At 43.2% G+C, this 72089-nt stretch overlaps 1 protein-coding gene across 2 annotated transcripts; it reads right to left on the bottom strand.

The window, feature by feature from the left end:
* Positions 1-44801: 44801 nt before the first annotated feature.
* Positions 44802-67708, bottom strand: LOC121585844 (zinc finger protein 516-like). Of its 2 annotated transcripts, none has more exons than XM_045226469.1 (5): positions 67573-67708; positions 51197-52886; positions 48498-49871; positions 46009-46073; positions 44802-45191 (listed from the first exon to the last, which is right to left on the bottom strand). In XM_045226469.1, the coding sequence occupies exons 2-5, from the start codon at positions 52725-52727 to the stop codon at positions 45141-45143; spliced, it is 3021 nt and encodes a 1006-aa protein (XP_045082404.1). In that variant the 5' UTR covers positions 52728-52886; positions 67573-67708; the 3' UTR covers positions 44802-45140. The 2 variants fall into 2 exon arrangements, with proteins under 2 accessions (XP_045082404.1, XP_045082403.1); XM_045226468.1 differs by lacking the exon at positions 67573-67708 and adding an exon at positions 66948-67255.
* Positions 67709-72089: the final 4381 nt, after the last annotated feature.

Genomic DNA, 72089 nt, shown 5'->3' with positions numbered 1-72089 from the left:
AGGGGGGTTGAGTGTGTTGGAGTATGTGAGTATGTGCGTGTGTGCTTGTCTGGCATCTGTTGTGGGGGGGTGGGGATGTTGGGGGGGAGGGTATGGGATGGACCACGGGAATTATTTGTTCTGATAATAATTGCTTGTCAATGAATTAAATGTAATACAATGGCAATCCGGGTTATATGTTAGAATCCTATGCGTGAACTGTCGACATTATTACGCATATTAATTGATAATGATGGAAAATAGGATATGCATAATTTTAAAAAAAATAGTTATGTAGATATATATATATATAGAGGTGAAAGCATTGGAAATGCTTTTGGCGGTTAATCTGCTTCTGTTTTGTGGGTGGCACTGTGTGCTGTTTTCGATGGATGGGTCCTGGCCTCTCGGGGCCTTAGGGATACGGAGGGACGTGGGTGGGATGCTGATCACGGTACAGCTATATGGACACTCAATCATTACGCTATTTTTTATTGGTAAATTTACAAACATATATAATGATAAATAGACTTGAAACTTGTATCTCATTATGGTGTATGGTGAAATAAGTATAGCCAGTTATAATTGTAATGGCTTAGCTGATAATAACAAAAGAAGAACAATATTTACATGGCTCAAAGAGAAGGAATATAATATCTATTGTATACAGGAAACTCATTCAACAATTCGAGATGAAGTAGCGTGGAAAAAAAATCGGGGGGGAATATACTTCTCCCATGGGCAAAGAAATTCAAAAGGGGTGATGATATTAATTAATAGTAATTTTGATCCGAATGTGCAAATTGTCCAAATAGATACGCAAGGTAGATGGATTATTTTAAATATGTTATTGGACCATAAACAGATATGGCTCATTAACCTTTACGGACCAAATAATGATGATCCACAATTCTTTGACAATATATATAATAAATTATCAAGCCTGCAAGCAACTCAAGACAATATTATTATTGTGGGGGATTATAATACTGTTTTAAATAGATCAATGGACCGTAAAGGAAATCACACCACAAACAATCACCCACATGCTCTTAAGGAAATTGTGAATGTCATGGATACATTAGAACTAGTAGATATATGGAGGCTTAAATATACTGATCTAGTGAGATATACATGGCGGAGACTGAATCAAGCTAGTCGTCTTGACTTCTTTCTTATCTCATTCTCGTTGGCACCAAAAGTAAAAAAAAGTGTTGATAGGGGACAGAATGCGGTCGGACCATCATATAATAGGCATATACATTACTCTTACTGAATTTCCACGTGGGCGAGGATATTGGAAATTTAATCAAAGCCTATTGGATGATAATTTATTTATAATTAGAACAAAGGAATATATAACCGACTTTTTCCAACATAACATAGGTACAGCGAATCCCCTTATTGTATGGGACACCTTTAAATGTGCCTTTAGAGGCCATGCAATTCAGTACTCATCTCGAAAACAAAAGCAATTTAGGTCAAAAGAGTTTATACTAAGAAAGGAAATAGAAAGTCTAACAGAACAGATAGATGGCAATAAAAACTGTAACATAGAGGCTCAGAATAAATTAGAGGAAAAACAAAAGAAATGGAGAAACTTATTCAATAAAGATCAAGTGTAATATATTATAAAAATAAAGCAAACTGGATGGAATATGGGGAAAAATGCACAAAATTCTTTTTTAATCTTCAACATAGGAATGCTACCAAAAGAACTTAATGAAACTGGTTACAATTGACGGAGTCACCCATAATTCACCAAATGATATTTTGAAGGAAGAAACAAAGTACTTTAAGCATATGTTTTCTTTTCAGTCGCCTCCATCTCCTCTAACTGAAGCTAATTGTAGAGATTTTTTTTCTATTGATAATGTCAAATTAACAGCCACACAGAAAGACTCATGTGAAGTTGAAATTACAGAGGAGGAACTTCTGGATGCAATAAAAGACTTTAAGTCCGGGAAAACTCCAGGGTTGGATGGCATACCAGTCGAGGTATACCAAACCTTTTTTGATATACTAAGAGGACCGTTATTAGCATGTTTTAACCACTCCTATGTATATGGTAGATTATCTGACACTCAAGAAGAAGGTCTGATCTCATTATTACTGAAACAGGATACAAGTGGAAAATATAAAGATCCAGTCCATTTACAAAATTGGAGGCCCCTTACACTTCAGTGTTGTGATGTAAAAATCCTAGCAAAATGTATAGCGCATAGAATTAAAAAGGTATTGTCGGATATTATTCATTCTAATCAGACAGGTTTTTTACATGGAAGATACATTGGAGATAATATAAGGCAAATATTGGAAACAATAGAACACTATGGAAAATATGGGAAACCAGGCCTGCTATTCATAGCAGACTTCGAAAAGGCATTTGATAAAGTTCGACTGGGGTTTATATATAAATGCCTGGAGCATTTCAATGTTGGAGAATCTCTTATAAAATGGGTCAAAATCATGTATAGTAACCCTAGGTGTAAAATAGTAAATAATGGCTATTTCTCAGAAAGTTTTAAACTGTCAAGAGGAGTGAAACAAGATTGTCCACTATCGGCATATCTATTTATTGTGGCCATCGAGATGTTAGCTATTAAAATCAGATCCAATAATAATATCAGAGGATTAGAAATACAGGGCTTAAAAACAAAGGTGTCATTGTACGCAGATGATTCATGTTTTCTTTTAGATCCACAACTAGAATCCCTCCACAGCCTCATAGAGGATCTAGATACACTTCCTAACCTCTCTCGATTACAACCAAATTATGACAAATGTACTATATTACGTATTGGATCACTAAAAAATACAATTTTTACATTACCATGTAGTTTACCAATAAAATGGTCCGATGGTGATGTGGATATACTCAGAATACATATCCCAAAGGAAATAAATGATCTCACTTCAATAAATTTTTATAGAAAGTTAGCAAAAATAGATAAGATCTTACTACCATGGAAAGGAAAATACCTGTCAATTTGTGGAAAAATCACCCTGATTAACTCTTTAGTATTATCCCAGTTTACCTATTTGCTTATGGTCTAGCCTACGCCTAGCGAACAGTTTTTTAAATTATATGAGAAAAAAATATTCAATTTTATTTGGAACGGCAAGCCAGACAAAATTAAAAGAGCATATTTATATAATGAATATGAATTCGGAGGACAGAAATTATTAAATATTAAAGCATTAGATCTATCACTAAAATCTACAGTCATACAAAAGTTATACGTAAATCCGAACTGGTTCTCAAGCAAATTAGTAAGATTGTCTCACCCAATGTTCAAGAAAGGCCTTTTTCCCTTTATTCAGATTACAACCTCTCACTTTCAGTTATTTGAAAAGGAAATAATCTCACAAATGTCACTATTTCTAAAACAAGCCATAGAAAGTTGGTTGCAATTTCAATTTAATCCTCCAGAAACGACAGAACAAATAATGCAACAAATATTGTGGTTAAATTCAAATATACTAATTGACAAAAAACCTTTATTTTTTGACAGAATGTTTAAAAAAGGTATAATCTTCGTAAATGATATCATCGGTAGGACTGGTGGAGTTATGTCGCACATGCAGCTAACAAAAACATATGGAAATGTCTGCTCTACCCAAAATTACAACCAAATAATTGCAGCCTTACCGCAAAAGTGGAAGAGGAAAGTGGAAGGGGGAGAAAGTAAGGAACTTGTCTGTCGGCCTTGCATTAAAGAACATAATTGGTTAAGGAAAACTGTGATAAATAAAAAAGTATATCAGTTTCACTTAAGGACCAAAGGATTGACAGCTGTCCCATATAGATTGCAAAATAGTTGGGAAGAGATCTTTGACGTACCGATCCCATGGCATAGTGTTTATGAACTGACATGCAAAACGACACCGGATTCAAAAATTTGAATCTTTCTATTTAAATTATTATATAAAATTCTTGCTACCAATAGAATGTTATTTATATGGGGGATACAATCTTCCCAGCTCTGCAGATTTTGCTGTGAAGAGACAGAATCATTAGATCATTTGTTTTGGTTCTGTCAATTTGTAGCTTGTTTTTGGACACAGGTCCAGGAATGGCTAAAGGATTGCAATATTTACCTGGAACTAACCTTGCAGATAGCATTACTGGGTGATCTGAAAAGTCATAGTCAATCAATCAATAATATAATAATACTTTTAGCAAAAATGTTTATTATTAATTCACAATCTGTAGAAGCAATGAGAATAGAAAGGTTCAGAACTTTTGTAAAACATCACAGTACGGTTGAAATATATATGGCAAATAGAAATCCTATATGGATGGTGTTAAGAGATAGATGGGAGGTATTGAATATAGTTGAAGGATGGGACTAATAACAAATAACAACAAATAATAACAAAGATAGCTAATAATGTAAGCATACTGTGTCCATAATAAGTATATAGGTTGTATGTTGGGAGCTTTTGGGAAAGAGCACAGTTAGAAAGATATGGCATATAGAAGCAAAACGGATGGACATCATGAAAATGAACGGAGAGGTTGAGACTAGAAGTTCAGGAGCAAAAATATATATATATATATATATATATAATATAATTATTGTAAAATTAACTCTGTCCATAAGGTGTAGATAGTAAGTATAGACCGGAAGTAGAGGCCTGGGCATTGTTGTTCACTAATTTACTCCAAGTAGGGAAAGGATGGTGGGGTTGAAAAGTAATAAAGGGTATATGGTATATATATAAAAAGTATAAATAAAAAAATAAACATGGGGGATTGGAAGTGATGCAGGCAATTACATTGATAGAAGATACAATCTATCTGCAATATTAAGCTGATCCATTCCCCCCCACACACACAAAAAAGACTTTGCTTTGGCCAAGAAACATGAGCAATGGACATTAGAGTGGTGGAATTTTGTCCTTTGGTCAGATGAGTCCAAATTGGAGATTTTTGGTTTCAACTGCCTTGTCTTTGTGAGACGCGGTGTGGGTGAACGGGTGATCTCCGCATGTTTATTTCCCACTGTAAAGCACGGAGGAGGAGTTGTTATGGTGTGGGGATGCTTTGCTGGTGACACTGTCTGTGATTTATTTAGAATTCAACGCATACTTAACCAGCATGGCTACCACAGCATTGTGCAGCGATATGCCATCCCATCTGGTTTGGGCTTAGTGGGACTATAATTTGTTTTTCAACAGGACAATGACCCAACACACCTCCAGGCTGTGTAAGGGCTATTTTACCAAGAAGGAGAGTGATGGAGTGCTGCATCAGATGACCTGGCCTCCACAATCCCCCAACCTCAACCCAATTGAGATGGTTTGGGATGAGTCGGACCGCAGAGTGAAGGAAAAGCAGCCAACAAGTGCTCAGCATATGTGGGAACTCCTTCAAGAATGTTGGAAAAGCATTCCAGGTGAAGCTGGTTGAGAGAATGCCAAGATTGTGCAAAGCTGTCATCAAGGCAAAAGGTGGGTATTTGAGGAATCTCAAATATAAAATATATTTTGATTTGTTTAACAATTTTTGGGTTACTATATGATTCCATATATGTTATTTCATAGTTTTGATGTCTTCACTACTATTCTACAATGTAGAAAATAGTAAAATAAAGAAAAGCCCTAGAATGAGTAGGTGTGTCCAAACCTTTGACTGGTACTGTATATATATATACAAAACCTAGAAGGCTCATGGTTCTCACCCTCACTTACACAGTAATTATTTCCAGAGGACTTCGGCCAACCTATCAGCTCTTGAAGCACCAACAAAATAATTTCTTCAAAAATGAAGAAGAGGTAAGAGAGAGTGAGCAAGAGCGCTCTTGCTCACTCTCTCTTACCTCTTCTTCATTTTTGAAGAAATTATTTTGTTCAAAACTGATCAATGATTGTCTTTCTCTGAGTCAACTACTTATGCGTGCAGTACTAGATTCATTCTCTCATCCTTGGGTGGACAACATGTCAGTTGGTGCTTCAAGAGCTGATAGGTTGGCCGAAGTCCTCTGGAAATAATTACTGTGTAAGTGAGGGTGAGAACCATGAGCCTTCTAGGTTTTGTATTGAAGTCAATGTACCCAGAGGAGGACGGAAACTAGCTGTCTTCCGGCTAAACCATGGTGCTACCGTACAGACTGCTGTTGAGCCTACTGTAGACATTCATTGCAAAACAGAATGTTTTAATTGATTATTTGGTGGTGTGACTATATTTAGTATAGTTCTATCTAAAAAGGATAATGTTTAACTTTTTATTTTTCTGAAATCCACTGAGGATGGTCCTCCCCTTCCTCCGAGGAGCCTCCACTGGTGTGAAGTAGGCAATCATTTCCTTTCTTTTTCAGCATCAGACCTGCCTAATTCTCACTTGAAACATTGTTTTTGTGTTTAATAGGATAAATTACACATTCTGTTAACAAGAGTGATCTGTTTTTGCAAATTGTATTCTATGACATTTTAGATTTTAATATAATTCTTCATGTAGTTTGGATGTAGTGAACAACTTTTTCTAACCAACTAATAGTGAAGTAAACTATGTTTTTCTTAAGGGTAGCTTTAGTGTATCGTAACTTCTTCCAGTGTGAAGTATATGGTAGCTTGGTAAACTATATTTTCAGACACTACCCATGTCCGAAAAGCATTCCAACTCCAGATCTTTTATTGTAAAAAATGTCTATTTGTGTTCCATTCAATCCGAATAATAAAGCTATACTGTATTTGTTACGCTAGCATCCAATCAACACAGCATCCAATGAACGCGATTCCCAATTGACACAGACTAAGTTCCTAGGGAAATGTAGGTCTAAATGTAGTTCTAATCTCTGCTCTCCCATGTGCTAATCTGTCAAACCCTCTTTTCATCATTTCCCCAAATTCCATCTGTCTCGGCTCCAATACTGCACCTGGAGACTGTTGCATTGAAAACTGCAAATTATAAAAACGTGACAGAAAATATGGAGGGAGAAAAAAAACAAGTCTTAGTTGCCATGGCAATATCAAACTGATGCCAAACTCTTGATTCGGCCTGTGTTTTCTAGTACAATGAAACACAAAATAGAATTCCACCATTTTAATTAGTCATTTTTGTTTCGCAAACAGACACAACTTGGAATTGGCAAACCTCACCACTTTCCTCTCTTTCTTATGTTTTCATGTTTTCCTTTCATTTTCTCTCATCTTAGCTTTAACTCCAATTCTTTATTTCTTCCCTCACTGTCACTATCTCTCCTCATCACCCTCTCCTGTTATACTCCTCCTTTTCCTTCATCTACACGCAACATATTTATACAATATATTTTCTAACCAACAAAATGGTCCCGCAATGTTGGATTATATCCAATGGTGTCTCATCAAACAAGGAACCACATCATTTTCTACTGCTATAGAGGATCCCTGCTGGCCTTACATCATTAAGAAAGCCCAGCACCTGTCATGTCCTCCAAACAATAATAACACGAGGTTAATTTGGTTATTGGGAGTATGAAGACCCATTTCCTAACGACCCGCAGGCTATGATAATAGGAGCATCACAACGTCTCCCGGTTGGTTGTCGTGGTAACCGGGCCAACCTTCCCAGCATGCTGACCCCGACTGCCATCTGATGGCTTGGCCCAAATAATGCAAACACACACACACACACACACACACACGCCTCAACAGAAAAACACAAGTATGATAACAAAAATAGAAACACTGCTTAGAGCAGGGATGGGCAACTTTGATGGGGGTGGGGGCCACACAAGTCTGAACTCATCATGGGGTGCCGCAGTGGCTCGCGGGTCTGCGTACCCACATCCATACCCACACATTTAGTCAGAGCTGGCCTTTTGGGGGCCCTAAGCAAAATGTTGTTTCCCTCACCTTAAGAGCAAAATATTTTAGAGGCCACCCTCTTGACAGAAGAGAGAAACAATTGTACAGTTCATTTCCTGCAATTTTACACATTTTGCCATGCGGTGTAGAGAAAATGTTGCAGTTTTAAAGAAAGTTTTCTGCAAATCTATAATTTTTCCATGGGAGGGAGAGAGGATTTAGCAATTTCATAACTCATTTCATGCAATTCTTTCAATTTTGCCATGGGGTTGAGAGAAACATTTGCTGTTTTAAAGCTACTTTTCTGAATCCCTACCTGCATATTCTCTCCTGAAAACCTGGACATTTTTTTAAAGGATTCTGGAAATTTGCAAAACCGCCAAAGTCCTTATAATGGGTTTGGCTACAGTGGAGGCTCCTCGTTCCTCCCCACCCCTAATGTCCCTTCACACTGTGTCAACGTAAGGGAGAGTGTAATATTAGACCTTAAAATAATCATCCAGTGATCATACATTGTTTACCGGGGGCAGGGCTACCGAAGTAAAGGCAAATCTGAAGAGGGTGCTGGCTGAGGCTAAACCTGCCGAGTGTAAATTGTACAGTGCATTTGGAAATTATTCAGACCCCTTGACTTTTTCCACATTTTGTTACGTTACAGCCTTATTCTAAAATTGATTAAATCTTTTTTTTTACACACAATACCCCATAATGACAAAGCAAAAGCAGGTTTTTAGACATTTTTGCAAATGTATATATATTAAATATTACATTTACATAAGTATTCAGACCCTTTACTCAGTACTTTGTTGAAGCACCTTTGGCAGCGATTACAGCCTCGAGACTTCTTGGGTATGACGCTATAAGCTTGGCACAACTGTATTTGGGAGTTTCTCCCATTCTCTGCAGATCCTCTCAAACTCTGTCAGGTTGGATGGGGAACGTTGCTACACAGCTATTTTCAGGTCTCTCCAGAGATGTTTGATCTGGTTCAAGTCCGGGCTCTGGCTGGGCCACTCAAGGACATTCAGAGACTTGTCCCACTCCTGCGTTGTCTTGGCTGTGTGCTTAGGGTCGTTGTCCTGTTGGAAGGTGAACCTTTGCCCCAGTCGGAGGTCCTGAGCTCTCTGGAACAGGTTTTCATCAAGGATCTCTCTGTACTTTGCTCCATTCATCTTTCTCTCGATCCTGACTAGTCTCCAAGTCCCTGCCGCTGAAAAACATCCCCACAGCATGCTGCCACCACAATGCTTCACCGTAGGGATGGTGCCAGGTTTCCACCAGACGTGACGCTTGGCATTCAGACCAAAGAGTTCAATCTTGGTTTCCTCAGACCAGAGAATCTTGTTTCTCATGGTCTGAGAGTCCTTTATGTGACATTTGGAAACCCCACTGTGTTCTTGGGGACCTTCAATGCTGCAGAAATGTTTTGGTACCCTTCCCCAGATCTCGGAGCTCTGCGGATAATTCCTTCAACCTTATGGCTTGGTTTTTTCTCTGACATGAACTGTCAACTGTGGGACCTTATATAGACAGGTGTGTGCCTTTCCAAATTATGTCCAATCAATTGAATTTACCACAGGTGGACTCCAATCAAGTTGTAGAAACATCTCAAGGATGATCAATGGAAGCAGGATGCACCTGAGCTAAATTTTGAGTCTCATAGCAAAAGGTCTGAATACTTATGTAAATAAGGTATTTCTGTTTTCATAATTTGCATAAAATTCCAAAAACCTGTTTTCGCTTTGTCATTATGGGGTATTGTGTGTAGATTGATGAGGAAATCATTAATTTAATCAATTTTAGAATAAGGCTGTAACATAACAAAATGTGGAAAAAGTCAATGGGTCTGAAAACGTTCCGATTGCACTGTATAGGAATATTGTTATCCACGTTGGCACCAACGATGATTAGGATGAAACAGTCAGAGGTCACCAAGCGAAACATAACTTCAGCATGTAAAAGCTAGAAAGATGTGTTGGCATCAAATAATTGTCTCTGGCCCCCTCCCAGTTAGGGGGAGTGGTGAGCTCTACAGCAGATTCAAACAACTCAATTGCTGGTTGAAAACTGTTTTCTGCCCTTCCCAAAAGATAGAATTTGTAGATAACTGTCACTCTTTCTGGGACTCCTCCGCAAACTGGACCAAGCTTGGTCTGCTGAGGAGTGACAGACTCCATCCTAGCTGGAGGGGTGCTCTCATCTTATCTATCAACATAGACAGGGCTCTAACTCTTCTAGCTCCACAATGAGATAGGGTGCAGGCCAGGCAGCAGGCTGTTAGCCAGCCTGCCAGCTTAGTCGAGTCTGCTCATAGCACAGTCAGTGTAGTCAGCTCAGTTTACCCCATTGAGATGTGTCTGTGCCTCAACATAGGTAGGGCAAAACTAAACATGGCGTTGTTCACCTTAGCAATCTCACTGGAATAAAGACCTCAATTCCTGTCATTATTGAAAGGGATTGTGATAATACCTAATCTCAAAATAGGACTACTTAATATTAGATCCCTCACTTCCAAGGCAGTCATAGTCAATGAACTAATCACTGATCATGAACTTGATGTGATTGCCCTGACTGAAACATGGCTCAAGCCTGATGGATTTACTGTGTTAAATGAGGCCTCTCCTCCTGGTTACAGTAGTGACCATATCCAAATAAAATCAAATTAAATGTTATTGGTCACATACACATATTTAGCAGATGTTATCGTGGGTGTAGCGAAATGCTTGTGTTCCTAGCTCCAACAGTACAGTAATATCTAACAATTCACAACAATACACACAAATCTAAAAGTAAAATAATGGAATTAAGAAATATATAAATATTAGGCCGAGCAATGTTGGAGTGGCATTGACTAAAATACAGTATAATAGAATACAGTATATACTGTACACATGAAATGAGTAAAGCATTATGTTAACATTATTAAAGTGACTAGTGTTCCATTATTAAAGTGACCAGTGATTCCATGTCTGTGTATATAGGGCAGCAGCCTCTAAGGTGCAGGGTTGAGTAACTGGGTGGTAGCCGGCTAGTGATGGCTATTTAACAGTCTGATGGCCTTGAGATGTAAGCTGTTTTTCAGTCTCGGTTCCAGCTTTGATGCACCTGTACTGACCTCGCCTTCTGGTTGGTAGCGGGGTGAACAGGCTGTGGCTCTGGTGGTTGATGTCCTTGATGATCTTTTTGACCTTCCTGTGACATCGGGTGCTGTAGATGTCCTGGAGGGCAGGCAGTGTGCCCCCGGTGATGCGCTGGGCAGACCGCACCACCCTCTGGAGAGCCCTGCGGTTGCGGACGGTGCACTTGCCGTACCAGGCGGTGATACAGCCCGACAGGATGCTCTCAATTGTGCATCTGTAAAGGTTTGTGAGGGTCTTCGGGGCCAAGATGAATTTCTTCAGCCTCCTGAGGTTGAAGAGGCGCTGTTGTGCCTTCTTCATCACACTGTCTGTGTGGGTGGACCATTTCAGATTGTCAGTCATGTATACGCCGAGGAACTTGAAGCTTTTCACCTTCTCCACTGCGGTCCCTTCAATGTGGATAGGGGCGTGCTCCCTCTGCTGTTTCCGGAAGTCCACAATCAGCTCCTTCGTTTGTTGACGTTGAGGGAGGGGTTATTTTCCTGGCACCACTCCGCCAGGGCCCTCACCTCCTCCCTGTACGCTGTCTCGTCATTGTTGGTAATCAGGCCTACTACTGTTGTGTCGTCTGCAAACTTGTTGATTGAGATGGAGGCATACGTGGCCATGCGGTCATGGGTGAACAGGGAGTACAGGAGGGGGCTGAGCACGCATCCTTGTGGGGCCCCTGTGTTGAGGATCAGCAAAGTGGAGGTGTTGTTTCCTATCTTCACCACCTGGGGGCGGCCCGTCAGGAAGTCCAGGACCCAGTTGCACAGGGTGGGGTTCAGACCCAGGGCCACAAGCTTAATGATGAGCTTGGAGGGCACTATGTTGTTGAAGGCTGAGCTATAGTCAATGAACAGCATTCTTACATAGGTATTCCTCTTGTCCAGATGGGACAGGGCAGTGTGCAGTGCGATGGCGATTGCATCTTCTGTGGATCTATTGGGGCTGTATAGAAATTGAAGTGGGTCTAGGGTGTCAGGTAAGGTAGAAGTGATATGAGCCTATGCCACCCTCCAGTCCCTCGACTTCTTGGGGCTGACGGAAACATGGATTACCACTGAAAACACTGCTACTCCTACTGCTCTCTCCTCGTCTGACCATGTGTTCTCGCATACCCCGAGAGCATCTGGTCAGCGGGGTGGTGGCACAGGAATCCTCATCTCTCCCAAGTGGACATTCTCTATTTTTCACCTGACCCATCTGTCTATCTCCTCATTTTGAATTCCATGCTGTCACAGTCACTAGCCCATTTAAGCTTAACATCCTTGTCATTTATCGCCCTCCAGGTTCCCTTGGAGAGTTCATCAATGAGCTTGACGCCTTGATACGTTCCTTTCCTGAGGATGGTTCACCCCTCACAGTTCTGGTTGGCTTCAACCTCCCTACGTCTACCTTTGACTCATTTCTCTCTGCCTCCTTCTTTCCACTCCTCTCCTCTTTTGACCTCACCCTCTCACCGTCCCCCCCCCCTACTCACAAGGCAGGCAATACGTTTGACCTCATCATCTTCTGTGGATTTTTCTACCACTCTAAATTCCAAGCATCTGCCTCTAACCCTAGGAAGCTCTTTGCCACCTTCTACTCCCTGCTGAATCCCCCTCTCTGTGGATGACTTCGTCAACCATTTTGAAAAGAAGGTTGACGACATCCGATCCTCGTTTGTTAAGTCAAATGACACTGCTGGTCCTGCTCTCACTGCCCTACCCTATACTTTGACTTCTTTCTCCCCTCTCTCTCCAGATAAAATCTTGCGACTTGTGACTGCCGGCCGCCCAACAACCTGCCCGCTTGACCCTATCCCCTCCTCTCTTCTCCAGACCATCTCCGGTGACCTTCTCCCTTACCTCACCTCGCTCATCAACTCATCCTTGACCGCTGGCTATGTCCCTTCCGTCTTCAAGAGAGCGAGAGTTGCACCCCTTCTCAAAAAACCAACACTCGATCCCTCTGATGTCAACAACTACAGACCAGTATCCCTTCTTTCTTTTCTCTCCAAAACTCTTCAGCGTGCCGTCTTTAGCCAACTCTCTTGCTATCTCTCTCAGAATGACCTTCTTGATCCAAACCAGTCAGGTTTCAAGACTGGTCATTCAACTGAGACTGCTCTTCTCTGTGTCACGGAGGCTCTCCAAACTGCTAAAGCTAACTCTCTCTCCTCTGCTCTTGTCCTTCTAGACCTGTCTGCTGCCTTTGATACTGTGAACCATCAGATCCTCCTCTCCACCCTCTCCGAGCTGGGCATCTCCGGCGCGTCTCACTCTTGGATTGCGTCCTACCTGACCGGTCGCTCATACCAAGTGGCGTGGCGAGAAGCTGTCTCCGCACCACATGCTCTCACCACTGGTGTCCCCCAGGGCTCAGTTCTAGGCCCTCTCCTATTCTCGCTATACACCAACTCACTTGGCTCTGTCATATCCTCACATGGCCTCTCCTATCATTGCTACGCAGACAACACACAACTAATCTTCTCCTTTCCCCCTTCTGATAACCAGGTGGCGAATCGCATCTCTGCATGTCTGGCAGACATATCAGTGTGGATGACGGATCACCACCTCAAGCTGAACCTCGGCAAGACGGAGCTGCTCTTTCTCCCGGGGAAGGACTGCCCGTTCCATGATCTCGCCATCACGGTTGACAACTCCGTTGTGTCCTCCTCCCAGAGTGCGAAGAGCCTTGGCGTGACCCTGGACAACACCCTGTCATTCTCCGCTAACATCAAGCGTTGACCCGATCCTGTAGGTTCATGCTCTACAACATTCGGAGAGTACGACCCTGCCTTACACAGGAAGCGGCACAGGTCCTAATCCAGGCACTTGTCATCTCCCGTCTGGATTACTGCAACTCGCTGTTGGCTGAGCTCCCTGCCTGTGCCATTAAACCCCTACAACTCATCCAGAATGCCACAGCCCGTCTGGTGTTCAACCTTCCCAAGTTCTCTCACGTCACCCCGCTCCTCCGCACACTCCACTGGCTTCCAGTTGAAGCTCGCATCTGCTACAAGACCATGGTGCTTGCCTATGGAGCTGTGAGGGGAACGGCACCTCCGTACCTTCAGGCTCTGATCAGTCCCCACACCCAAACGAGGGCATTGCGTTCATCCACCTCTGGCCTGCTGGCCCCCCTACCTCTGCGGAAGCACAGTTCCCGCTCAGCCCAGTCAAAACTGTTCGCTGTTCTGGCACCCCAATGGTGGAACAAGCTCCCTCACGACGCCAGGACAGCGGAGTCACTCACCACCTTCCGGAGACACTTGAAACCCCACCTCTTTAAGGAATACCTGGGATAGGATAAAGTAATCCTTCTACCCCCCCCCCCCCACAAAAAAAACAAACATTGTAAAGTGGTTATCCCACTGGCTATAAGGTGAATGCACCAATTTGTAAGTCGCTCTGGATAAGAGCGTCTGCTAAATGACGTAAAACAAAATAAAAAAAAGATCCTTAACTAGCCTCTCAAAGCACTTCATGATGACAGAAGTGAGTGCTACGGGGCAATAGTCATTTAGTTCAGTTACCTTTGCTTTCTTGGGTACAGGAACAATGGTGGACATCTTGAAGCAAGTGGGGACAGCAGACTGGGATAGGGAGATATTTAATATGTCTGTAAACACTCCAGCCAGCTGGTCTGCGCATGCTATGAGGACTCGGCTAGGGATGCCGTCTGGGCCGGCAGCCTTGCGAGGGTTAACATGCTTAAATGTCTTACTCACTTCAGCCACAGAGAACGAGAGCCCACAGTCCTTGGGAGAAGCCGTGTCTGTGGCACTGTGTTATCCTCAAAGCGGGCGAAGAAGTTTAGCTTGTTTAGCTTTTCCGGGAGCAAGATGTCGGTGTCCGTAACGTGGCAGGTTTTCCCTTTGTAATCCGTGATTGTCTGTAGACCCTGCCACATACGTCTCATGTCTGAGCCGTTAAATTGCGACTCCACTTTGTCTCTGTACTGACGTTTTGCCTGTTTGAATGCCTTACGGAGGGAATAACTACACTGTTTGTATTCAACCATATTCCCAGTCACCTTGCCATGGTTAAATGCGGTGGTTCGTGCATTCTGCAAAGGTGGAGGTGTTGCTAACATTAATGACAGCACATTTCAATTTAAAAAACAACCAAGAAATGACTGCATTTTCGTCTTTTGAGCTTCTAGTCATGAAATATATGCAGCCTACTCAATCACCTTTTATAGCTACTGTACAGTGTTTCTCACTGAGTTCCCTGAATTTCCCTGAACACAATCATACCCTGGATCTAGTTTTCTCCCATGGAATAGGTATTGTGGATGAAATGTTTTTCCTCATAACCTGGGCTACTGGACCACCATCTTATTATGTTTGTAATCGCAACAAATAATCTGCTCAGACCCCAACCAAAGATTATCAAAAGCCGCGCTATAAATTCTCAGACAACCCAAAGATTCCTAGATGCCCTTCCAGACTCCCTCCACCTACTCAAGTACATCGGAGTACAAAAATCAGTTAACCATCTAACCAAGCATCTAAACTTAACCTTGCGTAATACCCTAGACGTAGATGCAGTCGCACCTCTAAAAACAACAAACATTTGTCACAAGAAACTAGCTCCCTGGTATACAGAAAATACCCTACTCCTGAAGCAAGCTTCCAGAAAATTGGAATGGAAATGGCACACCCCCAAATTGGAAGCCTTCTGACTAGCTTGGAAAGACAGTACCATGCAATATCGAAGATTGAGGAGAATAAAAACAACCCAAAATCTATTTTTGATACTGTCGCTAACAAAAAATCCATGTGACGATGGCCTTCACTTCAGCAGTGATGAATTCATGAACTTCTTCGACAAAAAGTTCATGATCATAATTACGGACTCCTCTTATAACATGCGCATTTCTCCAAATCTCAGTTGTCCTGAGTCTGCACAGAACTGCCAGGACCTAGGATCAATGGATCACTTAACTAAACTACTGAAAGAGCTACTTCCTGTGCTTGGCCCTCCTATGTTGAACATAATAAACGGCTCCCTATCCTCCGGATGTGTAAACAAATTAATAAAACCCCAACCTTAAAAATAAGAACAACTATCGGCCTATATCAATCTCCTATTCCTCTCAACATTTAAAACAAAACTGCCTTCCTAAAGCCAAATAATGTATATGAAATGCTTCAGGCCTCCTTATTTTAACTAGAATTTTTAAGCAAACAGCTGGGGGCAGGGCTTTCTCCTATTGAGCTCCATTTTTATGGAATGGTCCGCCTATCCATGTGAAAGACACAGACCTTCAAGGCGACCTTCAAGGCTTTACTGAAGACTCATCTCTTCAGTAGATCCTATGATTGAGTGTAGTCTGGACCAGGGGTGCGAAGGTGAATGGCAAGGCACTGGAGTGACGAACCACCCTCGATTGTCCGGCTCCCCTCTCTCCGCTGGGATTCTCTGCCTCTGACCCTATTACGGGGGTTGAGTCACTGGTTTACTAGTGCTCTCCCATGCCGTCCCTAGGAGAGGTGCGTCAGGTATAATCGACTTGAGTGGGTTGAGGCACTGACGTGATCTTCCTGTCCGGTTTTGCGCTCCCTCTGGCTTGTGCGGTGGGGGAGATCTTTGTGGGCTATACTCAGCCTTGTCTCAGGGTAGTACGTTGGTGTTCTCTTGATATCCCTCTAGTGGTGTGGGGGCTGTGCTTTGGCAAAGTGGGTCTGATTATATCCTGCCTGGTTGGCAATGTCGGGGTGGCTATCGTTGGACGGGGCCACAGTGTCCCCCGACCCCCAGTCTCCAGTATCTATGCTGCAATAGTCTATGTGTAGGGGGGATAGGGTCAGTCTGTCCTACCTGGTGTAATTATCCTGTCTTATCTTGTGTCCTGTGTGAGCTTAAGTATGCTCCCTCTAATTCTCCCATCGCACTCCCGCTCTCTCTCTCTCTAGCTGCTGTGTTTTGATGGAGAGAGAGGTGACAGGTTATGATGATGGAATTCCGAACACATCCTTCGTCTACACCTACATTTAAATGTCTACCGTGTCCACATTGTGTACGGATTCCCTTTTCCCACGCTATATTCAAATGCCAGTTTGCATTCTGCAAACGGTGGAACAGGCTAAATCTGATAATAACAGAACAACATGGCAGTAGCCAACTACTATTGATGGCAGTAGCCAACTACTGTAGCAAACTAGCCAGCAAGCTAGCTAGCAAAGCTAAAGGGATTGCAAACAGGTTAGCATAACTCTAGACTAAACATTTTTTCTTTCTAAATAAGTTAGCTGGCTACCATTTATGAAGCCAGCAAAAACGTTACTCACACGCTAAGAACGTATTTCCTCCAACGTTTAATTAAAAAAAGGTGCCTCTCCCTCCCAAAACACACATTTTATGGAGACTTGTGGTCAGAGTGCTGATGGCGTCGCCCAAGAGGATGGCACAAGGGTGAGGAACTTTGTTTCATGCCTTTTCAATATACAGTATTTGATTTATACATAAATGTATTTATAAACATACAGTATATGTTCAGCATGTATATTTATAACAGTATAGTATTTTGAAGACATTGGACAGTAGATATACAATTCTGATTGAACGGTTATCCTCCTTTCATCTGTCCCCATCATGCTACTTTTGCTTTCCCTCTATCTCTCTCCCCCATTCTTGCAGTCGGACTCCTCCTTTTCTCTTCCCCTCTTCTATATCCTTCTTCTTCTCTCCCCGAGTTACGGCAACACTGCTAAAAGATGCTGTGCATTACAGAGCATCAGGGTAGAAGCGCATGATGACTGTATTCAAAACACTGTCATGTCCATTTAGTCCTCTCAGTGATATTGCTCCAGATTCCAACATGGTTGCCATCAGTGCCATCCTCAAGCACATCAGTAGCATTGTCTCTGGCTTTAGCCCCCCTCTCCTAACAGAGCAAATCCAACCTCCAGGGTCGTGTTCATTACAGCACGTAAAGGAAAACATTTAAAATCAATAATTTCTGTGAGAATCTCAAAATGTTGTTTGTCAATTGCCACACATAACAGAAGTTAAGGATATGTCAGTAGTTTGCAGTCTTAAATACAAATAATTTCTCCAATATGAGATATCCTTTATTGAAGGCAAACTTCTTATTCAACACAATAGAAATATAGGGAAACCGAGAGAACTCCAAACGGAACCCACAAGACAAGCAGTTGAGAGAGCACTTACTTGCTTTGCCATTTACAAATACCCTGTTTTGTTCATATGTTTACCTTGTGTGCATCATGTTGGGTTGTCACGACACTGACATGTCACCCTGGCAAGGAGTTAAAACAGATAAATAAGACAATGGCGTCAGAGCGGGGATAATCCCTTTTGTTTCGGCGGATTTGCTCTTCTCATGTGGTAAGGCAAACAATCTTCTGTGAAACTGAAAGAGAGGGAGAGAAAAAAATGAGTAGCTTTGATATGTAAACCTACAAAATCTTTACCTGAGGCTATACAATCATGGTTTTCCTCCTCGATCCCGAGGAATCAAAAGTGAGTAGAGAACAAAAGAGATGGGAGAGGAAGACAATAGGCCCAGACAAATCTCTCTTTAGAGGAAAACAACAAAAGAAGCGAAGAACGAATGCAAAGGAGGATAAATAAAGCAAGTTTTTCCTGGGTAGGAAAACCAAGTTGGTTGTGCAAAGTGCAAAGGAGAAAACGTCAGGTTGCGCATTCCCATAGCTACACACACCCACACCCCACATCACTTTGCTGTAATCACACAGTTTAAAGGGTTAAAAGGTTACACAAGCATAGTGATAGAGTGCAACATAGTTCATTCCTTTTGGCTATGTTTCATGGTAACATAAGAGAACACATATTTTTTAGACACCTCCAAGGTCAAACTATAATTTTGTTCCTTTTTCAAAAAGCAGAATGTTCCAGAGTGAAACAGAAAATATAATTAACACTGCCACATTCACATCAGTGACAGGCATTAGTGACTTTAACTTGGTGCTACGTACATGAACCACAGAGGCCTAAGCTTAGAGGTCATCTCCATGTTTTTCATGTTTTTGACTTAATCTAAAATAGTGGGGGCTGGAATTAATTTAACCCCAACGGAATGACATGTTTATTTCCATAAACTGTATGGACATAGAGCGTCCAGCAACAGGAAATTCAAATCAACACATTGTTTCGGCAACGTCGAGAGCAGCTAACTGAGTAGCCATCACCGGGTGGCTTGGGGATATGCATTGTCAAAACGGTGGCCCTGCGAAGCGGTTCAACTAATCTAATCTTGCTGATCTCCCCCTGTATGTCTCCTAATGCACGTCTGACCTCATTCTGTTCGGAGGGATACATCGGAGGGAGGACAGGAGGAATCCGGGTAAACAAGTCTAATTCGCCGAGTCAATCTGAGAAGATGTGTGAGAAGCTGCTTTAACGGGTGGCGACCTGGTGGCAGCTTTTGCCACTTGCATGCCAGCCTTGTCCTGAGGGGGGAACAGTAACTGTTACACTTACAGAGAGGGCAAGGAAATATTGGCCTCACAATTGAATGTTAAGTAAATCCCATTTTGGGTGATATTTGCTTACATTGTTCTGTTAAATCTGATACCACTAAAGCAAGGTTATACTAAGACTATTTAAAGGAAAAATGACCTAGGTAGGATGATGTTGTAAATGTAATTTTTTTCAGGTATTTATATGAGGTGGTACTGAATGGCATCAGTCAGACCAAAAGAGGCCAGACATTCCTCCATTATACCGATGTGTTATTTGCCTCAGCTCTATCTGTTCTGTGATTTTAACTGTTTGCTTTCCCGCCATTTCAACTTGAGCCAAGTCTATCTTGAACCAAAATGGCAGTTACAGTATGTGGTAGTTGCCACTGTTGTCTTTTTCAAAGTTTTGCTAGAGAAGTAGAGGCGGCTATCGCTCATACCTGCTTAACAGACCCTACTGTGCAAGTAATGGTTGGACAGCGGGCCAAAGACAGACTGCTGAGCCAGACAGGTGGACATTGGTGATAAGGAGATTTCAGAGCCACATATGACTGAGTGGCAAAGCAGTTTGGAGGATATCCAGCTGAGGACAGTTAATAACTGATGGAGAGAAGTGACAGAGATTGTCATCTTATATCTCTCCTCTGACTTACCTTCGGTCCCTCCCACCCCAAATTTCTCCTAAATTCTATGTGAATTTAAAAACATTTTGTGGTTCATAATCATTATACGCTTGTCATATACAGCATGCCAATTTTACTCTTAGATGCTTATACTGTTTTTACACAAAAGTCATTGTATTTCTATGACTGACAGGTGAATAACTAGCTGTTGTCAAACTGCAAGTAAGTCAAGTTTTAGATAATACTGATGCCCATAACACAGTAACTATTCATTTTGAACTGCATACAGCTTTGGCTTCTCTCAATAGATCTCTACTCATAACAATCCATTGTAAAGATATGACAAAGAGTCAATGAGCTACGTGGGAGGCCCCTTGTCAAAAACTCGGAGCCATCTGCTAAACATTTGTTCAAACAAAGATTGATTGTGTTTAGAAACACTGATCCAATATGTAGCTCTCACCTCCTCTCCTCTTCTCTCACCTCCACAGAAGAGTGGAGGATGTGCTATCTATCCCTCCATCCTCATGAGAGGAGTGATGTGAGAGCTGGCAGCGGAGGTGTAAAACACTCATTATGTCCTCTTACTTGTAAGTCTTTTTGTTGAACATTATTGTGTATCATGTATGTGGTTACCTCCTATACTCTTAGTGCTATCGCCTGATAGGGTTCTTAGGCTTGTCCCTGTAGGAGAACCCTTTTTGGTTCTACAAAGTTGTACATAGAACCCGACCCCAAACCCTACCTGTCCTCAAATAACCCTTTTTTCTAAGAGTGTATTAATGCATGGGACCAAATAATAATTGAAGGGGGAGTACATTTGCACATGGAGACCCATTCACTGCATGTAGAGCAGACTCTGTACTGTTAAAACAAAGCTGAAATAGAATAACAAATGTCCACAGTTTCAAATGAGTTTCGCAAGGGGACCAACATCAATACAAATCATTTCTCAGAGTATGTTTATGTGTGTGTGTGTTGGGTTGTACGCCCTAGGGTTAAGAGTTCAACAGTTAGATGTAGAGTGGCAAGTTTCCATATAACCCCTCCCTGGCCAGCCAGTGCGCTTACCCTACTGTTCATTTGCTCTTAACCTCTGTTACACACATCACAAACAGAAATGAAAAACATAGGTGGTGAGGTGAGAGAGTGCATATCATTTCGCTATAGGGATGAAGGGGTAACCCTGAGGGGATAGTGTGTGTATCGCCATGGAAATGGTCACCCCTTGGTCAAGGCCCCGCCCCCATCAGGCCAGGTTCACAGCCCCTCTTGACAGCAGTGACACACAAGCAGGTGGGACAAGGTTAGAGATGGCGAATGTGAGCACAGGAGTGTGCCCGATTTACCAAGTGAATGTAACATGGGGGTCCTCCACTGTAGGGTGAGGACTTGTTCTCTTGGGATGCCCGGGAAGGGTAACTAACGGCAGGGGTGGTGACACAGGGTCACTCAAAGATTCTACTCAAACTCCTTGCCCTGACCCAAATGATACAAAATTAAGTTTGGCTTGATAGGATGATGCTAGGCGAATAAAGAAATCGCTATGAAAACTTTTACATAGTATACTGCAGTGGTGGTCAGTGCCGTTTAAGGGAGGACGTTTTTTTTTCATGACCATGTCCTCATTTCTATTACAGCATATTGGATGACTCTCATTCATATTCCATTCACCCAGTTCAATGTAACAGCGATAGGTTTAGGCTACTACATGATACTCAAATGTTCTCTATACCCATCATAAGGTTGCTACAACCTAGCCTATGAATGAAAGTTTACAACGTAGGTGCACACAGGTCGAGAGACAAATTTGAGGTGACAGACAGTGACATTCAATACCGCCTTGCACATTCTTGCCTGCATCTAGCTGATAAAGGGTGTAATCATTAGTCCAACAGTTGCAAACGAGAGTTTCTATTGGACAAATTCAGGTACGTTTATCCCCGTTTTCTTCCGTTTGCTTCTGTTTAAGAAACATTTTTTTTTCAACAGAATCGGCTGAGTGCTGTTGAGGCTACTGTAGACCTTCTTTGCAAAATAGTGTGTTTTAATCTGTTATTTGGTGACGTGATTATATTTAGTATAGTTGTATCTAAAAAGGATAACTTTTTTAATGTTTTACAATTTAAATTTTTCTGAAATTCACTCAGGATGGTCCTCCCCTTCCTCCTCTGAGGAGCCTCCACTGGTATACTGTAGTTGCCCTGATTTTGAGTGATCCTGTTTTAGTAAAAAAAAATCCCTTTGGGTTTACAGAACATACTGTAACTGGCACAGCAACATCTGAGAGGTCGTGTTCCTGAAACAACTTGGATGTTACCTGGGTATTGGTAACAAGAACACTTAAGTATGGAAAGCCATGGTCATAGAAGGAACTGAATAGGCATAGCAAGCCAAACAACCTTTTTGTGGAACAAACCCAATCGTTAGTTTTCTTGGCAACAATATGTCAATTTAATCTGGCCATCTTTTTGGAGACACCAAATGTGTGTAAAGTAAAAGACAGATCCACACCCACATACCCAGCAATCTGCTCTGTCTCCCATAGTGACTTGTATTGTACTAAAACAGCCTCAGTTCCAGCTATTCCAACACCTGAGTAGTCAGAACAGGCTTTTCCTCCAGGGGGTAAAATGCCCAAGCCTCACATGCCGTCCTCCTGAATGCAAACATCTGCCAGGATACTCAAGGGACCTCCCACCACACTGTTCCTTCTTAACAGATCCTCACCGAGCCCATACCACTATAATCACATGCACAGCAAGTGTGACAGTCAAGGGACGTTGGGGGAAAAAACTGCAAATTGGATCAAAATAGCGTCAATGTAGTTTTCTTAAACACGGCATTGTTAAGATTATCTTTGTTTTGCATGTGTGTCTCAATCTCCATTTTGACTTATTTCAACATGGGCTATAGCCTAATACTATTTACATTCCTTTTACTAATCTTCTTGTCATTATGACCAATGATCTTAAGGGACTACATGCAGGTGAAAACAAAATGGATAATGGCCAAGGTAACTATTGCATTACCTAATTACTTTTTTTATATCATTGGTCACTAATGAAAGTTAACAAGGGACGGTACACAATTGTTGAAAACCATTGGGGCACTGCTGTTCTCTCTTGGTTCTCTCTTTTGGCTTTGTTCACAGAGCTGTTCCCCACAAATTCACTGTTCCTTCAGTCTCAGAGAGCTTAAACACCTGCTTCTCCTCTCCTTTGATAATTACAAACGGAGCACTTCTTAATCCGCTCTAATAGTGTTCAAACTGAGTTGGTTCGGAGCTACTAATTATACTCACCAGCATAGGGGGCCAGTGCTAGCTGTGCCACTAGAGATCCTGGTTCGAATCCAGGCTCTGTCGTAGCCGACCGCGACCGGGAGACCCATGGGGCAGCACACAATTGGTCCAGGGTAGGGGAGGAGAGGGAATGGCCGGCAGGGATGTAGCTCAGTTGGTAGAGCATGGCGTTTGCAACACCAGGGATGTGGGTTTGATTCCCACAGGGGGCCAGTATGAAAAAAATTAAATAAAATGTATGCACTCACTAACTGTAAGTCGCTCTGGATAAGAGCGTCTGCTAAATGACGTAAATGTAAAAATGTTTTGGTCGTCTCTGGGTAGTACGAGTTTGATTCGATACCTTTTGGAATAAACAGTCCCTGAGCTGCAGTAGCAGAGTTGGGCTCTTTCTTTCATGTTTCCTCAAGTCCTCTCTCTTCACCTCCTTCTTCAAACACTTTGGAGGAGAAGGTCCAAGGGGACAGACCTTAGGTGTTCTCCTCCAATGCAGTTTGAGAAAGAGGGAAGGAGAGGGGACCTGAGGAATTGAGGAAAGACAACTTGAGAAAAAGCCAAGGTCTGTAGATTGTTTAGGGTCCAGATTCAACTCCAGAATCGGCCATGTTGTCGAATATGACACGTAACATAGATGCTGTGGTACTGTACTGTGTAACTAGCTTAAGATCAAAGGAAATGCAAATGAGGATTGTTGTGATGAAAATATTCGCAAACACACCAAACTCTTAACGAGAATATCTTCAGACAGTTACATTTCTATTTTCGCTTTTTAAAACTAACCTTAAAATGCCTTATTTTAGGGAATGTGATTGTAGTACACCTGGTAATTTCGATTGAACACAAACCTGAAAGTATTTTGACAGTTGAAAGTTGAAGTGTATCCATTTTCCTGTGGAAACCATAGTGAACATATGTATGTCATGCATTGTTTATGTAAGACATCTTGACGGCCTTATGTGCACCCAATTACCATCCCACCAAAGGAAGAAATTATCTCAGACTCTGAAGGATACACACAGGCAAGTCACTCCCAGAGACCACCTTAGGGACTCATAATGGTCCTCTGTAGCTCAATTGGTAGAGCATGGCGCTTGTAATGCCAGGGTAGTGGGTTCGATCCCCGGGACCACCCATACGTAAAAATGTATGCACACATGACTGTAAGTCGCTTTGGATAAAAGCGTCTGCTAAATGGCATATTATTATTATAATCTATTGCTTTCTTCCTGAAGTCAGTCAGTGCAATCATATCATCCTTACCACTGGAGCTGCTGTTTCTTAGATCAAATGATGGTTTCCGACTTCCAGAAAAAAGTGTTAGTTTGCTTTAACTCCGGAGCTTTTGCCCAGGGCTTTATAAACATAGGGGGACTTCGATCTGCGCTCATCAAAAGCTCACTTACAGGGAAGTAAGATAAAACCCAGTTTAAATGGCGAGTAATCTAACTGTTTTGCCATTGGTTTGAAGACCAAAGACGTGCAGTATGGATAAAGATGATTCAGAAGTAGTTGTTTGTTTAAATTGCACACAAAATCGACACAGGGAGTGAAAGAGAAAAGCCTGGGAAGAGGAGGATGAGAGGGTGAGGAGAGAGGGAAAGCTAGGAACAGGTGAGGATCAGTGGTCCTCTGTAGCTCAACTGGTAGAGCACGGCGCTTGTAATGCCAAGGTAGTGGGTTCGATCCCCGGGACCACCCATACACAAAAATGTATGCACGCATGACTGTAAGTCGCTTTGGATAAAAGCGTCTGCTAAATGGCATATTATTATTATCAGTGGAGGCTGCTAAGGGGAGGATTGCTCATAATAATTTCTGGAACGGAGCGAATGGAATGTCATCAAACACATGGAAACCATGTGTTTGATGTATTTGATACCATTCCGCTCCAGCCATTACCACGAGCCCGTCTTTCCCAATTAAGGTGCCACCAACCTCCTGTGGTGAGGATGGAGCCCAAAAAAAGGTTGAAGGTGTGTGAGCTATTCGGAACTGGAGGGGGTCTATGGTAAAGGGTGAGGAGCGAGTAATGAGATGGGGTGATATAGGGCGAGCGAAGATGAGATCAGAGCAATGCAAAGAAAGACAGAATGTATTATGGAGATCAGAATGTGTGTTCTGTCTAAGCGAAGCCAAAAGAGTGAATGCCGGCCTGTGCTTGTGTGTTTAGCTGAAATAGAGTGGGAGACAACAGAATGTTCTGGCCACTGAGGTATGGAAGGTACTCAGCTTGTACCTTACAGTTCAACTGAAACAGAGCGCATGGGGGAATATTCAGTGTACTTCAGGACCTGCCTGTGTGCTGTTATAGGTTCAATCACCACAAAGCTATGTTAGGACGTACAGTACAAGCTACATCTGACATCCGACAAAAACTACAAGCTAGGCTACATCAGATGAAAGTGGTCTGTGTGTTGCGTTTAGTTGTACCAGAAAGGGAGTGTTCAGGTTTAGGCCACTGCAGGCCAAGCCTCAAGCCTCATGTCCTCACAGTGTCCTTCCCCACGCCGCTGAAGTCGCTCATCACTCACGCTTTCTCCGTGAACTCCAGATGCTCCCACCCGGGAGAATGGAGTCGGTTCCCGCTCATCCCTCTTCATTCCCGCTAACAATTTGGTAATGAAATATTGATTTTTAGTTAGATTCATATTGATGCTATTAGCTTTGCATTGATAAATCACCCTGGCCAGGGGCTCGGCCGTGACCGCGGCTGGCTACAATAGAGTTGTGGGAGATAACAATCAAGTAGCCCATGTGTTAATTTGATTGATACGTCTTATTTCTCTTCTGTGTCTCTTAGCTGGCTCGCTCTGTCTCTCTCTCCATCTCTCTTAGTCTCGGAACACAGTTTCATAACAATGGCTCAGTACAAATCGCATTTGTGCTGTATTTATGGCTGTCCATTACCTAACTCAGCCCTCAGCCTCTTTCTCTCTAACACACACACACCCACACACCCCAATATTGGTACTCTGATACCTCCTTCAAATTCAACACAATTGGTTACTGGTACAAACTGTTTTGCTCAAATTAGCCTTTTCCAAGTACAATTGTTATTATCAAGAGCATATCATATGCTTTTCGCAGTGCCCTACCGAACTGTTGTTTATAATCTCAAGTTAAGCAGTTCAGCAGTCCCAAATCCATTATTTTTACCTGCTCCGTATCTGCATGATTTAGTTAAGCGCATGTATCATGAAAGTCCCAAGCCATTGCATGTATCCGGGTTGTGTTCATTTTACAGCGTTTTGCAATGGAACACGCTTCCTATTGAACAAGTGCAAGTAGTCTCTCTCTGTTTGACCCTGTTTGCTTCTGTTTGGTGCCTAATGAACACGACCCAGAGGTCGATTATACTGTAGGCACTCAAATGTTGAGAGAGAGGAGTTTGGATGGAAGTCAGTGGCTATATTTGATTTGATTTTATAGGAATCTGGTGAGATGAAACACTAACATTGAATATACTATAGAATTTGTATATGGGTCAGCTTTTTATATGTTACAAACCCATAATCATAAAGTACATGGAACAAACATGTACAGTAAATTTAAACATACAAACCAAACCACACCTCGTGGGTTTGAAGCAAGTACTTTCAAAGAGTTAAGTGGGCTGCTGTTGTAGATGCAAACCTTAATATTAAATCAATATTTAATGCAGCGCTGATATGAGTATGGCTTCAGTCATATGTTTAAGAGTGTAATATAGACGGGTTGGTTGTTTAGCAACTATGAGGCAAAACAGACGGGGTTGGCTTAGATTGTTGACAACATGTAAACTATATTTTGTCTCCAATGTTTATTGAAAACATAGTTGCACAATGAGCAGTTGCCTCTCAAATACATTGTTACAGTTGTTACAGCAAATGTTTTGCCATATTAGCATAGCCATGACATCAGTCAAAACACCTCAAAACAAGACATGGTGTCAACAGCAAGATCAAACGATTCACCACACCTTGTCATTGTTGCTAGCTATCTGGCCATCCAGAAACATAACCACACACATCCTTCTCCCCCTTTGAAGCGCGTGCATCGTTTTGTGACGTTGTCAGCTAACCAGTCTGTGTCATAGTATATGACTTGAGTAGACTAAGAGTTACAGTAAGCAGACACCACTAGGGAGGAGAGAGTCTGAAAAAGCAGCTTTTTTCTAATATAAAGATGGAGTGTTCTCCTCGCGTGGTGTGGTGATGGCTCTTTATCAGGAGAGTAATAGCGCTGCACTTCTAACCAGGAGACCCAAGGCTGTTTGTTTTCCTCTAACAAGGTGAGTTTTTGCTTTTTCTTTCCCTCCTCTCTCCTTCCCTCTCTTTATTTCCTTCTCCTGGGAAAGTTGGAGAAGCTGACCAGTTACAGGGGGTCAAAATTGATGCCACTCTGCTCTGGGGTAACACATCACAGCATAGAACAGGGTCAGGCACACAAAGAAAAACGTGTGTTTCTGTTTTTCTTCAGAAATGGCAACTATTCAGGTTGTAGTACCTGAAATGTCTTGGCACTAGATGAGGTAAAAATATTAGATCACAATGCTGCCAAACATTGCATACACTAATGAACATGGCCCAGGTGTACAGGTGATTCTACCTAGAATCATCGTTCTCTATCACGTCCCCGAACCCACTTCAATTTCCTATCATAGGATGTCAAACATCGGTCAGTGAAAGGGAGCGAGGTTGTGGGAGAGTGCTCTAAAGAGGGGTCAGGAGGCTTTCAGGGGTCCTCTAATCACCCTGTCCTCTTCAATCGGTTGCCAATACCAACAGCCGCCGATGGCCATCCTTCACCCCAGCTGGGGCTATAATGATGGCGCCCTCGTTAGCAGTGCAATCACCGAGTGCTTGAGCCAGTGAGATCCATCAGTCGGCCCAGAGAGAGCGCTGCAACTGCCGCTACTGTGCCCCGTAATGGCTGCCACTCCGATTGTCGCCCATACCTCAAGAGGTGTGACAAAATCCCCTGACAGAGAACAGGGCGATGCAGTCATCGGGGATAGAGGGGGTGGAAAGGGAGGAAGGAAGAGAATCGAGGGAAGGGTGAGAGAAAATACTATGCACAGAAGGAGAAAAGAAGAGTGGAGAGGAAAATAGGAGATACAGGAGATATCTCTATGAGAAAGAGAGGGGTGATGATAGAGGGAGGATGAGGGCGGGAGGAGGGGTGAAGTGTTGAGGAAGCGACGGGATCAGCTCAAACATTTCAGGCACAACGCCCCGGAGGCACTGGGTAATGAGGCATCACAGCAGAATATACCCAGGTCGCCGTTTTGATAAAGGCGAGCTGAAACCGGAGCGTGGATAGGTGCTTTTGTGATGCAGACACATGTCCATCCATCACTTCTCTGCACTCCTGAGGGGGAGGTGTGTGTGTGTGTGTGTGTGTGTGTGTGTGTGTGTGTGTGTGTGTGTGTGTGTGTGTGTGTGTGTGTGTGTGTGTGTGAGAGTGTCACGAGTTGCTAAGCCAGAACCCAGAAGCAGACCAGGACAAGGTAAGTTGAAACGAAGGTGAGTGTTTATTACAAATTCAAGAGTGATGCTGAATAATCCAGGGAACAGAGCGGGCGGCGTTGATTAGTTGTTGGGGGTGCAGTGGTTGATCCCATCCTGGGTCGGCAGCCGCCGACCACCAGGCAGAGGTTGGATGAAGGTTCCGGACGGGTGACTGCAGATGGAACAAAACGGGGGTAAGTAAGCAACAAACCAACAAGGTGCAAAAACAACAAAACTAACGCTAGGCTCTAAGACTGATACTCTGGTAAACCTACTGTTCATGGCTAACGATCCGGCAGGGAATGGATGTTAGGCCAGAGCCTAAGAAGGGTGATGATCAGGACCAGGTGTGCAGATTGCTGATGGGATGCAGGTGCGGAAATCAAGAGAGCTCCCCGGAGCGTTCCCGAACCCTCGGGAAACTGGAGATCACGAACAGAAAAACTAGTCACCAGACAGGACCCGACTCAGACTGCCGGGATCGTTACAGAGAGAGGGAGAAAGATAATGAAAAAGTGAGAGAGAGTGTCTAGGTACTGAAATGGTCCAGGAACGGTCACAAACAGGGAAAACAAATGGGATCCAACTACACAGCATAATGATGGGACGCTTAAAGAGAGCAAAAAATATATTTAAAAAACCGAATGGAATCAAACTAGACTAGAATACACTGAGTAAAGGTGAGGCCCTGCTGTACAGTGCTCTTCAATCCTGGTCCTAGAGACCCACAGGTGTGCAGCCCCAAGACCTGGGTCATGTTCAGTAGGGCACACTGTAGCAAAACGTATTATAACAAGTTCAACAGCTAAATAAAATGTCTGGAATGTGAGGCCACAATCAGGGTTTGTTCATTCAAAACATTTGATTTGTTTCATGAATTAACAACCCTTATGGAAACCACAGTGGCTCATTCTTAACTGTTTTATCAATCCACTGAAATGTCTTGTGTTGAGGTCGAACTGATCCTTGCCTGGCCTCAAGTTCAGGGTGTATCTAATGCTCTCTAGAAGAATGCATGGACTGACTGGTACTCCTCTGAATAGAGGTATGTTACGTCCTTGTTGAGGTAACTGGGGGTTGAATTGTGGGTGGAATAGGCAAGAATTTGTTGTGAATTCTCCGGCTCTAAAATTAACTAGCCACACACGCGCACATGCACACACACACACACACACACACACACAATGAGGCTGAGCTTCCAGGACAATGAGGAGACTTTTACACCCAAAATTGGATGCTATACTAACTGTACACAGCCATAATGCCAGAACACAATTCCACCCCTCAGCAGAAACAAACAAAGCCCCACTTTGTTCCATTGTTCTCCACATATTGTTCCTCGACTTCCACAGATGTTTTGTTGAACAATGAGTACGCAGTACTGTTCACGTGAAGAAGACATATAATTCTGTAAATTATCTATTGACTTTAGGTTCGATTTATAACCCATCGTCACCTGTTTCTAGTTCAAAAGGCGACCGATACATAACACGGCTGCTGTTGTTTGGTTCTTCGTCACGGGGGAATAAACTGCTTACACGCTTAATAACATGGGGACCCTGCCTTGAGTAGTAGCACCCCCCCCCGCCCCCTCCCCCACTCCAGGAAAAAGTGCTGACTTGATTTTCACAGCACTTGTTGTCTTCCTTTCCACACAATTTCATCAACGTGTTGTTGGTTCAGCATCTATTATTTTCAAGATGGCCACCTGTCCCTATTGATCTCCTGAGATGAGAGACAGGACAGACATTTACACATACTGCATGTGCCAGAGCATAACAAGCACATAATGTACAGTAAAGCTATACAGCTTCTATGTCCATATTAGGACAGCCTCAGACTGTGAGGCAGCCTGACACTTTCTCTGAGTCTGTCCTATTACGGACACTGTATTAGTACAGACCACAGTACGTGATCCTGTTGCTGGTCACAAAACATGATATACTTAAATTAAAAGGCCCTGGTAGAAAATAAAATGCCAATTGAATTGCAAAAAAAAAAAGAAAAATGACCCCAACCGTGTATGGGCAGATCATATTTGGTGTTTCCCCAGTCAGACCTTTCAAATCCATAGTAGAATAGACTCTGGGCTGTTCATGACACACGCAAGGGTTCTCAAGCTCTGCAGGTAATGTAGCAGTAAGAGTATCATTAACCTTGTGTGTTAAGTGGCTTTAACTAATGATTCATAAACAGGGTCTGAGAGAAAATGAATACAGCTCCCGTTAATGACTGTGTCTACCAGTCACCATGCCGTGTCAATCACATGGGAGATGGTTATGTTGTTGTATTGAAGAAGTTGTGCATTAATCTAATGTGTGTGTATATGTGTGTGTGTGTGTGTTCAGCAAGTCCAAGCTCGATTTCCTGCACCATTAAAGTCTACTGGCGACGCCCCTGCACGGTAGAAGCACAGGGCTATTGGTTGTCAGCAGTTGGGATTTTAGTGGGAGCTGCTCCCGGCCGAACCCTGTACATCTGAGCAGCTATATTTAGGAACCACACTGCTCACCCCGGCTGGGGAAAGGCCTAGAAAAGGTGACCTAAACATTACCCACTCTAACTCTCCTGGATAGGCTACCGCACCTACCAGGACATTCTGTTTCAGCGGTCGAAAAATGAAATTATAAGAAATATGTCCCCTTATGACTTGCAACATGGAACATAAGGACTCTCTTGGACTCGACACATGGCACCAACAGGCCCAAACAAAGGACTGCACTCATCGCAGCAGCTGAAGCGATATAACATCGACATCGCTGCACTCAGTGAGCCAAGACTCCTAGGTGAAGGGTCGCTCAGGGAGGAAGGAGAGGGCTACACATTCTTCTGGAGGGATACCCCTCAGAAAGCAACATCTGCATGGTATGGGCACTGCCGTGAAGAACTGCCTCGTGCCAAATCTCACAGAAACACCAACTGGCATAAGCGAAAGGCTAATGTCACTCTGAATTCCCCTCGTTAAAAACCAGCATGCTTATGCAACAGTGCTTAGGAACCAACTCTACCATCAGAAGATGATGCAAAATACCGCTTTTTTAAGAGATGCTGAATGAGGCCCTCCACAGAGTACCAAAAATGACAACATATTGATATTGGATGACTTTAACACAAGACTGGGGAGAGATTGTGAGATATGGAGTGGGGTGATAGGACAGCACAGGTTTGGTCATGCCAATGCAAATGGATTGAGATTGCTAAGCCTTTGTGCTGAACATGAACTCACCATTACCAACACCATGTTCCAAATGAAAAACAAATACAAAACCTGGATGCACCCACGATCAAAGCACTAGCACCTCATAGACTACATGATTGTCAGGGGCTCTGATATCAGGGATGTCCTCATTACGCGAGCCATGAGAGGAGCGGAATGCTGGACAGATCATCGGATGATCTTAACCAAGGTCAGAATGAAGGTTCGCTCAGCTATCCGCCTCAAGAAGTCAACCAAAAAAGGCTGCACTGTGCTCAACTTCAGGAAACAGAGGCATGTAACAACCTAGGTCGCTCTCTAGCAGAACAACTAGATAACAAGAAGGACTCTCCTGAATGCAGAGGGTGCGATTGTAGGCAAATGGTCCTCCCTAAGCACATCACTCTATGTGTCAGCAGCCCACTCCATCAGCTACAGCAGCAAGAAACATCAGGACTGGTTATACGAAAACTCAACAACCCTGCTTCTGAGGCCCTCAAAAACCAATGGCAAGAGCAGCGGAAGGAGGCACAGAGTATTCTACGACAACTACAAAATGAGTGGTGGATCTCCAAAGCATAAGAAATCCAATCTGGTGGAAAAAGATATGACATGCACAACTTTTATGATGCACTGAAGACCACCCCACGGCCCAAGAAGTTGCTCTCTCTGTCTCCTCAGAAGTGCAGATGGGTCTACTCTCATAAAAGACCAAACTAAGATAGGTGGGGTGAACACTTTGAAGCCCTCTTAAACCAGCCAAACCCAGTTGACTACTCAGTCCTGGATGAGCTCCCAACCCTGCCCACCCTGCCCACCCCACCCACCTTTTCTGAGGTCTGCGCCGCCATCAGGTCACTGAAGAACAACAAAACTCCTGGACCTGACCCCATCCCTGCTGAGATCCTAAAACAGAGGGGATATCTCTGTACCACAGCAGTTCACCTGTTCATCTCTGAGATATGGAGACAAGAGAGCATCCCCCATCAATGGAGGGATGCAAACATTGACATCATATACAAAAACAAGGGGGACAAATCCATCTGCGGCAACAGCAGGGGCATATCCCTCCTTGCAGTTGCTGGAAAAGACATGGCGAAGGTCATGCTCCGCAGACTCATCGACACCATCACTGAGGACCTGCTACCTGAGTCCCAGCGCGGCTTCAGAAAGAACAGAAGCACGGTGGACATGATCTTCAGTGCACGCCAACTGCAGGAAAAGTGCCTTGAACAGAAAAAAGACCTGTTCATGGCCTTTGTGGACCTCTACAAAACCTTCAACACAGTACACTGTGAACTTCTTTGGAAGGTCCTCCTGCAGCATGGCTAAACCGTGTAGTTGGAGTCCGGCATGCTAGTTGGCTGTGGCGTCTTATGACTAGGTGCCCTGGACGATTTTCACGGAAGAATACTGTACCAAGTTAGCTAGCTGAATCTCTAACCTGGTGGTCCCTGCACGCACCACCCATGTGGAGTTCCAGGTCTCAGGCAGCCTCTGGAACTGCCATTCTGCTGCCAACAAGGCAGAGTTCATCTCAGCCTATGCTACCCTCCAGTCCCTCGACTTCTTGGCACTGACGGAAACATGGATTACCACTGAAAACACTGCTACTCCTACTGCTCTCTCCTCGTCTGACCATGTGTTCTCGCATACCCCGAGAGCATCTGGTCAGCGGGGTGGTGGCACAGGATTCCTCATCTCTCCCAAGTGGACATTCTCTCTTTTTCCCCTGACCCATCTGCTCATTTGAATTCCATGCTGTCACAGTCACTAGCCCATTCAAGCTTAACATCCTTGTTATTTATCGCCCTCCAGGTTCCCTTGGAGAGTTCATCAATGAGCTTGACGCCTTGATAAGTTCCTTTCCTGAGGATGGCTCACCCCTCACAGTTCTGGGTGACTTCAACCTCCCTACATCTACCTTTGACCCATTTCTCTCTGCCTCCTTCTTTCCACTCCTCTCCTCTTTTGAACTCACCCTCTCACCGTTCCCCCCTACTCACAAGGCAGGCAATACGCTTGACCTCATCTTTACTAGATGCTGTTCTTCTACTAATCTCACTGCAACTCCCCTCCATGTCTCCGACCACTACTTTGTATCCTTTTCTCTCTCGCTCTCCTCCAACACTACTCACTCTGCCCCTACTCAGATGCTAATGCACCGTCGCAGCCTTCACTCTCTCTCTCCCGCTACTCTCTCCTCTTCCATCCTATCATCTCTTCCCTCTGCTAAATCCTTCTCCCTCCAATCTCCTGATTCTGCCTCCTCAACCCTCCTCTCCTCCCTTTCTGCATCCTTTGACTCTCTATGTCCCCTATCCTCCCAGCCGGCTCGGTCCTCCCCTCCTGCTCCGTGGCTTGATGACTCATTGCGAGCTCACAGAACAGGGCAGCCGAGCTGAAATGGAGGAAAACTAGACTCCCTGCGGACCTGGCATCTTTTCACTCCCTCCTCTCTACATTTTCTTCATCTGTTTCTGCTGCTAAAGCCACTTTCTACCACTCTGAATTCCAAGCATCTGCCTCTAACCCTGGGAAGCTCTTTGCCACCTTCTCCTCCCTGCTGAATCCTCCTCCCCCTCCCCCCGCCCCCTCCTCCCTCTCTGTGGATGACTTCGTCAACCATTTTGAAAAGAAGGTTGACGACATCCGATCCTTGTTTGTTAAGTCAAATGACACTGCTGGTCCTGCTCACACTGCCCTACCCTATGCTTTGACTTATTTCTCCCCTCTCTCTATAGATACAATCTTGCGACTTGTGACGGCCGGCCGCCCAACAACCTGCCCGCTTGACCCCTCCTCTCTTCTCCAGACCATCTCCGGTGACCTTCTTCCTTACCTCACCTCGCTCATCAACTCATCCTTGACCGCTGGCTATGTCCCTTCCGTCTTCAAGAGAGTGAGAGTTGCACCCCTTCTCAAAAAAACAACACTCGATCCCTCTGATGTCAACAACTACAGACCAGTATCCCTTCTTGCTTTTTTCTCCAAAACTCTTGAGCATGCCGTCTTTAGCCAACTCTCTTGCTATCTCTCTCAGAAAGACCTTCTTGATCCAAACCAATCAGGTTTCAAGACTGGTCATTCAACTGAGACTGCTCTTCTCTTTGTCACTGAGGCTCTCCGCACTGCTAAAGCTAACTCTCTCTCCTCTGCTCTTGTCCTTCTAGACCTGTCTGCTGCCTTTGATACTGTGAACCATCAGATCCTCCTCTCCACCCTCTCTGAGCTGGGCATCTCCGGCGTGGCTCACTCTTGGATTGCGTCCTACCTGACCGGTCGCTCCTACCAAGTGGCGTGGCGAGAAGCTGTCTCCGCACCACGTGCTCTCACCACTGGTGTCCCCCAGGGCTCAGTTCTAGGCCCTCTTCTATTCTCGCTATACACCAAGTCACTTGGCTCTGTCATATCCTCACATGGCCTCTCCTATCATTGCTACGCAGACGACACACAACTAATCTTCTCCTTTCCCCCTTCTGATAACCAGGTGGTGAATCGCATCTCTGCATGTCTGGCAGACATATCAGTGTGGATGACGGATCACCACCTCAAGCTGAACCTCGGCAAGACGGAGCTGCACTTCCTCCCGGGGAAGGACTGCCCATTCCATGATCTCGCCATCACGGTTGACAACTCCGTTGTGTCCTCCTCCCAGAGTGTGAAGAGCCTTGGCGTGACCCTGGACAACACCCTGTCATTCTCCGCTAACATCAAGCGTTGACCCGATCCTGTAGGTTCATGCTCTACAACATTCGGAGAGTACGACCCTGCCTTACACAGGAAGCGGCACAGGTCCTAATCCAGGCACTTGTCATCTCCCGTCTGGATTACTTCAACTCGCTGTTGGCTGAGCTCCCTGCCTGTGCCATTAAACCCCTACAACTCATCCAGAATGCCACAGCCCGTCTGGTGTTCAACCTTCCCAAGTTCTCTCACGTCACCCCGCTCCTCCGCACACTCCACTGGCTTCCAGTTGAAGCTCGCATCTGCTACAAGACCATGGTGCTTGCCTACGGAGCTGTGAGGGGAACGGCACCTCCGTACCTTCAGGCTCTGATCAGTCCCTACACCCAAACGAGGGCATTGAATTCATCCACCTCTGGCCTGCTGGCCCCCCTACCTCTGCGGAAGCACAGTTCCCGCTCAGCCCAGTCAAAATTGTTCGCTGCTCTGGCACCCCAACGGTGGAACAAGCTTCCTCACGACGCCAGGACAGCGGAGTCACTCACCACCTTCCGGAGACACTTGAAACCCCACCTCTTTAAGGAATACCTGGGATAGGATGAAGTAATCCTTCTACCCCCCCTTACCCCCCCAATGTAAAACAAAAAAACATATTGTAAAGTGGTTATCCCACTGTCTATAAGGTGAATGCACCAATTTGTAAGTCGCTCTGGATAAGAGCGTCTGCTAAATTACGTAAATGTAAATGTAATGGCAGCCCTGGGAAATTTGTGAACATTCTGCATCCGTTCCATGAGAAGATGATGGCCAGAGTAACAGTTGGTGGTCAGGAGTCTGAACCCTTTAGAGTTGGCACTGGTGTGAGGCAAGGGTATGTGCTAGCGCCGGTCCTATTCCATGTCTTCCTCCTGCGTGTCACAACATTCCTGCACAAGGACATGAAAACAGAGAGTGGGGTGACCCTGGACTTCAGATTGAACGGGAACCTCTTCAACATTAGGAGGCTCCAAGTTCCACAAAGCTAAAATCTGAACGCGTACCAGTACGCAGATGATTGTGCTCTTGTGGCCCATACCCCAGAAGCTCTGCAAGCCAACCTCACAGCAGCTGTGAGAGCATACAGCAGAATGGGGATGTCTGTTAACATCCCAAAAACAGAGGTCCTATGTACTCTCCATCTCAGACTCCTCACTTGCCATTGTACCACACTTTAAATATCTTGGAAGTATCCTCTCGGGAGACTGCAACATCGACCAGGATATCCAGAATCGGGTCAAACAGGCCCCATCCTCCTTTGGACGGCTATTGAAGAGGGTTTTTAACAACCGCAACCTGCACCTACACACAAGAATTGCAGTCTACCAGGCAGTATGTGTATCTACACTCCTTTATGGATGTGAAACACCTAGAAGGCGGAGACAGTACAGGTGCATCAAAGCTGGGACCAAGAGACTGAAAAACAGCTTCTATCTCCAGGGCATCAGACTATCAAATAGTCACAACTAGCCGGCCTCTGCCCAGTACCCTGACCTGAACTTAGTCACTGTTACTAGCCGACTACCACCCACTTCATATGTATATACTGTATTCTATTCAAGGCTAATCCTATGTAACTACTGGAGTACACACCTTTTCTATTCATATACTGTCCATAATGTCTATATACACAATCATATACACTACCGGTCAAAGGTTTTAGAACACCTACTCATTCAAGGGTATTTCTATATTTGATTTGAACATGAATAATCTAGAGCCGACACTTATAAAAACTAGAGTTCTTTCACATAAAATGCCTCCAACACATTCTGAAAGTGACCAGGCAGGACCATGTTACACACTCAGAGATCCTACATAGAATCAACTGCAAACTGCAGGAGCATTGAGGCATCCATCCTAGAACACCAGCTTAGATGGCTCGGCCATGCCATCCGGATGCCAGAGGATCGCCTGCCGCGAAAGATGCTGTACGGACAGCTACAACTTGGCCGTCGCTCTGCAGGTGGCCAGAAAAAGCAGCTAAAGGACCACCTGAAGACATCACTAAAGAAGTGTGGGAAAAACCTGTTGCTGCGGATCGTTCCACCTGCCATCAATGAGTGCAGTTGGCTGAGGAAAAGATAACTGAGCGTCGCCTGGCGAACCCACAAGCAGCAGTGGAAGTCAACATTGGATATGATGGACAAACTTAAGGGTGTGTGTGTGTGTGTGTGTGTGCGTGCGTGTGCCTGTGTGATATTACCTCCCACAGAAGACGTTTCTCTTTGCAGTAATCGAGCTGTGTGCATATGACCCCAACACACACACACACACACACACACACACACACACACACACACACACAGAGAGAGAGAGATCCTCCTCACAAGGACCGACAGGACAGCAGACGCCTGTCACTCCAATCAGCCACCAGTCCGTCTCTCCTCTTGCCTGCAAGAGGGCTGAACTAAAGCGAGGCAGTTTCCTGTCAAAGAACATATGCCAACCCATCTCCTTCTCCCTCTCCCAGCCTGACTGGTGACATGATCTACTCTCCGGGCCCTATGGCCAACACGAAACTCACTGGTCCTCTGCTCGTGGCTCCAGCCTTGATCTGTGTATTTTAGGCAGATGATTGACACTGTCAGCCTAGAGATGATGCGGTCTGACAAACAGGATGTGATAGGTGCACGCTACTGTGTGTGTGTGTGTTCAAAAAGCATTGGAAGAAGGAGTTCACTGAGTGGATGCCAGAGGAAGCGACGGCACAGAAAGGATGTAAGGATTTGAGGCATGGATGGAAGCCGTTGATTTAGATTTAGGTTTTGTGCTCAGTAAACAAACATTTTTCACCTGAATTTTCACACCTGAGTGGGGCCAGTTTACCTCAGCTTAAACCCAATCTCAATCATTTTGACTGAAAGAGCAAAACTGATAATGGATCTGTGCTTAGCTGCCCAATTTATGCCCATTGTTTAAACGGATGGCTATCCCGAGGAATGTTACTGATGTCTTTTCAGAATCCACACTTAACAATCTGTACATTTAATAACATTGCTATGGCATTTATATTCCTTGTATTATATGTGTGATGTGGTGACGTTATCCAACTTTTGTCTATAAATGAGCCACTGTTTATCCTAAATGGATAGTCATATTATTTTATGCCTTTCATCCTTTGCAGATGAACTCTTCTCAACCCAATCCTTGGTATTGTGCGCCATCTCCTGATAGAAATTGTACCTACACCATGCCTACCTTTAGAGGTTTAGGGTTGAACTAGGATGTGGATATGGATATGAAGTTAGGCGTAGGGTTGAGGCTGGGGTTAGGAGTGAGCTGAGATGTGGAAAAAAGTTAGGGTTAGGGTACGATTCAACCGCCCTCTGTTTCGGTGAAAGCTGAAGGATGGGCCTGGAGAAATCTATCCACTCTCAAATTCATATACATACAGTACATACGGAAAGTATTCAGACCCCTTGACATGCACTGTCAACTGTGGGACCTTATATAGACAGGTGTGTGCCTTTCCAAATCATGTCCAATCAATTGAATTTACCACAGGTGGACTCCAATCAAGTTGTACAAACATCTCAAGGATGATCAATGGAAACTGGGTGCACCTGAGCTCAATTTCGAGTCTCATAGCAAAGTCTCAATACTTATGTAAATAAGGTTTTTCCGTTTTTTTTTTTTTTTTATAAATGTGCAATAAATTCTACAAACCTGTTTTCGCTTTGTCATTATGGGGTATGATTGTCCTTGGACAGGATCACCTACAGCGGCGGGTTTGAATAGCAAAATTGCTTCATGAAAACAACCCGGCGTGCACGTAGGATTCTCTGCTCTCCCCTTGTGAAATCAATGCCTTCATGTTTGGCTCCAGCTTCAAGCCAGGGAACGTTGACAGTTGGTACAACCTCCAGGGCACAATGGCAGGGAATTTGGTGTTAGAGAATATTGTTCAGTGCCATAGTGATAGTGGTGTGACCTGGGTAAAAGGTTAGATCCTTGCTGAATGCCATATTCATTGAGATTTTATCGCCTATGCTTTTCTATACTTTGAGCAAATTATTTTATTTATGTTCATGTTTATGATTATTTGAACATGGTTTATCTTGGAACAACATACAGTGCCTTCAGAAAATATTCACACCCCTCGACTTTTTCCACATTTTGTTGTGTTACAGCCTGAATTTAAAATGGATTACATTTAGATTTTGTGTCACTGATCTACACACAATACCCCATAATTTCAAAGTGGAATTCTGTTTTTAGAAATGTTTACAAATTAATAGAAAATGAAAAGCTGAAATGTCTTTAGTCAATAAGTATTTGTTATGGCAAGTCTAAATAAGTTCAGGAGTAAAAATGCACTTAACAAGTCAGACAATAAGTTGCATGGACTAACTCTGTGTGCAATGGCATTTAACATGATTTTTTAATTATTACCCCATCTCTGTACCCCACACATACAGTCACCTGTAATGTCCCTCAGTCGAGCAGTGAATTTCAGGCACAGATTCAACGACAAACACCAGAGAGGTTTTCCAATGCCTCGCAAAGAAGGACACCTATTGGTAGATGGGTAAAAAAATAAATAATAATATCCCTTTGAGCATGGTGAAGTTATTCAATTACACTTTGGATGGCTTATCAATACACCCAGTCACTACAAAGATACAGGCGTCCTTCCTAACTCAGTTGACGGAAAGGAAGGAAACCGCTCAGGGATTTCACCAATTGTGATTTTAAAGAGTTATTAAATGGCTGTGATAGGCAAAAACTGAGGATGGATCAACAGCATTGTAGTTACTCCACAATATTAACTGAAATGACAGTGGTGGGAAAAAAGGAAGCCTGTACAGAATACAAATATTCGAAAACATGCATCCTGTTTGCAATAACGCACTAAAGTAATTCTGAAAATAAATGTGGCTAAGAAATGAAATATTTTTCGTTATTACAAAGCATTGTGTTTGGGGCAAATCCAACACAATACATCACTGAGTACCACTCTTCACATTTTCAAGCATGATGGTGGCTGAATCATGTTATGGGTATTCTTGTCATCGGCAAGGACTAGGGAGTTTTTTAGGATAAAAAGAAAAGGAATAGAGTTAAGCACAGGCAAAGTCCTAGAGGAAAACCTGGTTCATTCTGCTTTCCAACAGACACTGGGAGACAAATCCACCTTTCCGCAGGGCAATAGCCTAAAACGCAAGGCCAAATATACACTGGAGTTACTTACCAAGACGACATTCAATGTTCCTGAGTGGCCAAGCTACAGTTTTGACTTCAATTGGCTTGGAAATGTATGGCAAGACTTGAAAATGGCTGTCTAGCAATGATCAATAACCAACTTGACAGAGCTTGAAGAATGTAAAAAATAATAATGGGCAAATATTGTACAATCCAGTTTTGCAAAGCTCTTAAAGACTTACCCTGAAAGACTCACAGCTGTAATCACTGCCAAATGTGATTTTAACATGTATTGACTCATGGGGGATGAATACTTATCTAATCAAAATATATTAGTGTTTTATTTTCCATTAATACAACAAAAAAAACATTTTAATTCTTCTTCCGCTTTGACATTACAGAGTATTTTGTGTAGATCGTTGACAAAAAAAAAGACAATTAAATCAATTTTAATCCCACTTTGTAACAATAAAATGAGGCCAAAGTCAAGGGGTGTGAATACTTTATGAAGGCACTGGTAACATACACTGAGTGTACAAAACATTAAGTGAATCCAGGTGAAATCTATGATCCTTATTGATGTCACTTGTTAAATCCGCTTCAATCAGTGTAGATGAAGGGTAGAAGACATGTTAAATAAGGGCCAGCATAGCGTGCCTGTGGAACGCTTGGTACCTTGTAAAGTCCATGCCCTGACAAATTGGGGCTGTTCTAAGGGCAAAAGGGGGTGCAACTCATTGTATATCCATCCTCTCAGATAATGTATGTCAAATTCCTTCCATATTGCTTTGTAACACTTTTTACTTTCTAATAAAACAGCTATATGAGCAAGAATAATTGGTGTAAGCACTGTTGAACAATTATGAGAGATAAATAAGCCTATTACAAATACAGGTAATTATATGAACTTTTCATGTTACATAATCACAACCAGTTATACAACAGTTTCATGTGTGTGATTGTCATAAACAAATCACCTCAAAGGCTGACGAAAGAGCCTCTGGGATAAGGAAATGACCAATACCAAGCCCATGTAAATATATCAAGTTTTATTTGTGCTAACAGGTATTATGCAATATAAATACTTTGAAAATACGGCCCCATCATCTAAAGTCCTAAAAGTCACAGAATATCTGAGCACTGAGTGAACATTGCTAATCATTATGAAGCGTTCTGATTAATACATGTCCATCTAAGCCCTAACCTTTCTTATTACAAATGTCTACCATTTTACAATCTATATAATTCTGACTTCAATTCATAAAAAACTACTTTTTTTTTTCTTTTTTTTTCTTTTTTACATACGACAATCGATCAAGGTGGATATCTATCATATACAATTAAATAAATAACGTAGTAATAACATCAGATTGGTACTGTTTTACATGGATGGCTTTCTTTCCTTGTACGCAGCTAAAATAACTTGAAAGAACTGCAGAAGCCATTTCTAAGACTGAGATATCCAGTGATTCATCAAAACACAAAAGTAAAACACAGCAAAAAGGAACTAAAGAACAGGGTTTCGAAACAGACAATCCAAGACTGACCCACAATCCTCCTCAATAAAGAGTAGTCATTTTCATGGAGTCAAACTGCATGCACATTTACCTTCTAAAGGGAAATGTTTCTGTTCTCAGACCTCAAAAGTGGCCTTCTGTTCAAGTCCACATCACCATTGGTTGTGTAGATCTAGCTATATGCATGAAGCACTGCAAATCTGTAAGTTACATAGTGCTTTTCCATTCATTTGTTTTGGATTCATTTTCCATTCCGTCTGGATCAGATAGCCTGGGACGTGGACTTATCTCAACAGAAGACAACTTTCTGAGGTCTGAGAAACACGTTTGAAATGTTCCACATGGTCAGTGCTCCCTAGCGATGGAAGCCAGTCTTTCAATGTTGGGATATCAACTTGAGTGAACATACAGACTTAACGCAACAGAACATACATAGTCAGCAGTAGTGATGTAGTGGTAAAACAAAAGGTGGGTAAACTATATAAATCCAGTGGGCGATGGAGATAAGACGAACTATACAAATGAAAACGTATTACATTTTTATAGCTGTATTGTTTGCATTTTAATGTAGGCCTATAGGGAAGGTAGGACATTGGGAGATATTGAAATATATCTTATTTTTTAAAGTTTGTTTGATAATATTAATTATTAGTACAGATTTTCTTAGAGGCCACCACATGGGGCCCCGACCCCAAGTTTGGGAACCACTGTACTTACCTCTCTCTCTCTGCTTGCTTCCCCTCTCTCTGTGTCTCCTCTGCCTCCTCCTGCATGCTTTGCAGCCTGCCTCAGCCTCACCACTGTCTGCCACACCACTGTCTGTCTGACTAGTACCACAGATAGAACAATGAGCCAGATATTTCACCGGATGTATAAATGTGAAGCATCCGGTTGGCGTTTCCACTCACTACCAAATATGGTGATGAGAGGAAGCCCAGTTGCCGGCAGTGGGAGAAGATGGAGCGAGATGGATTTTGGGCGACATTCTGCAACAACAAAGAAATGTATGAAACATTTGATTTCCATACAGTTTTCTGTTTACAAAACTAGAATCTGTAACAGAGTGGACTGTGTTTTGTAGACTTTACCCTTTGCCAAAGTTGTGTTGTTTAGTAGGAGTGCAAGGGCGAATTTCGTTATTGCGCACTTCACAGAGTAGGCGTTCCCTAATGGAAATATGGAAATAAATGCTAGAACGCACCAGTTGGATATCACTAACTCGTGCTTGGCTCTGCCCACCTCATTGCTTATTCTGCCCACTATAATTAATTTGCTCCCATTGGAAACCACAGGCTCTGGTCCATCTTGGGTGAGTTATAAAAATCTTAACTAGTACTGTATATAAAGCAAAGGTAGAATGAGAACTTAGTAGCTTTATATTTGTCCTGTTACTTACAAGTGTATAATGGAAATTAGTTTTTTGCATATTCCAACTCCACAAGTCACTTGCAGGGGGTAGGGTCACGACCAGGGTTGCCATTGTACAGCGCCCCTGGAGCAATTAGGGTTAAGTGCCTTGCTCAATGGCACAGCGGCAGATTGTTTTCTTTCACATTGTTGGCTCAAGAATTCGAACCAGCAACCTTTTGGTTACTGGCCCAACGCTCTAACCTCGAGGCTACTTGCCAGCGTTTTGTGTGTTTACCCTCCATTACATCCCTGGTCAGCAGAGTCTAGCATAGTTGTTGTTCATGTAAACATGGCTGGACATGGCTGGTAAGTCACAAACAGCTGCCTCATTATTGCTGCTTAAAGATGGACTCCTCAGTGGGGGAAATCATGCCACTGTCCACCCCATGGCCATTGTTATTGATTTTGTTTGTTGGACGAAGCAGAGGTGGGGAGAGTCGTGCATCAAGGTAAAAAAAAAGAAATGCACTACATATGCTGCTGTTCTATCGCGATGATGTCCGAGAGAAAAAAAGTGTTTGTTGTTTGCAGTAATTTGTTTCTTGTTGTAATATCACAAATGGACATGGCAGTTTCACCATTAAAGATTCCAGCTTTAAAGGTGGATGGTAACTTTGCTTGTGTGAGCTGGATGACCTGACCAATCCAAACCGTTTCCAAATAATACAAAAAAAGTGTCAAAAGCTAAAATAAACAGATGACTAAAACACTTACACACATTCACAGTAAACACACATACCAATCCGATTACTTCAACATTTTCTATCAATTCTCTGCAGGGCTATAATATGAAAGTTTCAGTCTTTGCTTGTCTTTTTGATCTGACATGGATTTAAAGGGTTTGCATTAAAGGTTACATAAAACATCATGGGGGATCCTGGTTTCCTGCCCTTTAACAACTGATTTAGGATCAGTTATCACTAACCCAGCCTGAACTCAATCATCACAAGCTAAACAACTACACCATCTCTAGGTCAGTATACTGTCACCACAGAAACATCTAAGCCCAGTGTGTGATGTAGCAGATGGTTAAGTGAATTGCTACTGCCTTCCTGAGAAGTTATGTCGCTCTGGATGCAGAAATGCCTTGGCCTTTCTGTGTCCAAGGTATTGACGGTGCTTCTTGGGTATGTTGAGTTACAGTGCAGAGGGTTGTGAGTTCACGCCCCAGTTGGGGATAAATGTCCACTCTGCACGTCCACATGTAATGGTAGCTTTTTCAGTCCGGGAGGGTTAGTTAGTTGTAAACAAAGAGTGTCCCTTGAGACAATTGGGCCCATCAAGTGAAGAGCCACTGTTCTCCTGTAGTCATGGCTTGGTTCCTGTGAGGGACTGCAGGCTTCTCATCTTGCAACAGTACATTTTGGGAAGTCGAGTTTTCAGGGCATGTGGCATGCAGAGTTTTCATGTCCCCTTCCTAAGAGAGGCTGTGGAAGCAGAGGAACGACCACTCACCTGCAGAGGACAGAGACAACGAGCAAAATGGAGTCAGATCACAGATCATACTAAGACACGTGTGTGTGCGCGTGCGTTTTTCTGAGTGTATTTGTGTGTGTGCAAGTATACTTCTGTGTGTGTTTCTGAATGTGCAAAAATATCAGTTTGCGTGAGTGTGTGAGTTCATCTTTCGGTGTGTGCCAGTGTGTCATCACGTCTCACGCATTATAAAGGCAACAGAAGAGGAAGAACATAAGAAGAGAACAACAGACAGGTAGGTAGAGAGCGTCCAGGAGGGCCTGCGTGTGGTCATGATTGGCAGGATGTTGACATGCCATATGGAGACGCACGACTGTTTACCCCGAGGGGGATGTCAAGGCTTTTTTATTTTTTGTTTTCCTGTCAGCTCCTCGTACCAAACAGAGAAAGAGGTAGACAGCCGTCTGACACAGACGCTCAAGTATCACTGCCTCGCCTTTAGTGTTTCAAACACTGATTTCTCTTTTGGATTCTCAGAGCTGGGAGCAGAAAAGAGTGGTGAGGGATTTTTTTAAAGGTCTAAATATCGTTTGTATTGTGTTATTGACAGGATAGTGGGAAGGCAAAGAGGGAGCTATACATCGAAGAGGGGCACAGACAGTAAGGAGACGGATTCTGTTTCTATGCATTAAATCCTATCCGATAGCCGAAATCCAGATAGGTAACTTGTAATAAACTTGGCCCAGGGTGCATATAGGGGGGCATTACCACTCAACCAGACTCTGGCAAAGGTGAGGAATTATAAGGGGGAGAACCGTCACAGCAAAACAAAACCCAAACAAGGAAAATAGCATACTTGTTTGGAGGCCTCTGTGGAGGAATGGACTTCATTTCCAAAATGACCATTGTACTGCAGTATCGCTGTAGAAACAAGAGAGACAGAGCAACACTTTAGAATCCCAAGACCTTCACAACCAAGACAAGAAAAAACTGAATCTAATAATATCACAGTAAGTTAAGGTATCTGGTGTATTTTTCGGGCAATATTCTGTTTAGATTTCAAGGTAATATTGCCTTGGAGTGACAAACGGGAAGAAATTATGGCTTTTCTGCTTATTCTAGTTTTTGGTCTTCCAGTGAATTGTGGGATATATATATATATGCCATTTAGTAGACACTTTTATCAAAAGCAACTTACAGTCACTCATAAGTTTTATATATGGGTGGTCCAGGGAATCGAACCCACTATCCTGGCTTTGCAAGCGCCATGCTCTACCAACTGAACTACAGAGGACCAATGGTCACTGTGCTGGTGGCCAGGCATCTCATTAGCATGCACACACACCAATTACTGTACATCCCCATAACTGACATCTGATTAATAATGTATAAACATTTTCACAGGTCAGTGTCACAAGCAAATGTGTTTGTTCAAAGTTGAAGGACTGCCATCCAAGGACAAAAGCACACACAAAGGCAGACTGGCATGCACAGGCACAACACACACCTTGTAAAGAAATTTCAATTCCTTTTTTTGTTTTTTCATGTGTGTGTGTGCAAATCTGTGCTTGCACCAATCTATTCAGCCTCTGCTTGCACCAATCCAATTCTGGGTTGTTACCGTCTGAAGTCTGAACACAAGAACGCATAGAAAACAATGCCGACCACTGCCGGACCAGCTGGATTATCTAACATACTCCGTTTTCTAACACTTTTATAAAATCATTAACACCACTCTCTTGCCTCTATTTTTCTAGGTTGGTAGCTAGCTAGATAGTTTGCTTTGTTCATGGAGTAAATGCTAGCATTGCAGCTGACCTGCTACAGTATGCTAATGTTAGCTAGCCAGCTAGCTCTAATTGCAGTGTTGGATAGGTAGCTAACCTGTTCCATTGATGAAAATTGAGACAATTTTTACTTATCCAATCGTTTTACCCACCGGTACTGTGCAGCAGGCATGTATTATGCAAAAACAGTAGCTAGTTAGTTAGCTCATAGTTTTTTTTCCAAGATTTGTATTGAACAGAATAAAGTCAGAGTTATAGCGTGGAAAGAATAGGAGTGAGAGTCAAAGGGCTGTGGGTCAGATTTGAACCCATGCAGTCACAGGTATACATGTGTGCTGGAGGGGGCGAAGCTAACCGCTAGACCACCTAAGCCACAGAGTATTGGGCTCATTACTACTTCCAATGTGCCATTAAGATGGGGGAGGGGTAGGCTTCCTTCAGGGCAGTGGATGACGACTTTCGTACCAAATCTGACAGCCCTGACACACCCCCTGGCTGCCTAGGAGGTAACACATAAATTACTGCAAATTAAATTGCCGGGCCTCTGATGTGCCCTTGGCCAGCGCTCCCGTGTCACATGTCAGATGTGCTCCTCTCGCTCTTTTTCTCTCTCTATGTCTGCCTATCCCTCTCACTAGGTCACTCTTTCACTCCCTCTTGTTTCTCCCTCTCTTTCCCTGTACTTGCTCGCTGCTCTTTCCCCTGCTGTCACCCCGATTGTGTCAGGTCGCTCTGATGTTCTGGGAGTGGAATTTACTGTATGTGTGTGCGTGTGTGTGTGTGTGTGTGTGTGTGGCCTCGATGCCGCCTCTTTCATTCTCCCTTTCTCTCTCTGACACACACACACACACACACACACACACACACACACACACACCCTTATCCTTGTCACACAGTACTGGGTGCCCACTGCCCATCTGTGTCACTGTGATCCCTGCACGCACATACTGACATACCAGTGGAGGCTGCTGAGGGGAAGACGGCTCATAATAATGGCTGGAATGGAGTTAATAGAATGCTATTAAAACACGTGTTTGATACCATTCCATTCACTCCGTTCCAGCCATTATTATGAGCCGTCCTCCCCGTCCACTGTGACACACACACACCACCCCAGGACCTACACACAGGTCGACAGCAGACAGAGAGACCTATTCCTTGACTGGTAGAAACATGCACTGTCCTTCTGTCGGCCTTGGTAAACATGTTTCCCCCAAGCTATTAGTATTCATGGAAAAACACTCGAAGAAAAACAGAAAAGGCGGAGGAGAAATCAAATGAAAAACTCATACTACTAAGGTCACTTTATTACATGTGACTCAAAGGGCTAAAGAGAACGATGATGTTATCTACGACGACAAGCTGCAGGTTAGAGCTGCTACTCTCGACGTGACCTTAGTGTACAGTGTAGAGTACATGGTCCGTTTTGTGAATGTCTATCTTTCTCTTCCTCTCTGTGTGTCTGTGTACATGCTGAATTATGTAGGGCTGTGGTGAACATTACCCAATGCCATTGTCATTAATGGACTACATTACCCAACACTCAATCCCCCCTTACCTTGTGGGTCAAGCCTGGGATCTACAAAGCCCCAGTGCTGGTAGAGAGCTGCCAGGTCGTGGGGGTTGTAGTTCTTCAACAGACCCAGGATGTCCATGTCCATCGGGGTGTCTCTGCTGTCCCCAGCAGTCGACTCCCTCTTCCCGTGGCCGAGGAGTGTGGCGGGTGCCAGGTACCCGCTGCTGCCCTGCGCCCCAAACATGTTTGTGACTGACCAAAGGTGTTGACCTTTCGGGGCTGCAGGGGGATTCTGTGGATGGCTGTGGGAGTGTGGATGGGGCTGGGGGTGTAGGTGAGTTCTGTCTGGGGTAAGATGGGACGCGTGGTCGGCCCTGCCATGGTTCCTGGCGAGAATAAAGCCGAGGCCCTCTTGTGGAAGCAGGCTTCCCTTCGCAGCCGCCGGATGATGGCTTCCAGATTTTGGGCTGCTTGTCGACTTCTGGGAGAAGCCTCGGATGCTGGTCGAGGCGGTGGTGGCAGGAGCTTTGAGGTGGGCTTCCGTTTTAGATCGGGCGTTCTTATTTGCCACCTCCTCCGTATGGCTTGGGCGGCTCGACGACTTCTTCTTTTGCGGTAGGAGCGACTCCCCACCACTAGGGGGCGACCTTGTGGAGGTACGCGACCCTGACACCATGGCCTGGCTGGTGTTGGACTGGGCAGTAGTACTTGTAGTGCTTGTGTGGGTCTTTGGCCTCTTTGTGCCTCCACCTGAAGGTTGTGTGGTGGTGGAACCTGGGGCTTTTGTGCGCTGGGCCCGGGGAACTGGGAGCGCTGGGCAGTCTTTGCCCTCCAGGAACGGTGGGGGCCCTGTGCGTCGTCCTGCAGCCTTGGAGCCCACGAAACCGGCCACGTAGGGGGCCCATTTGGGGGCCAGGGAGCTGCCACTATCCACCCTGTGGGCCACACGCTGGTGGATCCACAGAACCTCCAGGTAATGGGTTGTGTGGGTGCAGAACGGACACTGGTGTCTGACCAGCTTACCCTCGGACGGCGCTGCCACAGGGTTCGCACCACTATCCTCCTGCTGGCCCTCAGGCGGGGCAGATAGGTTGAGGAGGCTGGCGTTGATGATGGCATCCTGAGAGGATTGCCCTTTGACCTTTAGGCTCGACTTCTCTGACTGGCCGCTTGATGCCGCCCTCTCCAGGCCAGGAGGATTCCAGTAGGGCTGGCTGAGCAGTGTGCTCTTCAGCCGGAGATATTCCATGTAACCTGAGGCTTTGGGAGCGCCGTGGCTCGGGTCTTCCATAACAGCTCCCAGTATGTGATGATGTGCATCCCTGATGTGCTTGTGCAGCTTGTGCATGTGGGACGTGAAGCAAGAGGGGTCGCTGGTGTGGAAGTCACAGTGCTTGCAGAAGTATGGCTTGGTATCTGTGGATAGCAGAGTACAGGTAGACTAAGCTCACATTGAAAAACAGACAATTTAAGAAAATGAGCTTCAGCAAGATGTGAAGATTTAATAAATGGTAACATGCTTTCACGAACATGTGGATGAGAGAGGAGGACATTGTCATGCTACTTTTCATCAGTCCTTTTTCAGTCATTTACCCTAACAACTCAACTATTTGCAATATAAGATAAATTCAACTGTGTTCATAATCCAACAGAACTTTTAACATTTAATGAAGCCTTCATGAACCCTTTAAGGCATATAGTATATTCCAGAAAACATTCATAAACAAATGTCAAGCTATATGAATGGTACAGAAAGGGTTATGCCTAGAAGTACCAGAAGGAAGGGCCTTTCATATTCCTTTATGTAGGATGAAGGGTGGAATGGGCAATCCATGCCACACGATGGCGCCATGAAGCCATATCATTTGCAGTGGCACCCTAAAGGCAACTGCTGCACACATTTTACCTGTATGAGTACTGCTCCATGGCAACTGAACACCAGCTTTTAACTGGAAAACTGAACTAAGACACCCACTTCCATACTACTTCAAATGTGAGTAATAATTATATCTATCACTTTTTGCTTGTCAATGTCATGAGTGTAATTTCAAACATTACAAGACTATTATAAACTTGTGAGTTGCTAGTTATGGGCATATTTATCATGTAACCATGTACTTATGAGTCTTGGTTAATACTGTTATCAAGAGGACTAGGAAGGTAACCATTTATTATCCTATCACAGAGTTTAAAAGTAAAAGCAGCATCACTTTTCAGACTGGCTTGTCTACAATAATCAGTTGGTGTACAATAATACATTCAAATTAAACCACAACATAAGAAGAGGAACCTGTTTGACAAACTGCTCAATGTGCAGTCTACTATGCTAAGTATGCTACATACTTCAGCAGCTCGTGAGAGAGATGTGTCCACATACACTGAGGCATTTAGTTATGTTGAGATCTGTAATTTGATTAATCAACACGAGGTCTCCTGATACCATGGGACGATATTAGATTGATCATAACTCAGGACTGAGTAGCAAAAGAAACCAAACCAACCATGACTGAATCACTGTGAAAAATCAGATTTACTTCAATTAATATGGAAGTGAGATTTGGTGTGGTAATATCTGTATTTTGGGGGGAATGATTTCATTATTGCTGTAATGCTCCTTTTTGAGGAAAACTTTTCAAATCAGGATTTTAAGTGTGAATATAACCAAGATGCCTTTTGTCATGTAATTTCAGGAAAATCAAATTATTGTTGCTAATCTAGGTGATAGTGTGGTTTTGTCTTACCTTCATAGGTTGGGTCCCTGATACTATTCCTCTTTATGGAAATGGCAGAGAGAGAATCTTCTTGTCTTGTTGTGCTGGGCTGACTGGCAGAGTTTGATTTGGTGGCTTGCTTGCTGGCTTGATGACCATCTTTCACCTTTTTCTGCAATATTCCAAACGTCTCTGGGCTGAGCCCATTCAACAAGGTGCGGCTATTTCTACTGTCACCCTGCTGGTGGGAGATCCCACCGCTGCCACCATTAATGACAACATCCTGGGCCCCTTTCTTCTTCTTGCTTTGGGAGGAGTCCAGCTGCCTCTTCCGCTTCTCCTGTTTTAGCGGCACATACTCGCCCTTCTCCCGGTCAAACGCCACGTCGGCATCCGCCAGCCTCTCCTCCCAGCCTAGGCTTTTATCTGTCACCTCCACCACACGCCCTCCTCTGGTGACCAACTGCCAGGCCTGGTAACTGCATACTGGGTCCAGCTCGGGGATCCGTCTTCCAAGACTCCCCTCCCTAGCTGCCTCTCCAGCCCCAGCTGCCCTGAGGTTAAGGCATTCCAGGAAGCGCCTCTTGGCGGCGGGTGATAACGAGCCGTTGTCGGGGTCTTGCTGCGTCGGCTTGCTGGGGGTGTGGCTCTGCTTGTGGACCCTCTCATGCAGCCTGAGGGTCTTGCGGTCATAAAAGAAGTTGCCACAGCCGGCACACAGCTCGTAGAGACAGTCATCGTTCACCAGGGACGCCGGCTCCCGGGGGACGCCGTTGAGGGTGGTCGGGGACTCGCTGCTGTCACCACCCCCACCTCGCAGCTGGCTCTTGGCCCGATGAATCCTCATGTGGCTCTGGAGGAACCAGGCCTGGCGGAAGCGCCGTCCGCAGATGCGGCAGCCGTGGTCCAGGGAGCCGCGGTGCTTCTTCATGTGGGCCTTGAGAAGCAGGGCCTGGGGGAAGACTTGGCTGCAAGAGCCGCAGGGGAAGGAGCCAGCACTGGCCTCCTCGTCCCTGTCGTCCACCCAGTTGGTCCCTCCCGGAAATGAGTTGCCCTCAGCCGTGGTTTGCGGCTTGTCCTCCTTGCCGTCATCCTGGACGACTGTGTCTTCGCCTTTCTTCTTGGAGCTTTTCTTTTTTGTCTTGCCGTTGACTTTGTGCTTCTTGGCCGAGGTGCCTTTGGCAAGGTTGTTGTCGGGACTATCCAGTTTCTGGGGGTCCCCCTGTGTTTGTCCTTGCTCCCCATCCCCCTCCTCCACCCTTTTCTTGCCCTCCCCTTCCTTCTTGCCCAGGCTTCGGCTGAACAGGCCCAGCTTGTGGCTGCGGATGTGGACTTTCAGGCTGCCCTTCTGGGCCGCCTGGTGTTCGCAGTAGGGACACTTGTAGGGCTTCTCTCCGGTGTGCCTGCGCATGTGCTGGGACAGCGAGCTCAGGAGAGGGAAGCTCCGTCCGCAGAGACCACAGGTGTGGCCAGAGGCCGTCGCATTGTCCTCCTCCTGGTCACTCTTGACAGCGTCAGCCTTGCTTTGGTCCGCCCGCTCCTGCTTCGACACCACCTCCATGGACTGTGGCAGTTCAAGTGTCTGTTGATCCCTGATGAAGAAAATTGACCCGTGCGTTCCAAAGTCATAAGGTTCTCATAGTGATTGTGATGAGGGAAAGGTCTGTAGATGTTGCTTTACTTCTGTTGTTCGAGGGATTTTCTTTAACAATCATTAAGACTGGAGATTATCATTGAAAAACACAAGAAAAAGACAAGAAAAAACAATTAGGCCATATTATAAATCTAAGAATAGGTTTTATTATAACCACGCAACCAATACAATAACTGACATCTGGTAGGCTATATTTTCAACCCAGAGACAGACAGAGACAGACAGGCAGAGACAACACAGTTGATAGTCACCAGTCACTAGGAGGTCAAACAGAGTGGAAATGCTATCATGCTGCAGTTATCAACAACAAAACAACGCTATGACCATACAAAGACCATCAACAACTTTGTCTAAAGGACTAGCCTCTCTACAATGATGGTTGCTAATAAAGAGAAAATACACATCCCATTCCTTGGTATATTTAATATATTTAAATGATATCAACCACACCTTAAGTTTTCATTAATTTGAAAGAGCGTCTCGCACTGGGCCCAAGTGCAAAGTGTTTACATAGGACTACTTGACTAACAATCATAATTTCTACATATAGTCGGTTTTTGAATGTGTATGTTTCACTGTCACAACGTAAGAGAGTGTTACGTCTTTAAGTTGTATAAATGTAACTGTGTGTGTTAGAAAGAGAGGAGAGGGAGAGAATTTGCATTACACTTACTTTTGAATTACTATTGTTCACAACAGGATGATTGACGGTTGTCCTTAAAGGAAGCTTATACTGAAAGTGTGTGTGTGTGTGTCCTCTGTTCTCCATGCCTTAATTGCGTGTGTGTAGTGAAGCATGAAGTCAGGATGAGGCCTCAGGGCCAGTCCACTCCAAACCCCATCAATACACCATTATCAACAAACTACATTTCTTTATCTCTCACACACACACAAACAAACAGGCTGAGACAGTCTCTCACACACACACACACACACACACACACACACACACACACACTCACAATACTAACAGTGAACAGCAAGGTCACATCGAGAGTGGTAGTAATATGAAGGGAAATGTAAATGTGCTGTCATCAACGAACGGTAGTTAAACTCACTCATACAAGAGTCACTGGCATCAGGTGGCATCAGTATAGTTAAGAGATAAATATGATGAAGATTTTCATAATCAACTCCTCCAGCACAATAGATACCCTAAAGTAAAATAAAACGTGAGCTGTTCCTATTTCAAACAACTTCAGAATACAATAAAAACATACATTCATTATTTATGTCTAAGATAAAGATGTATCTTTGTGAAGGGGCATCTGTTCAGTGTTGTGGATGATATACACTGATATACACACACATCCATTACGGCCAAGTAATTAGCGGCAGGGGGGTGGTTTCACAGACCACAGCAGAAGATGGTGGCTTCCTTCTAGAAAACTATAACAGTGCGCAAAGTGCCCAGGCTCTCTTTTAGCCAATGCAGGGCAGGCAGCCGCGGGAAAGAAACACCATTGTGTCAGCTGCACCAGAACTGTCACATTTCCTCACGTCTCACCCTCCATCCATTACCAGGGGGTCCTACGGTGGCCATTGTTGGGCAATGGGGCCTGCAAAAGATGTCTAGGGGTGGAAGAGCAGGGGGGTTTGGGGGGAGGACGATGACAAAAGAGACCTATCTGTCCCGTCTCAGGCCACTCTGAGTCGTATGTGTGTGTGCCTGTGTGTGTGTGTGTGTGTGTGTCTCAGCATGTGTGCATGTGTGTGTTTGTGTGTCACTACAGGCTTTTCACTGTGTGTGCTGTTCCAGCGAAACAGCCAAGAAACTGGCATGGGCTTCAGAATGGGAGTTGAGTTAGACGAGTGTGGTGGCAGGTGTTAACAGGGCAGACGCTGACGGATTAGCGTACAGACCGAGTGGCACAGTGTCTCTGGAAGGGGGGAGAGACAGGGAGGGGGGTGGTTAGTGGTAATTAAGGGGTTAAGGTGAAGGCCGGGCCGGGCCGGGCCGGGTGATGATGGGTTAACACAATGGGGGGGATGGTGAGATGATGTCAGAGCGAAAGGAGGCAACAGATGGTGGTGGAGGGCCGTCAGGCCTGTGTGTGTGTATGTGTGTCTTACAAGCAGGCTAAATGAGTCACCCCCGGTACAGTTTTCGGGAGAGTATGAAGTGTTTCCAACTAGTTACCAACTAGGTAATTGTTAGGTTTAGGGTCATAAAAATCCATATAGCAACCTTAACTAGCCTAATTGCTTTAAGTCAGCAACACCATCTTTTTATAAACCCTCACAAAATGTAAGACAGACATGAGCAATTCCATGGTCAAACTTATCAATTTCCACTGAACATTTGGTAAAAACACATTTACTTGAAGAACAAAAGTTTTGTAACAGAATGACGGCACAAACAGCACAAGCTGTCAGTCTGTTACAAAACTTTGCATCTGCACTGTTTTTCAAGTAAATGTGCTTTGTAAAATGTTCTGGAAATTGTTAAATGTAGCCCTTGTGCATAGCGTTGTATGGTTTGTTGAACTTTGCAATCATTGGTTTTTGTTTGACATTCATTTTAAAGTAAAAAATCTTAGTCTCAACATAATTATGTTGGAATTGCCCACATCCAGACATACTCAGACACTAAATATCACCACCAAACTTTCCTGAATAGAAAACACACACAACATACACACACAAAAACAAACCAAGAATAGTATTTCTTTCAGAGGGTTTAAACACATGCTGTGTCATTTAGTGGAGTGAGAAGGCTTCTGACAGTGTGTTGTGTGTTCCGACCTCTCTAACGTCTGGCTGTTCCTTTATTATGTCACTGTTCGTATAAATCTCAGTGTTCTTCAAAAGCCCAAACTAAACAGAAATGGGCCTAACAGAGAACACCATGATCTTGAATGATCATTGATTTGTGCATTAGACAACATGCTAATAGAAACAAAGAGCAAAAAGACGCTATTTGAAAAAGGTACAATCTGCAATATTTACAATTCAAAACAAATTTAGGAGTGTGCCTTTTAAAAGATCTATTAGCTCTACGTTGAACCTTACAAAGAAGGTAAGCTCTATTGAAGATGAGAGGGGCAGTGTTCCCTCAATTGGTCTACATGAAGGAAGGCAATACAATATATAGGCCAGGGGTTTCCAACCCTGTTCCTGGACAGCTATTGTCCTGTCGGTTTTCACTCCAATCCTAATCTAGCGCACCTGATTCTAATAATCAGCTGATTTATAAACTTAATCAGGTTAGTTAAAACTGGGGTTGTAGCAAAAACTTACAGGAGGGTAGCCCTCCAGGAACAGGGTTGGAGAGCCCTGATATACAGTGGGGGAAAAAAGTATTTAGTCAGCCACCAATTGTGCAAGTTCTCCCACTTAAAAAGATGAGAGAGGCCTGTAATTTTCATCATAGGTACACGTCAACTATGACAGACAAAATGAGAAAAAAAAATCCAGAAAATCACATTGTAGGATCTTTCATGAATTTATTTGCAAATTATGGTGGAAAATAAGTATTTGGTCAATAACAAAAATGTCTCAATACTTTGTTCCATACCCTTTGTTGGCAATGACACAGGTCAAACGTTTTATGTAAGTCTTCACAAGGTTTCACACACTGTTGCTGGTATTTTGGCCCATTCCTCCATGCAGATCTCCTCTAGAGCAGTGATGTTTTGGGGCTGTCGCTGGGCAACACGGACTTTCAACTCCCTCCAAAGATTTTCTATGGGGTTGAGTTCTGGAGACTGGCTAGGCCACTCCAGGACCTTGAAATGCTTCTTACGAAGCCACTCCTTCGTTGCCCGGGCGGTGTGTTTGGGATCATTGTCATGCTGAAAGACCCAGCCACGTTTAATCTTCAATGCCCTTGCTAATGGAAGGAGGTTTTCACTCAAAATCTCACGATACATGGCCCCATTCATTCTTTCCTTTACACGGATCAGTCGTCCTGGTCCCTTTGCAGAAAAACAGCCCCAAAGCATGATGTTTCCACCCCCATGCTTCACAGTAGGTATGGTGTTCTTTGGATGCAACTCAGCATTCTTTGTCCTCCAATCACGACGAGTTGAGTTTTTACCAAAAAGTTCTATGTTGGTTTCATCTGACCATATGACATTCTCCCAATCCTCTTCTGGATCATCCAAATGCACTCTAGCAAACTTCAGACGGGCCTGGACATGTACTGGCTTAAGCAGGGGGACACGTCTGGCACTGCAGGATTTGAGTCCCTGGCGGCATAGTGTGTTACTGATGGTAGGCTTTGTTACTTTGGTCCCAGCTCTCTGCAGGTCATTCACTAGGTCCCCCCGTGTGGTTCTGGGATTTTTGCTCACCGTTCTTGTGATCATTTTGACCCCACGGGGTGAGATCTTGCGTGGAGCCCCAGATCAAGGGAGATTATCAGTGGTCTTGTATGTCTTCCATTTCCTAATAATTGCTCCCACAGTTGATTTCTTCAAACCAAGCTACTTTCCTATTGCAGATTCAGTCTTCCCAGCCTGGTGCAGGTCTACAATTTTGTTTCTGGTGTCCTTTGACAGCTCTTTGGTCTTGGCCATAGTGGAGTTTGGAGTGTGACTGTTTGAGGTTGTGGACAGGTGTCTTTTATACTGATAACAAGTTCAAACAGGTGCCATTAATACAGGTAACGAGTGGAGGACAGAGGAGCCTCTTAAAGAAGAAGTTACAGGTCTGTGAGAGCCAGAAATCTTGCTTGTTTGTAGGTGACCAAATACTTATTTTCCACCATAATTTGCAAATAAATTCATTAAAAATCCTACAATGTGATTTTCTGGATTTTTTTTTCTCATTTTGTCTGTCATAGTTGACGTGTACCTATGATGAAAATTACAGGCCTCTCTCATCTTTTTAAGTGGGAGAACTTGCACAATTGGTGGCTGACTAAATACTTTTTTCCCCCACTGTAGGCTATAGCCTAGCTTAGCTAGATAACGCATTCAATGAAAACAAAGATATAACATTAACTTCAAAATAGCGGAAGTGTGATGCTTCAGACAAAAACACACAAACAAAAAACAGAGGACACATCGATGGAGGATACACACACAGGCGCAGATAGCCAAACATGATGCTCTGGGCTGACTTTTTCTTTACAGACCCCCTCTCCCTCTCTCTTTTCTCTCCCTCTTTTCTTTGGCAGATGAATAGCCATGTCCAGTCAGCTGTCCTCACATTTATTCAGCCTGACGTCCAAACCAGCTCAGCATAAACTCCCCATGGCCAGGGCTCTGGTGCTGAGCTAAAAGCCTGTGTGTGTGTGTGTCTGAGCTAGTGTGTGTGTGGTGAGTGAGAGAAAGAGACAGAGAGAGACAGTATGTGAATACATGTATGTGTGCCGCTATGTGTACACGCACCAGTGAACCTGTGTCTGAGTATGAGTGTGTTGTCTGTGTGTGATGATGAAGTCACCCACATATGCTCTCTCAACCAAACGCAAGCTGTGCCAACATAGCCACTAGAGCTAGCATGTGACAGTCCTTATGCTAATGTGATGCTATACAGTGTGCTTCTGTCAGTGTTCCAAATTAGTGTCTTGCCCAGTCCCAAATCAACCTCTAGCCCTTACTCCCTTCTAGATCTGTAAGGATTGGTTAGGTGTACACAATAAGGTGAACATTCCTGTGAGTTTATCAAAGGGCAAGGTGCAGCTATTATGATATTGCTTACAACTATCCAATTAATTTAGATGCATAGAGGCTAGGGGTCAATTAGGGATTGGGTGAATTTATCCCAGTGATTCACCTTGATTATTTTGTAGGTGGAAGGTCAAAAATACATAAGACAGCAGCCAAAAGAAGAGACAAGACAACATAAAATACACAAAAGAGTGATAGTAAATTGAGCAACAAAGATAGGCAGGGGGATGCCTTTACTTTGATCACAAAGGGATCCTCTTTGGTCCAAAGTGTCCCTATTTTGGCCACAGAGGGTCGCCTCCATTGTCAAGCTACAGAGAAACAGACAGACAGAGGTGTGAGAGGCGACGAGGATGACAGCCGTCTGTCGCGGTGAGGTCACAGTGTAGAGGCCCTTTAAATGAGGCTTTGTTTACTGGGCCGTGCTGCAGTTCGGGCGTCCACCACACTGACTAATACACTGTCTGCCTAATCCACGTCCTGGAGGCCCACTGTGTGGAGACGTGTCAGAAACACTGTATTATAGATGTGTAAGAAACACACGCCCACTGTGTAGACGTGTCAAATAATGTGGAAACAAGAAAAACTGTATGTCTGGGTAAGAAACACTGTTTATAGATTTGTCAAAACACTGTGTGTAGATGTGTTACACACACTGTGTGTCAAAAATACTGTTATGGATAGAATGTAAGAAATATTGTATATAGGTGGGTAAGAAACACTCTGTACACTTGTAAGAAAACTGTGCTGGTATGTAAGAAAAGCTGTGTATAGATGTGTTACATACATTCACTTTGTATAGATGTGGTGCACACAATGTGAGTGTTAGAAATACTGTTTATAGATGTCAATCAGCTAAACAGATACGAGGAAGGATGTCTTGTCGCCATTCCGACTATAACCTAATTCTACAGTGAAACACCACTTTCCAGAATCCACAAAACTATCTAGTCTATATCCCTCAGAAAAGCAAAAAGGTTAAAGTAATTGTTCAAATAAGAGTAAGATATTAAGATATAGGATTAAGTCTCATGTTCATGCTTTGTTTTAACATTATGGCATAAGAGGTGCAAAATGTGCACTGGTGCAAACACACAGCATGTCTGGCCCTTAAAGCAACCAGCAGCTGGTGTGGTTATGCTGCTGCTGCCACTGTGTGTGTGTGTGTGTGTGTGTGTGTTCAACTCTCCACCCTGTTACACAACAAATACACAGGGATTACTCTTGATAGCATGTGATGAGCTGCTCAATGAGCTGCCTTTTAACATTCCCTGCCTGCTACACCACTGCAATGTGCTGGAGGTAAACCAGGGAGGGATCTTGAGCATGGAGGTTGAGGGAATGAAGAAAATGCACGCAAACGCACACACACACACATATAGCTCCCCTACGTGTTTAAGGCAAGATTTTGAGCAATTCCAGAATGTTGTGTATATGAGGCGGTGTTTCCTGTATTTTCCTGGTGGGCCTGACAGTACAGCACGGACCTCTCCATCTCTGCAGCCTGGATTGGTCGGTGTGGGAGACACTGGAGTATAATCTGGTGGCATTAACTTGCTCTCTAAAAAAAGCACTCTCGACAGGGATTAGATTATCATGGTAAAGTCAGCTCAGACTCTCTCTCTCTCTCTCCATCCAACCCTCTGTCTGTTTCTCTGTCAAACACAGTGAATATAAGAATCTGGAATGCTACAAGGGTTGAACACTGAAATGAGAATATCTAAAGTAATATGGCCAACATGGCCAATACATATGAACCATTTCATCCAAGTTAATCTAATTTCGCAGACAGCACATCTTTCATATTTAATTAGCGGCAGCCTGGCAGGCTAATGTTTTGTTGAGCAAACAATGAGTGTCACTATACAGAGATTACAATGAGCGTAAATTTGCTAATTGTATACTTATAATAGTAAATGTGTCAATTTGCTGATTGATGAAATTGGTGGAACTTGATGCTGAAATGGTGCTAAACATGGTGATAATCCTAGAATCGTATAGCCTGGCAATAAGCACAACATTTTCAGATGCATCTCTGTCATGGTAAGAGTAAAGAGCAAGGAAAGCTCACATAATTATGAAATGAAAGGCACGTAGTCTAAAGCCAGTAAAACATATTGCCTAAGGCTGTGTAGGCTACATCTAAGCTATCCCTCTTATGTAGCTTTATCCAGGAAGTAACTAACCACATAGACAACAGATTAACATCCAATTTTGGTTAGCATTGGATTGACTTGTCAACCAATGTGAATTATACTATCACCACCTTTCACAACAAACAGTAGTTAGTCAATAGTTAGGCCTAATTACTTGTTAAAAACTGTCTATTATTAAATCATTTGCAGTCTTACAGTCACTAAATAAAACTGTTAGTTTGTAGAAAAAAGAAAGAAGGTGATCGCTGCTAGGGTACACAATAGTAGGTATTTTTGTAAATAGAAGGTGCTCTTTGGCCAGTGAGTGCAAAGTACATCTGTGTACTCCCTGACGAAGGCCATGCTGCTGAAACGTGTCAGAGTTTAAAAATCTTTGTTCCCTTCAACATGCCATACAAATAAAGGCATTTTAATTATATAAAGAGTGCCTTGGTCCTCCTTGTACTATTAGGTGTAAAATGCAAAAAACGCGCCACCATTTCCTGGTTGCTCAAATTCTAATAGTTTGCCTAATTTCAGTTAATGTGACAAAATAAGCTATGTATGTGCATAAGCTAGTGCAGAGAATCACTGTACCATCTAAACGCTGTGAAATATATTTTTAATGACCAAAAATATTGTATTTTCAGCTGGTGTACAAAACCCGAAAGTAAAAGATGCAAAAACTTAAGAACAGGAAGCATAAAAAGAGTGCACATAGAATAGATCTACCGCTTCTTAGACTTGATTTCAATGAGAAAGAAATGTGTGTTATAGATCTGTTGATGTGAATTTGGTTGGGTCGCCCAAAAAGTTACATATTGTAGCTTTAAAATGTATAGTTTGTTGACAGTTTGAACATGTACACATCATTTGTGGGGGATCATTCTAATGAAGTGGTATCCAATATGTCCTCATTTCCTGTGTGCATTTAATTACAGCTGGCAGCATCGGGATCAGGTTCCCTGAGGTGGTGCAGCATCTTTTCCAACACCACCTCATTGAAGACTACAGTATAGACTATAGGTAACCGGACACCCTGAGACCCATCCAATCCTGTCTTCTTCTCCCTGTCTCAGAGGACTGAACAGAAGGGATCTGGGACTGCCTCGCCTCCTCATCTCCCATCTGGACAAATTACCAGTGTTTCCCCTACAGATGTGAGATCTTAATTTGAGCCAGTTTGCTACAGCAGGAAAATAATCCTGCAGCAACAAGAAATATGAATTATGTGGATTATAATTCATGGACATTTTTGTAGGGGTTGATACATTTTTTGTAAGGAAAAAACAAGTCTGAAATTTCAAAGTGGACATTACAAACTTCAAAAGCCTTTTTAAACCTCAAATACACTACAAGTTTTACATTTCCTGACTTGCAGGAATGTTCTCCTGCAACAGGGTGATCAAATTAAGATCTTACATCTGTATATTGAAATGCAGACAAGGCAGGGTTCCCCTCCACCTCACTCTGTTTCCCTCCTCAAGTCTTCTGAATTAAATGTTATGTTGGCTGTAATGGATGGTGATTCTGAAAATAAGAATCTAAGGGCATTGTCTTCCGTCAGATAGCTCAACGATTCCACCTGCAGTGATCAGTCTCGTATCTCACAAAGAGTAATGGGATAGATCAAAAGTAGTTTGGCTACAATGTGCAATCTAACATTTGAAAATGTTACCTAGGTGACATCGTCTGCTGATCCCCATTTCTCCCTCAAAACAGTCAGAATTAATCTAAGCTAAAACAATTAAATATGTAAATAATGTTGATGTTTTTTGGTGAGGAAGTCGCCCCATTTTACATCTAGCTAAGGATTATTGTGCTTCAATGAGCAGTATTTCAGAAGTTTGACTATGGGCCAATACTACAGCAATAGTGGGAGGAGAGAGGGTAACCCTGTATGTGTTTTCCCAGCAGATCAATCATGGGTAGTTAACATCTACCCACAGTCAGACAGACCAAGAGAACATGACCAATCAAATGGGATACACTATAGATCGGAGCTGCACAACTCCAGGCCTTAATGAGTAAACTCACTGTCTTACTGCCTTTTTGACTTCCCTTGGTATTTGATCGATCAATTAATGTCATCATTGAATGGCTGCAAAGTCCACATAACTGTAATGCAGCTATTCGAATGTCAACCATAAGGAAGGATGATCAGACACAGAAAATAATGAAGCACTGACACAGAATAGCCAGGAACTCAGATATGAAAAGGTCACATAAGCCTGATGTCAAATGGGACACACTAGAGGAACTACTGTACTTTTGCGGATAACAGGCCTGCAGACCTAAAAAAAAAAAAGTTGCTCAGCAACTCCAGAGGACATTGGTTTTATTCAAGTCTAGTTTTATAGCAGACTGTGAATCAATGGGGTGATGGAGTTTGTTTGTGTAAATTATTTAGAAAGAAATGTCTGTTTTTAACCCAAACAACATAAGCATCTCAACTGAATGGTTTATCACATTTGCAATGGATGAATAATACATTAAATGCTATATTAAGTCAGAGAGATTAATATTAACTTCATTGTATGAATTGTAGCTACAATAACGGCCTTTGTGACAAAGGGCTCTATTCAATCCGTATCGCGGAAGTTCAGTGTTACAGTGTGATTGAAATTTAAAGGCAATGTTCCAGCGTTAGCAGGGTCTCAATCAGAAATTACCTTTACATTTCTATCGCGCAATCTGTAACACTTCAGCAATACGGATTGGATAGAGCCCCAAATGTCTCTACAATATACCGCATAGGTCAGGGGTGGCAAACCTTTTGGCTCGAGGTCCACATCAGGATTTTGAAATTCAACAGAAGGCTGCACAGATTTCTTTGGGACCGATTTGTTTGTCAAAATCAATGAGGGCCAGAAAAGGGGCAGTTATTTAGAAAATATATTGGTCCATTATAATTTCTACATGCTTTCTATCTAGTTGTAGACGTTCAAGTGTGGCCTGGAGTGTTTCCCCCCCCCAAAAAAAATAATCATTTATCACAAAAAAACGGACCTCCTGGATCCAGCCCACGGGCCGTAGTTTGCCCACCCCTTGTATTAGCAGTAGTACAAGGCAATTTGCAGATTTAAAAAGTAACAATGCAACCACTTGCATGAAACCATATGAATAATAAATCGCTAAAAACTACATGACACCTCCCATTGTAGTTTTCTTAAATGACAAGGCCTAATTTGCGGATTTAACTAGTGGAAGAACAAATGTTGGCACCTATATCCATTCACTAATCAGGCAACATGTTCCCCATCTGTATAGAGTGGGAGACCTTAGTGAAAATGTTTTATTAAAGATGCCTAATATTGGCCCTTAAGTGCCGTTGTGTACTGTATATACATTTTGTTAAAACCCATCTGGTTATTTGTTTAGCCTGATTGATAGCTCTGTAAAGGGACTTCATATGAAGCATGGTTATGCTCAAATTATCCCAAAGTTAGAAAGCCAAAAACAGGGACAGTAAGCATACTGAATGCTGGCAAGACAGTCACATGAACAGCCTCTATGGTTAGATAGTAGATCCTCCTGTGTCGCTCTGTTTAGTACCAACATAAAGAGAAGATGCACCTTCAGCAAAATCTCTCTGATGCACACACACACATACACACTAACCGGATGCAAACACATACACACATTAACGGTTGCACAAGCACACACACAAACAAACACACCATGCCAGAACAGAGTCCTCTGCCCACATTGCTCTCAGTTGTGGCATTGCCAACTGACCAGAGCCAAGGTCTTCACCAGACACCAGCATGTGTGTTCTAAACACAGCTGCCGCAAGTGAGCGCTCTCCACACACACGCACACACACACTCTTCCCTACATGTTGACTGCCCATTGTCATTAGCATGTAAAAACAACACGCACCTCTACTTACACACACCAAAACCCCTCTTATGTCCTCTACAGCCTTTACACACATTATTGCACAAAGAAAATTAAGCAAAAGCACACTCACAGTTTGAGTTTGAAACATGTCAACGGTGTTATGCTCAACTGTCATTCTTGACTATGAATGGTGTTTTTCAGTTACAGTAGTGCACAGTGGCACAGCAGCTGTGAAAACAGTGAATTTGCATACTACTGATGATGCCACTACTGTACCCTGCGCCTGACACGGGAGGTAGGTTATTCAGAAAACATTCCTATTAGGCTATTGATTATATGAGGTATTTATGACGTTGTCTTTTTTTTTTAAAGCAGGTTGTCCTGTACCTTACATTGACCGCAGCACTAAGCGTCTTGAATACACCCATCATGGTAATAATACACGACTGCAATGATTTCAAGATCCTACCTATCTACATGATTTCAAAACAACTCTTTCAAGATAAACCCTATCACTGAAAAATCTCAACACACAACCTCCCTCCACCATGTCTCTCCCACTTAATCTGTATGATTAAATCATTTTTCCTTGGCCCTAATTTTGTTGGGGAGGGCGATACTCTGCCTGCCTGATAGTTGCTGACCATACTCCCCATTGATCGCCATGCTGAGAAGATTACCCTAATAGCAGCGGATTACCTCCCCACATGTTGGCCACAGGCGGGGGGATGGTGTGTGTGTTTATATGGGGGAGGAGGGAGAGGTTATTCAAATAATTATCTACCCATCCATCTATCTCTAGCTAGCTATGTATCTGTATGCCTGTCTACCTACAATATATGTCTCTGCATCTGTCTGTCAAAGAATATCTGTCTGTCTTTGTCTATTTGTCTTTTTGTCTGTCAAATCCAATTAAATGTTATTGGTCGCGTACACATATTTTGCAGATATTGCAGGTGCAGCGAAATACTTATTTCTAGCTCCAACAGCAGTAATACAAAACAATACCTAACATTACACACAAATCCAAAAAAGTAAATAAAGGAATTAATAAATATCAGAACGAGCAATGTCAGAGTCCAGAATATAAATATATATATATAATGGTGTATATAGACATTATGGACAGTATATGAATAGAAATGGTGTGTACAGCAGTAGTTATGTAGGATTAGCCTTATTAGCCATACAGGATACAGATAAAGGGGGTAAAACAGTATGTAAACATTACTAAAGTGACCAGTGTTCAATGACTATGTACATAGGGCAGCAGTCTCTAAGGTGCAGGGTAGAATACAGGGTGGTAATCGGCTAGTAACAGTGACTATGTTCAGGGCAGGGTACTGGGCGGAGGCCAGTTTGTGGTGACTATTTAACAGTCTGATGGCCTGGAGATAGACAGACAACACAGACAAACAGACAGTCTTTCAACCATCCAGATCCATCTACAGGCATCTCTCGCTCTCTATCTATATATACACATCATTACTTTTACAGACCTCTAATCATCAGATTACTATATGGCACATCCTATTTTGCCAAGCTTTATGTCCACTGCGTCAGGCCTACACGGTTATGCTTCATTTCAAAGTGTAGGGCTATCCAGGAGGCAAGTCATCCAAGCCATTTTTATTTGGGTGACCAAAGATTTTGTACGTTTTCCCTAGTCACAAGACTTAGATTTGAAAGTGGTGTTTTTGTGTCTCTGGCCCTGGCCGACCATTCTATAGCATGCTGTGTGGATACCTACCTGCAATACAGAAATACAACTCAAGATGGAGATGGTCTAACTGTCTATAGCCTAACTGTCCATATCTTCTTTATATGTCTCCAACATACTGTGGTGAGAAGGTTAAACAGCAGCAACAGTTGAAGAATGACAAAGGCATTAAAATATTAAAGTTGCCAGTGTGGGTTTTTATGCAGTCCAGATGGAGTAGACTGAGAAGCCATTGAGCGAGCAGAGAGAAAAGGAATTCTAGTAATCTGCTGCTGATCCTGTACAATAGACGCCTTGTCTCTTGTTAGGGCCACTCACAAACACAAGTTTGTGTATGTGCACTGACAATGATAGCACCAATAGTCTGCCTTAGGAATGGAAAGAGAAAGAAAGATATGTGTGAAAAGGATAAGATAGGCCTACAGAAAGAAACCAATGGAAAGCAATTGTGTGACAGCAGAGTAGGCCTAGCCTATGTTTTCGTTATCTTGAGAAGTCAAGTCAAAAATGAAATGCTGTCTCTAATCAAGTCAAGTTGTCTACAATATACATTATAGATCTGGAGATTATAGAACCTTCCAAACTGCCTGTTGAATATCAAGTTCGCATTGTGAATTAATTAACCATTGAAGGACGGTTTATCCCCTCCTCTTCAGAACAATGCACTGTCCTCAACCGTTTTGGGACACCATGAAAAACAATAACTAAAACAATGCCAAATATTTACATATGAACTGTCGTTGCATAGCCTAATATCACTTGAGTTTATTTCCATCGAAGTAGTTTTTTTTTTTTTTTGTAAGTCACTTACCTGACTATAATCAAGGGCTAAACGAATTTGTTCTGTCCTCCAGTAGACTAACAACACACTTCAGTAAAAAACAAGAACACGATGACAGTAGCCTACATCCGTTGAAAGTTGTCCAATTATTTTAGCGGGGATAGTCCTCCAATTAGATGTTTATAGCCTACTGCTCCCAGATGAATTCCTGGCGTGATTTCTTTCTGCGCTCACTATGCCCGGTGTGCAAAGTTTCAGACGGGTCGTTTAATCATGGTCTCGATGTCCCGTTTCGACTCGCTACCCTTGAAATAGAATCGGCTTAGTACTAGACAGACTAACAGTTACAAGTAATAGGCTTCCAGACAAAAACAAAAAAAGTAGGAGCTAAGCTCCGCCCTATGCTTCCACCAGACCGTCGTTTCTGTAGCCTAGATATAAAAACATTTTATGACAAAATTAGGCTAGATTTGATCTAATTTCTTCAATGGAATGCGTTGTTGAAATAATCTCTCTCCACTGCCTCTACACGGACATCCACCGTCTATAAATAAACAAATAATGATATAAAATAACCCGGGAACACAGCCCATCACCTTTTATAAAAACGCTTGTAAATGTAGGTAACGTTAGCCTATAATCGTTCTCTTCTTACCTGCACGTTGTTGATGTTAATAAAAGACAAGGGCAGAGTAGATGGCTGTGCATAGATGGCATACTTCAAAGTGAAGATGTCTGCGTGACGCCACCTCCACAGTGTTAGATAGTTACGTTATCTCTGTTTTGGATGTGTAATAAAGTAGGCTAGCTACCCTGACTCACGTAGCCTAATAACAGCTCTCAGCAATCCTATGTGGGTTGAATGGAATTTCACATGAGAATACTCGGGGGGTTCCATTGTTGCCTATACAAGCCAAATGTTTTTCAAACTAGTGTGTCAATATAGATATCATTATTTAATAGACCAACATAACTTTCCCAACCATACCGCTCAAGAAATTAATATGTATGCACTAACTACTGTAAATTGCTCTGGATAAGAGCATCTGCTAAATGACTAAAATGTATCAAAAATAAAAATATTTTTTTTTTACAAACAATTGTTAAATGTAGGCTTCCATTGCCACTAGCTGCTAAAATAATACCTCCAAGTTATTTCCCAATCTTAGATTTTCTCAATTATAGAGCTGCTTGGAAGTCATTTAGGCCTGGTAGGTGTTTAAAAATGTGGGTCATGGACATTAAATAGATAGTCCACTCTCTCTTGTGTTGCAACTAAACAAATATAATAACAATGTAATTATGATTAATTTATTTGGAACTAAAAGAGAAGATGACTGAGATAGTCATCAAACTGTCCATTCAATTTCCTGATTCAGACATGATCTATTCACATATAATCTATGAGGGAATATAAAACACGAATGTAACAGAAAATACATTTAAAAAAGATGACAGAGGCAACGTGTCTTTAATTCTCACCTATTGTCACAAGTGCAAACACTGATGCAACATTGATTTCAATGTTTAGAAAATAAATACAAAGCACAAGGTAGAATTATATTATTTTATTGAGATTAATATGTAAAAGGAGGGAAACACATGTAAGATCCAACACAAAAGAAGACAATTTGAAGAGTGGAAACGGACAAGGAGTAGACAATAAGATTCACCCTTCTGGTCTAATATTACCTGTATTCATAAACATGGACATATTTGGTTCCAACTTAGATTTATGCAACAATTAAATGATCTATGTGAGTATGAAGCAATTAAGTCAAATACAAAGCTGCAAGCCAAGAATGAAAGTAACACACCACAACAACTAGAATGTCCATGAAACCTTCTGAGGTTGTCATGTCAGTTGGGAGTGTGCAGATTTGTGTCTATCATCTCACCAATGTGGGCAACAGCTGTCGCTTGAACAGGACAAAGCCTACTCCGCTGTCTCGCCCTACCATTAAGCAAATGCTCCAGTTTTGCTTGTGTGTCTGAAAAGACATGCAACACGATCCCCTAATCTCCAATTACCCCACAGAAACATAATCTCTCCCCCATCAGCCACCCCCCAATCACTGGGCAACTAGCTGGGAACGGTACCCATGGTCCCATGGAGAGGGTCAAACAAAACAAGAATCACACATTGGTCAAAATCAATAGTGGTTATATGACTTTATCGTACCATCAAATATTCCCAAAATGTTTTTAAATGCTTCCAAGTAACCATGTTTTTGTAGAGGTAGGCAGTGACGTAGGCAGAAATATGTTGATGGCAGGGCCAGCAAAAATGTAGGTGGGCCAAAATTTGGGCACTCAAATCATCATTAAATTCTCATAAAAGCATAGCCTACCCTACTGTAATCGATCACACACAACAAACCATCTAAAGTGATTTCGCATTACAGACAAAATAGTATTGTAGGCCTACGTAACATTTAACATTCAACTCACATAGACCTACATATTATAAACCATAGGCCTATAATTAATAGACTATGAGACTGTAACATAATGCCCTGATATAACAGTAATAATCACAATAGGCAGCCATGGACTGGAACTGTGGTCACCAACCTTTTCTTAGTCGAGATTCCTTCATGAGTCAAAATGCAAGTCGAGTGCAATTCTCTGTTGGGCACGGGAGATCAAGTGTGCCTACAATGTATTGTATGATACAATGTATTGTATGATATTAATTAAATGATTATTAGCTTATAGGGCCTAACTATAGTGCATGCGGAGAAGGTATATTTCCAATTTAATTAAATTCCTAAAAATGATAGGCTATTTATACTGAACAAAAATATAAACGCAACATGCAACAATTTCAAAGATTTTACTGAGTTAGAGTTCATATAAGGAAATCAGTCAATTAAAATAAATTATTTAGGCCCTAATCTATGGATTTCACATGACTTGGAATCCAGATAAGCATCTGTTGGTTACAGATACCTTAAAAAAAGGCAGGGTCGTGGATCAGAAAACAAGTCAGTATCTGGTGTGACCACCATTTGCCTCATGCAGCGCAACACATTTCCTTTGCATATAGTTGATCAGGCTGTTGATTGTGGCCTGTGAAATGTTGTTCCACTCCTTTTCAATGGCTGTGGGAAGTTGCTGGATATTGACAGGAACCGGAATACGCTGTCGTACACGTCGATCCAGAGCATCCCCAACATGCTCAATGGGTGATATGTCTGGTGAGTATGCAGGCCATGGAAGAACTGGGACATTTTCAGCTTCCAGGAATTGTGTACAGATCCTTGCGATATGGGGCTGTGTATTATCATGCTGAAACATGAGGTGATGGCGGCGGATGAATGGCACAACAATGGGCCTCAGGATCTCGTAACGGTATCTCTGTGCATTCAAATTGCCATCGATAAAATGCTATTGGTTTCGTTGTCCATAGTTTATGCCTGCCCATACCATAACCCCACCACCACCATAGGGCACTCTGTTCACAACATTGACATCAGCAAACCGCTCGCCCACAAGACACCATACATGTGGTCTGGGGTTGTGAAGCTGGTTGGACGTGCTGCCAAATTCTCTAAAACGATGTTGGAGGCGGCTTATGGTAGAGAAATAAACATTGAATTCTCTGGCAACAGCTCTGGTGGACATTTCAGCAGTCAGCATGCACATTTCACTGTGGAATTGTGTTGTGTGACAAAAATGCACATTTTAGAGTGGCCTTTTATTGTTCCTAGCACAAGGTGCACCTTTGTAATCATAATACTGTTTAATCAGCTTCTTGATATGCCTCACCTATCAGGTGGATGGTGGATGGGACCACCCATACACAAAAATGTATGCACGCATGACTGTAAGTCGCTTTGGATAAAAGCGTCTGCTAAATGGCATATTATTTATTATTATTATCTTGGCAAAGGAGAAATGCTCACCAAAAGGATGTAAACAAATGTGTGCACAGAATTTGAGAGAAATACGCTTTTTGTGCGTATGGAAAATGTCTGGCATCTTTTATTTCAGCTCATGAAACATGGGACCAACACTTTACATTTTTGTTCAGTGGTACATTAATATTGTTTCATGCATGTTCCTATTTTAATATACAGTGCCTTCAGAAAGAATTCACACCCCTTGACTGTTTTCACATTTTGTTGTGTTACAGACTGAATTTAAAATATATTAAATTGTGATTTTTGGTCACTGGCCTACACACAATACTCCATAATGTCAAAGTGGAATTATATTTTCTAAATGTTTACAAATTAATAAAAAATGAAAAGCTGAAATGTCTTGAGTCAATAATTATTCAACCCCTTTTTCATGGCAAGCCTAAATAATTTCAGTAGTAAAAATGTGCTTAACAAATTACATAATAAGTTATATGGACTCACTATGTGTGTAATAACGGTGTTTGACATGATTTTTTAAGGCATCCTTCCTAACTGAGTTGCCGGAGAGGAAGGAAACTCTGGGATTTCCCAATGAGGCCAATGGTGACTTTAAAACAGTTACAGAGTTCAATGGCTGTGATAGGAAAAAACTGAGGATGGATCAACAATATTGTAGTTACTCCACAATACTAACCTAAAAAAAACATGCATCCTGTTTGCAACAAGGCACTAAAGTAAAACTGCAAAAAATGTGGCAAAGATATTCACTTTTTGTCCTGAATACAACACATTACTGAGTACCACTCTCCATATTTTCACGTATAGTGGTGGCTGCATCATGGCACTGCTACTTATCCAAGATGGCGTAGCAGTGCGGTCGCGGTTTTATTCATTGTCCTAGTGTAAATATCCAGTTTCTTGTTTTTTTTGTCTATTTTGTATATATTTCTAAATTTTTACTTTTCATTCTTTAACTAAATATACTTTCCTGCAACCCGCCTCACCCAACGTGGAAAGGATTCTATTATTTCTTTATAACTTTCATCAAGAACCTTAAGCTGAAACTAGTGTAGCTGCAACTGAATGGCTACTTGCTATTAGTCACCGTTAGCGTCTTCACCATTGTCCGTGGCCTACACTATCCACCAGCCAGCTCTAGCTCTAGCCTGGACAATTCGTCGGCCAGTCTGCACAGCGTGCTATCGACCCAGAGCTTATCGGACTTTCTGCCGGAATCACTGGACCCTAGCGCCGGATCATCGCAACCAGCTAGCTAGCTGCAACCTGTTGTTGGCTAATTACCATT

This window comes from Coregonus clupeaformis, chromosome 17 (genome assembly GCF_020615455.1).
Source record: "Coregonus clupeaformis isolate EN_2021a chromosome 17, ASM2061545v1, whole genome shotgun sequence".
Lineage (NCBI taxonomy): Eukaryota > Metazoa > Chordata > Actinopteri > Salmoniformes > Salmonidae > Coregonus > Coregonus clupeaformis.
The sequence above is the reverse complement of the archived record's forward strand: the minus strand, read 5'-3'. Positions and strand labels throughout refer to the sequence as shown.

Excerpts from the sequence above, each read along its gene's own strand:
- LOC121585844 (XM_045226469.1), bottom strand. The coding sequence starts at position 52,727 with ATGGAGGTGGTGTCGAAGCAGGAGCGGGCGGACCAAAGCAAGGCTGAC. Across the intron at positions 46,074-48,497 it reads TCCCAGGCTTGACCCACAAG|CGATACTGCAGTACAATGGT; the intron begins GTAAGGGGGGAT and ends TTGTTTCTACAG. Across the intron at positions 45,192-46,008 it reads CCACAGAGGCCTCCAAACAA|GTGAGTGGTCGTTCCTCTGC; the intron begins GTATGCTATTTT and ends TGTCCTCTGCAG.